This window comes from Cervus elaphus, chromosome 7, assembly GCF_910594005.1.
Source record: "Cervus elaphus chromosome 7, mCerEla1.1, whole genome shotgun sequence".
Taxonomy (NCBI): domain Eukaryota; kingdom Metazoa; phylum Chordata; class Mammalia; order Artiodactyla; family Cervidae; genus Cervus; species Cervus elaphus.
Window position 1 is genome coordinate 34,312,763 of NC_057821.1, and position 72,089 is coordinate 34,384,851.

The window sequence follows — 72,089 nt, forward strand, 5'->3', positions numbered from 1 at the left end:
AACTTATATGCAGAGTACATCATGAGAAATGCTGGGCTGGAAGAAGCACAAGCTGGAATCAAGATTGCTGGGAGAAGTATCAATAACCTCAGATATGCAGATGACACCAACCTTATGGCAGAAATTGAAGAGGACTAAAAAGCCTCTTGATGAAAGTGAAAGAGGAGAGTGAAAAAGTTGGCTTAAAGCTCAACAGTCAGAAAACTAAGATCATGGCATCTGGTTCCATCACTTCATGGGGAATAGATAGGGAAACGGTGGAAACAGTGTCAGACTTTATTTTTTGGGCTCCAAAATCACTGCAGATGGTAATTGCAGCCATGAAATTAAAAGACACTTACTCCTTGGAAGGAAAGTTATGACCAAACTAGATAGCATAGTACAAAGCAGAGACATTACTTTGCTAACGAAGGTCCGTTTGGTCAAGGCTATGGTTTTTCCAGTGGTCAGGTATGGATGTGAGAGTTGTGCTGTGAAGAAAGCTGAGTGCCAAAGAATTGATGCTTTTGAACTGTAATGTTAGAGAAGACTCTTGAGAGTCCCTTGGAATGCAAGGAGATCCAACTGGTCCATCCTAAAGGAGATCAGTCCTGGGTGTTCATTGGAAGGACTGATGCTGAAGCTGAAACTCCAATTTGGCCACCTCATGCAAACAGCTGACTCATTGGAAAAGACCCTGATGCTGGGAGGGATTGGGGGCAGGAGGAGAAGGGGACGACAGAGGATGAGATGGCTGGATGGCATCACCGACTCGATGGACATGAGTTTGAGCAAATTCCAGGAGTTGGTGATGGACAGGGAGTTCTGGCGTGCTGCAATCCATGGGGTCGCAAAGAGTCAGACATGACTGAGAGACTGAACTGAACTGATGGAGGTAGGAAAATAAGATTTGCAGCATCAAGAAATCAACAAAAGAGACAAGGAGGTTATTTCTAAAGCACAAAGCAAAGCCGGCAGCCAAAAAATTACATGCCATTCTAGAGAGAAAACATAACTTCCTGAGAATTGCAATGATGACACATAAAGTAAACTTTGAACATACTCATTATCAAGGACTAAGAGTTTTATGTAAACAAAGTAAGGATTATGACCTGGAAAATTACAGGGCCCAAGGATAAGAACAAACTTAGATAAAATAGTCATGGTTTTGGGACCTCAAAGGATCAAGTATTATAGACTGTTGTTTGAACAAATGATTTCATTCTCAATGTGCTACTCATTAAAATGAAACTGAATTTGTATAATTTTCTAAGTTACATTTGATATGGCAAGATTGTCCATAGATGTGGGCATATTTTCTTGTTGTTCAGTTTCTCAGTCCTGTCTGACTCTTTGTCACCCAAAGAACTGCAGCATGCCAGGCTTCTCTGTCCTTCACTGTTTCCGGGAGTTTGCTGAAACTCATGTCCATTGAGTCAATGTTGCCATCCAACCATCTCATCCTCTGTCACCCCTTTCTCCTCTTGCCTTCAATCTTTCCCAGCATCAGGATCTTTTCCAATGAACTGTCTTTTCACATATGGTGGCCGGAGTATTGGAGCTTCAGCTTCAGCATCAGTCCTTCCAATGAGTATGAAATCCATTGCAAAATCATCCACAATGGATTCATTGAACACCTTTGAGCACACATCTCATGAGTACATTCAGTGGAGTCAATTACTGCATCCTAAAGTAGTACCATCACTGCTAATATCTTACAAGTACCTGCTAGGTCCATTTAGGTCAAAAGCCACTGAGAAGGGTATGGATATCAACATTTCTTTTCATAAGACAAAGTTTTCCAAAATAATTATGTTTTTAATTATCTCTCCCTTATTCTGAAAACTTCCAAGTACCTGCATGATGCTGGAAAGCTATAAGAACTCTCTATATTCAGGATCCAAGCAAGTTGGTGCTGAGAGACTCAGAGACCATTTCATTAATAGCTGGATTTACTCCTGCTCCTGCTTTGAACCCTTCTCTTCTCAAGTATTTGTGGTCATCCTGTGAGAGTATCATAGATGCCTTTGTTTAGAAAACATTGGGTGTCATTTATTTCAACATTTAGATCTGTTTAACTCTACAGAAAATTCTCTAGGCACTTCTAACCCCCTTCATAAATATTTCACATTAATTTTACCTCTAGTATCAAAAATTCCAGGTTAGAATTCAGAAAAACCTAGTGTAAATTTTCCAGCTTGTGCTCTATACAGGTGCTTTAACCTCCATAGTTATGTGATGGTTTGAAAGATAACCCTTGGGCTTCTGTTTCTTCATTTAGAAAGTAAAAATAATTTTACTAACTCTAAGGCTGTTGTATAGTTCAAAGAAGTTAATTCATAGAGAATTCAGAATATTACCAGTCATGTAATAAGTGCTCAATAAGGACTGATAAAGCATATTATTTAGCACCCATATGGAAACAATATCTTTGAGATTCAGGGGACACAATTCATAACATACCATGGCAGAGGGTACAAAAAAGATCCACACAGAGCAAATGGGGTTGTATGGTCATCCTTTTTATTTTCTATAATATCTAAAAATCATGTCCTTCAATGTAGCATTTATGATTCAGCACTCCCAACTGGACTTGTTTGAATCTATCAAGTATCTATTTTCTTTCCCAGTACAAATGTCCATGAATGGTAGTCCTTCTGACTTGCTTGCCAAAAAATAGTCACCTGCTACTTAATGAAACCATATCATTCCTATTATGAGAGACTTCAGACAGGAGATCACAGAGGTTTAAAATAGCAATGGAAAAGACTGGGCATAGTCAGGGCCTCAAAGACTGGACAGAATTTGAACCTACTGAAGGAAAAAGAGGGCATTTCTAGGGAAACAATGCCCAAGAGTATGTACTGATAACAGAGCACATTATATAATTAAAGAGTAGGCTATTGTTAGCAGGGGGTATGTTTTTCCAGGTAAAGTGAAGTTAGATTAAAAAGGGACTAAATGAAACAGAAAATTTGGGATTTACTGAAACAAGGAATCTATATTTTAGGTGTTTCAATATGGAGAACTACATAATGACTATATTCTAGAAAGCTGCAGTACTCTACAGGAAGACAATGGTTGAAACAAAATGTCTGATTCTTATTAAAAAGTCATCTTGTTACTTCAAATCTAGAATTAAGGGCACTGAAAATTACTCTTCCTTTGTGCATTTTCTCATAATCTACTTTCAATTTGTTTCTGGCCAATTATTTGAGGGTTATCCTTGTTGCTTATTTTATGTGTCCTGTTAAGTGATACAGCACACATTTTTTCCTTAGATTCTTAGCCCTAAACATTCATGTCAGGCAAGAGTGCTGGAAAACAAAGACGTTAATTTTATAAGCTCAGTGTAGCTATTTCTCCAATATTCAATTTAGGGAGAGAATTTTACATGAAATTTTGCAAAGTACTGATTGAATATCCATCTGGTAAGTCTTTAGCATTATCTAATTTCTTTCCACTGTGTATGGCGCTGCTGAGACACCTCGGGGATTGTTTGAATAACATCGTTGCTGCAGGCCATGGAAAATTCTGTGCACTGCTTTCCATATATGTTTGGTTACAGCTGGTTCTGATTTGGGTGTTTTGGGGTTTTCCAATGCAATTACTGCCAACTTTATATATACCAAATGTGTCTGCCTTTTTCTGTTTCAACTAAAGTCTTTTAAACTAGAGTTTAAAAAGTGAATACTGTGATGAGAAAATAAAAATGCCCAGATAAACTGAAGGAAACTCAGAAAGACCTAGGGGGAAAAAAAGACATAGGGAATCTCACTGTAATGTTTTCCTGAGCAGAAACTATTACTGCTGCTAATAATAATAATGAAAACAAAACCAAAAAAAGAGTAATTTCTTTTTTATGTTCAAGATTCTATTAGATTCCTTTGTGAGTATGTGTACTTTCATCTCAAGTGTTTCATTGGAGGGGATAATCATTTTCCTTTTCTGCAGAAAGAATTCTCCCACCAAGAACATGATGTATTCTGCCCGGACCTGACAGATCCATCCTTTTCTCTCTAGATCAATATGGGCCTCAGTCTTGCAGTCACCATGGTTCTGTTCGATCTCAGTAATTCTCAGATTGACTCCCCATAAAGGCATTGAGGAGGAGCCAATTACCCCTCATAGCCGCAGACTTGTTCTTGCTGTCCACAATTATTGGAAGAGCTGTGTGCAGCATCACCCCAGGGATGGCACCAAAAGAAATGGCTTTTTTCCCCCATCCTTATAGTCTCAATAAAATCAGATAGGACTCCATCAAAGAGCTTTTGAAATGGTTTATATCACTTCATAGAAAAGTTGTGCAAAATGCGTGGCCGCTGACAGAGCAAGTCTGTGCCTTCCGTGTACGCAGGCACGATATTCCACACACGACTCTATTCTTCCCGAGGCTGAAGAGATTGCTGCCAGCAAGGGCAGTGCTACTAAAATGTACTGGCCCTTTCAGTGCTATTGAAAGATCACCTGTCAATGTAATGACGATGTGCCCTTGGTACACACTCTGTACTGTTTTTCTGGCACACGCGTGTATAGCACAAGCGAACGCTGAATAGTTATACATTACCAACAGGGTTAGGATGCCAGTGATGGCGGTCTTTCTCTTAAGACAACTATGTAACAGGCATTTAACTTGCTCACCTCCAGATTCCCAAATAAATATACCAATTGACTCTAACAATGGAGAGAGAGAGAGAAAAAAAAAAAAAAAACTTTCAAAAGAAAAAAGAGAAGCCCAATTACCAAGAACTTTAAAACATTTCTGCAGGATCCACTTTGTGTGAGAGTGTGGAATGGAGAAGTGGGCACTTGGCAGAATGCTGCTGATATTTCTGAACAATGGTATTTGACAGCTTGAGGTGTAGGGGTGTGTGGGTGTGTGTGTGTGTGTGTGGGTGTGAGATGATGTCAGGAGAAGCCTGGGCCTAGGGGACATGAGGAGGTAAACATTCTGAGGAATAATACCTGGGTCCCCTCAGGGACTCTGGAAACTAATTCTGGTTCTAGATATATCAAGCCTGGAGGCTATGGAGGTGCTTATCACATGTTTACACCTGCCGTGGCTTTTTACTCCAGGCAAACAATGATTTTACCAGGGCTGGCTGCAGATGAAGGAAGCTATGCCAGGGGAAGAAAGAAAAGAAAAAAAAAAAAAAAAAAAAGACATGGCACCAGTCCAGAGTAGAAATGTTTCCGCACAAGAAATAAAAATTGGCAGCATGTGCTTTTCATTAGCTCTCTCCCTGCCTTCCCACTTGCTGGATCACTGACCAGGTACAGGAAATACTGTGTTAATTCTAAACCTCACACTTCTGACATCATTTGGGACTGATTTAGGCTTTATGTAAAACCTAGCTTAAAACTGTGTAAGAAAATAATTGTGGTTGAAGTTGACTACCTAATTCGATGCATTTAAAACCTTCTGCAATGAAATATTAAGGTACTTTGAATCAGTCAATAATTAAAAAAAAAATTAAAGTTACATTTCACTTACATCCTTTCTCAAAAAATTTCCATATGGGTTGATACATTAAATACAGAAAAAAAAATAGCAGGGGAAAATGCAGATTAAAGTTTAATTTACGGAAAGAAAAAACCCTTTGTAAATATGAAAGTGAATGGGTAGAACAATTGGAAAATACTGGTAGATATAACTACATGATAATAAAAAACATAAATCATCTCAGTGTCTTCAAACTAGGAAACATTTGCTCATAACTGAAGAAAAAATAATCTATTCCTTCAATATATAAAAAACTTGTTCAAGATGAAAAACAGGAAACGCATGAGAAAAAATACTAATGGCCTTTAAACACACACACCACACATTCATTCTCCTAACATGTAATTAAAGAAACACAAACGAGAGGTAAAAACAATATATTGTCAAATATATTGTGGCAAAAATCATTTCCTAAATGTCATAAGTTTGGACAGAATGGTAAAAGAGAACTTCTGATGGGGACCATTGCTACTATTTTTTGGAAAAAAAATTTGATCCTATAATGGAGGTCATTACAATTGTGTCCATCTAATCAGGTAGGGGCACAAAATTTTCTGTAGCAAGACCCCACCGAGACATTGTTTATATACAGAAAATTTATACCAGAATGCTTATGGTCAGAGATTTTCTAAACATTGGTAAAAAATCCATACAGAATATTTAATTATTAAGATCATTTCTTAACACAAGTTTGGATGGAATTAAATTATTCTCAAATACTGAAATAAATCAGAGTAAAAACATCATGCATTTTACATCAATGTTTTAAAGAAAAATATGAACAGTGCAGCAATGTGTCCATGAATCACAGGTAGTCACTGAACATTGGAATGGTGACTAGTCATAAGGACATATGCTGTGACTTAAAAATACACACCAATTCTAACAACAAAGCATAAAAAAATGCAAAGTTTCTGAACTTTAATAAAAGTTGATATTGACAATATTAACATAACCTGTTTTTTTAATACAACAGTTTACGTAAAATATATGATTACAATGAATCATATATGAAAATATGATTACAATGAATATGATTTTTGTTTCTTCTTTCCATTTGGCTATCTAAAAATGTACAATTAACCAATATGGCATGCATTATAATTCTAGTGGACAGCACTGTTAGAGAATTTGATGGTGTTTTCTGCTGACCTTCCACCTCTATTCTGTCTCCTCTATCTCCAGCATGTTGGCATTCTCTGTTAAAGTAGCTTTTGCCTCCCAGCAGGGTCTGCAGCTAAGGAGATAGACACAGTGAGCTGGAGAGGCAAGGATTTTAAAATTAAAATCATTTTTGAGACATTGTTACCCCTGACCTCAGCACTAGGAAACATTGTTTCACAAAGTTGCTCAAGAGGTCAAGTAGAAAATCCTAGAACAGAAGCATCACTCTGAATTTACCTCCACAGTGACCGTGATGGGGGGAGGGGGGTGTTATTTTATTAATTACTTTTTAATATCTAACTTGTCTGAGGCTGGGCAAGTCATATGCCTCTTGAACTCTTTTCTCCCCATCGCTAAGAGGAATTAAAAAAAAAAAAAAGATCTCTTCATTTGTAAAAACAACAATGAAATTCACTTGTTGCTTGTTCAGTTACGTCTGACTCTTTGTGATCCCACAGACTGTAGCCTGCCAGACTCCTCTTTCCACAGGATTTCCCAGGCAAGAATACTGGAGTGGGTTGCCATTTCCTTCTCTAGAGGATCTGCCCAACTCAGGGATCAAACCTCCATCTCCTGCATTGGCAGGCAGATTCTTTGCCACTGAGCCAACTTGGAATCCAAAACTCACAAGGTTGCTGTGAAAACTAAATGAGCAAATAAATATGGATGCTTAAAAGAATGACTAGTATATATTAAAAAATTTATTATGTGCTACTTCTTAAACTTTATTAAATATGCTGATGTACATTGGGAGCAAGATGAACATATTAAATAAACTGATTAGAAGTTGAGAATACATTTGCCATGTCAGTAAACAAGTAAATAAGTCGCTCTCTCAGTCATGTCTGACTCTTTGTGACCCTGGCTTGCCACTTTCTATGCTAGGGGATCTTCCCAACCCAGAGATGGAACCCATATCTCTTGTGTCTCCTGCATTAGGCAGGGAGACTCTTTACCACTAGTGCCAGCTGGGAAGATAGCCTGAGAGACATCAACAGTTACAGGCCAGGGACTCAGACTCCTTGGCTCCAACACCAATTCTGAATCTTAACAGCATACATCTTGAGCAAGTTATGTTGAATCTCCATGTTTTCTCTTCTGGATCATGGAATAATGAAACTCAAGGGGAGGTGGAAAAATAAAACGAATTTTGCCAGCACTTAAAATGCTGGTAAGTGTGAAAGTGTTAGTTGCTCAGTCATATCGGACTCTTTGCAACCCTGTGGATTGTAACCTGCCAGGCTCCTCTGTCCATGAGTTCTCCAGACAAGAATACTAGCATGGGTAGCCATTCCCTCTCCAGGGGATCCTCCCCACCCAGGGATTGAACCTGGGTTTCCTGCATTGCAGGAAGATTCTTTACCATCTGAGCAACCAGGGGAGCCCTTGGACGATTAAATAGTTTAATAATTGTTATCTGTTATTATCCCCATGATGGGGAAAGTTGCCAATAAAGTCCCATACCTTCAGATAAAACAAACGAAAAATCAGACAGTATTGCAAATATCATATACTCTATGCCAAAAGGAAAATTCTTCTTGGGGGTTAGTGATCTTCATAGTGTTTCTGAAGGCAGGAAGATCAGTAGCCTAGAGCAGTATTTTTCATGTTTCACACTGTGCAGATAAACGCCCTGGGACCTTGTTAGAATGCAGACTCTGATTCAGTAGGTCTGGGGTGGAGTCTGATTGAGGTTCTGCATATTTAATCAGCTCCCACGTGATGCTGAGGCTACCTCTTCTCCCACTGCATTCAGAATAACAGGGGCTAAAGCAATATTATCTGCTTTGACAGCGGGAGTAATTGAGGTGCAAGATCACAGAACCAATATCAACATAAGTGCATGAAAAAACAATCCTTTTTGTTTTTTACATTGACTATGAGCACAGGGCTAGATTAGCTTCTTTCCTTTTAATTGAATTCCTCTCATTAAGTTAGACAAGGGTCAGGCAGCAACCCCTTTATAGAGATTATGATTCTATAGTACAGACAATTTATGACATTTGCTCTGGGTTTCATGACAAATACATCATAAAGAATAAACAGGCCTTTCAAAGTGTAGATTTCTAGACAATTGTCCTAACACTACATTTTGAATGGTTCCTTCTTAATGGAGGTTTTAATAGGTACCAGTTATTTTGTTAAGAAAATTCCCTTTTAATGGTAGTGTGCAAATAATTCAAATTACAAATGAGTATGAGATAATATCAGACACATGCTTTCTCTTTTAATCTTTTAATATGGATAGTTAGATTTATGGGTTTTTCTAATGCCTACCCTCCCTAGAATTCTTTGGAAAAACTCAATTTGGTCACAACATATATACCGTGGATTTACCTTGCCAGTATTTTGTTTGATCTGCAAGGTACTTTTTTGGTTTCGATGTCAAGATAATTAAATTACTTGGAGGTATTCCCTCATTTTTCACTCTCTGGGTGAATCTGTACAGGATTACTCTACTGATGGTCACCTTTCTTGTCCTTTTCCCATCATAGGAATTTCTTCAGTGTCCTAGAATACCCGGAAGTTCATAGAATTTTGTTGAATTCTTTACTTATAGAAAGTCTACATTTCTAATACATTTTAGTTACCAGTGTGTATCAGGTACAATAAAATTTAATACCAAGAGTTAGCATAATCTCATGGACAATGAACACATATGAATGAACATTTAGATAAATATACATTTTGTAATTAGTAAATTATAACCATATAGAGTTTTATTTCTCCGGAGAAGGCAATGGCACCCCACTCCAGTACTCTTGCCTGGAAAATCTCATGGCAGAGGAGCCTGGTAGGCTGCAGTCCATGGGGTCGCTAAGAGGCACGACTGAGTGACTTCACTTTCACTTTTCACTTTCATGCATTGAGAAGGAAATGGCAACCCACTCCAGTGTTCTTGCCTGGATAATCCCAGGGACGGGGGAGCCTGGTGGGCTGCCGTCTATGGGGTTGCACAGAGTCGGACACGACTGAAGTGACTTAGCATAGCATAGAGTTTTATTTCTCATTATTAAGTTAATTTTAATACATGCGTGATTGATCTGTGCCCTTGTAGACCTTACGTCTGATCTCTTAAATATACCAGAGAAATCATCACAGATGCAGAATCCTCCTATCTCAAAAGGACAAGGGAAGTCAGTTTCTGAAGGAAGAAGAACTCCAGGATTATGAGTTCCTGGGTCTTTTATAACACACTTGGCATTGTTTATTAAATTGACCATGTCCTACAGGCTTGATTCTTGTCATGGTCTTATTTATTCTTCACAATAATCCTGAAAAAAATGACTGTCTTTCTCATCCCACATAACTTGAGCTTCTGAGTGGTAATTTCCTAACGTATAAATGAAGGAATTTCCAGCTCAAATATTGTTGACAACAAAATTCAGATACGTTGCACAGTGGAATTTTCTCCCTTTTAGTTTTAGTTTTCAAGTCAGTGCAGATAGTTTCGAGATTCTCCCAGAAGCACAGGAATCTCTATTTTGTCCCAGATTCGGGGGAAAAGGTCATTAACTAGAATTTTTCATCAAGTTTCCTCATTCCTCGTATCCATCTGCTCAGCCTCACTGTTCCTCTTACAATTATTGTTTCTTGATCACTTAAAACCCACAAATAAATGAACAGATTGCTTAAAATCAGGACAATTTGCTCATTCACTAGTTCAAGTTCTTGTTTGTTCATTTCACACACATTTCTAGCTGACAAATTCTCCATGTTTAAATCCTACAGTCTTCTGTCCTTTATCATACTTAAAATGTTGAAAGCTGAAAAATATATTTCTCTGAAACGAATAACAACTGCATATAAAATGACAAAAGAAGTAGCATTAGAGAACTAAAGCAATTTCAATATGTAAATCTCATTTAGAATATATGCTTGATCAAAACGAACAAAGATATTGGTCCTACCAAGAAAAATGGCTTTAAATACCACAAATATTTAACCTGCCTTCTCAGTAATGTGTTTTTTAATTTCAAACGCCATTGCATTTGTATTCCAGCCAATTTCCATACTATAAATGTCAGTCAACATAGGCTGATTATGCCTAAGAATGATTTAAAAAGAACCTTAACAACAGTAAAAGTCATGTCCGTATTTTCATTATGCATCTGAGCCTCTGGATTGTAAATATTCCCTCTGAGCTAATATTTTAGAATTCAAGGTCATATACAGGAGATTTTTTTCCTTGCTAATTAGAAAATAGATTACTTCACTTGAAATTATGTAGGTGGAAATTCTTCCCTGAGGAATTCATCTCTTTCAGATGTGTTTGATCATGTTCAATATTTTTTTAACTATATTATATTTGCTTTTCCTCTCTCACCTACCAAATATGATGCATAGAATGCTTAAGGATTTGACTTATTATTCTGACATTAGTAATAAAGTTATATTAAAAATAATGTACTAGGAGTCTTTCACCTGCATACAATTTTGCTTATTAGATTTGCTTGTTATTTTACTTGTCAAATTTCACAATGTCTAATGTTTCTTCTGTATATTTATAAAAATACTTTATTGCAGATGAGTCTAATCACTATGTAAATTAGGTAATTATTTGGTGAATATTAACAATCTTTCCCATACAAAATAATACATATATTTTGAATCATCTTTCCTTGCTTTTGGTAGAATATAGCAATTAAAATAGTTATTGAACCCTTATTTGCATGTAAATGAGGCAAGTGCAGTAGCATATCAAGATATGCAAAAGTATATTTAATTTTCAATTGCAAACATATTTCTTATTAGTTAGACTACATCGTTTTCAATTCAGCTTTCTTCTGGCATGTTAGAATCATGTATCACAAAAAGCTTTCCTGGTAACTATTTGCTACCGTACATGGGCTTTTCATCTTTCTGTATTCTTCTATGGCAAGACAAGATGAATCTTTAAAAGAGAGGAAAAAATCACCATGTTGCTGAATTACATGACTAATAGATGGGATACAATAGGTATTTAACATAATATTGAATGGATGATTTGAAAGGTAACTTTAAAGTAATAATAATGTGTATAAAGTAATTATAAAAAAATATGCTGATGTTTCTTCTACAAGATAATCATAAAAATATTATTGGACATAGAACTGAATCTGAAAGAAAATAATAAATATGTTCCTAGGTAAGTTGTGAGATTATCAAATAGGCTAAGACTTTTCTGGTAAAAATGAAAACTGATGTTAATGATATGTCTGAAAGTGAAAGTGCTAGTCACTCAATCATGTCCGACTCTTTGTGACCCCACAGACTGTAGCCCACCAGGCTCCTCTGTCCATGGAATTCTCCAGGCAAGAATACTGGAGTGGGTTGCCATTTCCTTCTCCAGGGGAATTTCCTCACCCAGGGGTTGAACCTGGGTCTCCTGCATTGCAGGCAAACTGTTTACCGAGTGAGCTACTAGGGAAGCCAGAATACTGGAGTGGGTTGCCATGCCCTCCTCCAGGGGCTCTTCCAAACCCAGGGATCAAATCCAGGTCTCCCACATTGCAGGTGAATTCTTTACCATCTGAGCCACCAGGGAAGCCCAAAGATGTGTCTAATAAACACAAATGATATAGAAACAATAAATACTTAGATTTCAAATATTATAACTGCACAGGAATTAAAGTAACTCTTGATATTTAAAGAAAACAGTTATGACAGGAAATAAACAAAAAGCAGTACATTATTAAATGAGCGATAAATTGAAAAATGTTACACCCCAAGTGTAGTGAATATATTCAACATGGATATAATTTTTAGATCTAACTTTCAATAATTAGCTACTAAGGGCAAGTTTAGGGTGTGTCCTTCACTCTTTAAGGCTGGTGGCTTGGAGTACACACACCCTCACACATTCTATAGCCTTAAATCAGACATCAAAATCTGGCTATTGAAGTTCATTGTCTGGATTTAGTGCAATATTCCTTAGACTCTTAGAATGAGACAAAAGAGTTAATAAAAAATGAAAGTATGTTTCAAATCATAATATTTTTGCTGGAAATTGGGTGTGTGTTATGATTAACTCTCTTAGTAATGGCACTTCCTAAAAAGGATAAGACATTATTTCCAGCAATCATAGGTGTATCCTTGTTTTGTCTCAAACTAAGTATCTTATTCATTCATTCACTCATTCATTCATTTATTTTGCCCCTTACATCATTCTCTGCTCCTCCTCTGTGACTGGAATGCTTTTCTCTGACTTAGCTACTTTGGCCCTCCATATGACCTTATTTCTGCACCCTTTCCTTTTAAAAAAAATTAATTTATTTTTGGCTGCATCAAGTCTTAGTTGCAGGCACATGGATTCTCTTATTGAGGCACATGGGCTTAGTAGTTACAGAGTGTGGGCTTACTTGCCCCATGACACGTGGGATCTTAGTTCCCTGAACAGGGATTGAACCTGCATCCCCTGCTTTGGAAAGTGGACTGTTAACCACTTGACCACCAGGAAAGTCCCCTCTGCACCCTTTCTTAATTTCTGTGACTAATCAAAGCCTGATGGATACCCCTTCTGGTCAGGTTAAAAAATGTGTCTGTTTTTCCACCAGCATCTGGTAGGCAGGGTTAAATCCAAGCTCTGACTCTTTTTGCTCACCATTATATTACCAGAGCCTGGCATGCAGTCAATGTCGATTGAATTAACTACTGAATCTCAGTTTAAATCAATTATGTTTGTTTGGTTCAAGCAGGTAATATTAATAGTGTGATGCTAGTTCAGTCATTTAACTACTTAATGTCTGTTTATTGCTTTGCAAATGACTATGAGAGCAATAAAAAATGTGTGACTGAAAACAATATGGAGATGTTAGCCACTTTAATTAACATAGCAATAACACACAATGTAAAGGTTGCTATGAAAGTGATCAAATGCAACTTATTTATTTTTGGTTGGTCTGTTTGTTACACATTTTCCTTCCTTTTGCTGCAGCGAATTTGAAACAGAATCAGCATTCCTGGAACACATGTGTTTTTAGCTCTGCATTAGTAACAGAATGTTAGAAATGGTCAGGTTAACATCAGTGCAACCATACTTATTTCTTTCATGTATATGTGACTGTTTTAAAGAAGAGATTCAACAAATTGATACTACCAGTGCGCTGGTAGTATCTCCTAGTTTTATCTCCTAGTTTCATCTCCGTGTTCGGATACTGCCCAACAGCTCACTCTGTGCTGTCCGATGTGCCCAGTTGCTCAGTCATGTCCGACTCTTTTTGACCCCATGGACTGTAGCTGCCAGGCTCCTCTGTCCATGGGGATTATTCAAGCAAGAAAGAATACTGGAGTGGGTTGCCATGTCTTCCTCCAGGGGATCTTCCCAGGGATCGAACCCAGGTCTCCTGCATTGAAGGTGGATTCCTTACCATCTGAGCCACCAGGGAAGCCCAAGAATGCTGGAGTGGGTAGCCTATCCCTTCTCTTGGGGATCTTCCCCAACCCAGGAATCAAACCGGGGTCTCCTGCATTGATGGCGGATTCTTTTCCAGCTGAGCTATTAGGGAAGCCCCATAGCTCACTCTGCAAGACTACAATTGATGAGCCAATTACTAACAAGGGCTTGAAGCAGGCTTCCCAAACTGACAACCTGGAGAGGGACTGTTCTGTGCAGGAAAATAAAGTCTATGAAAGTTGAAGGTAATGAAAATCTTTGACTGTTGTTGAGTCTATCCCCCAGACTTCAGTTTTTCAGTTATAAAATACATTTGGAAAGTTTAGGGACAAGAAAGAAAGAGCTAACCTGGGGGCAACCTGAAAGAAGAGGGATGAAAAAGGAATGTTCTATGAAACAACAAACGACAGCAGAAAATAATAACCAGGAATGGAAATGATTTGGTCTGAATTTTGTCCCCCTTAAAATTTGTATGTTGAAGCCCAGACCCCCAGTGTGACTGTACTTGGAGATAAACGTTTAAGGTTTAGGTTAAGTGAGATCATAGATAGGGCTCTAATCCAAGAGGATTGATATCCTTATAAGGAAAGGAAGAGACAGCAGCATGTGACATACAGATGAAAGACTGTGAGGACACAGCAAGAAGGCAGTTGTTCAGAAGCCAGGAAGAGAGGCTTCACCAGAAACCAACCCTGCCAGTCATTATCTTGGACTTCTAGCTTCCAGAACGTTGAGAAAATACATTTCTCTTGTTTAAGCCACCCAGTCCTTGGTATTTTGTTATGGCAGCTGAAATAGACTAGTACAGAAAAAGACAATTTAATTTTTCTAGGCTTAAAAATGAAGAATTCATGTTTCTGGATAATTCACTAAGAATAGCACTTTATTGTCAGGTTCAGTTCAGCTCAGTCATGTCCGACTCTTTGCGATCCTGTGGATTGCAGCACACCAGGCTTCCCTGTCCATCACCAGCTCCCAGAGCTTACTCAAACTCATGTCCATTGAGTTGGTGATGCCATCCAATCATCTCATCCTCTGTCATCCCCTTCTCCTCCTGCCTTCAATCTTTCCCAACATCAGGGTCTTTTCAAATGAGTTAGTTCTTCACATCAGGTAGTGAAAGTATTGGAATTTCAGCTTCAGCATCAGTCCTTCCAATGAATATTCTGGACTGATTTCCTTTAGGATGGACTGGTTGGATCTCCTTGCAACCCAAGCAACTCTCAAGAGTCTTTTTCAACACCACAGTTCAAAAACATCAGTTCTTTGGCACTCAGCTTTCTTTATAGTCCAACTCTCACATCCATACACGACTACTGGAAAAACTATAACTTTAACTAGACAGATCTTTGTTGGCAAAGTAACATCTCTGCTTTTTAATATACTGTCTAGGTTGGTCATAACTTTTCTTCCAAGGAGCAAGTGTCTTTTAATTTCATGTCTGCAGTCACCACATTGTCAGGTGATGGTAAGTAAATGAGGTAATGGGTTTCAAACCTCTTTATGTAGAAGTAGAAATAAAATATTGGAGCAAGTGAGCTTTCTCACAATATTGAGCAAAGAAATTTTTCTGTTTTTTTTTTTTTTCTATAGTTTTTCCTGATCTTATACACAGCTCAATCTTTTCACAAAGTTTTTAACAGAGCCCTATAAATAACATGCAGTATATTGGTAATCCACAGATCTCAGGTCTAGTTAAGCCCATGACAGAATTGGAGAACTCATGGATGAAGGCATAGATTATCTTCTTTGGCCTTGGTTTCCTCATTTTTAAGGGGGTTGGATTAGATTAACATTACTAACATGTGAATGAATTTTATTTCAGCTTGACCACAACAGAAAACTGTAATGTGGTATATTTGAGGAAGGATGGGCCATGTAAAATTGAATAGAATTATCAGTTACAGTACTTCTTGGAGCATTTAAATGCTAATGTACATCCAAGAAGATATAGGATGCCGTATTCCTCAGCATCCTTTCTCAAACAACATTGGCAAATGCTCATTAGGATCCACCCTGGGTCTCAAAATCATAATATCCTTTGACCATGATGTTGTTGTTTAGTTGCTCAGTTGTGTCTGACTCTTTTGTGACCCCATGGACTGTAACCCATCAGGCTCCTCCGCCCATAGAATTTCCCGGGTAAGAGTACTGGAGTGGGTTGCTGTTTCCTTCTCCAGGGGATCTTCCCAGCTAAGGCGTCAAATCCATGTCTCTGGCATTCTTAGGCAGATTCTTTACCACTGAGCCACCAGGGAAGCCCTTGACCATGATTGAAAGTGAAAGAAAGTTAAGTCGCTCAGTCGTGTCCAATTCTTTGTGACCCCATGGACAGTAGCCTACCAGGCTCCTCCATCCATGGTATTCTCCAGGCAAGAATACTAGAGTGGGTTACCGTTTTCTTCTCCAGGGGATCTTCCCGACCCAGGGATAGAACCCAGGTCTCCCACATTGGAGGCAGATGCTTTAACCTCTGAGCCACCAGGGAAGCCTTGATTAGAGTCACATTAAAAAGCCTCCTTGTGGTTCTCTGGCTGTTCACCCTCTAAGAAAGAGGAATCATGAAGGATCCTCTAAGAGGTTGACACCCCAAAATATATGTTTTAAGAAAATGTAATTAAGCTGTACACCCCAGAAAATATGTGATTTAAGGAAGAGTTGGTGAAGGCTTTACACTGTAGCTCTTAACTCCAGAGACCATTCTTTCCATTATCAAGAGACTTTTCTGTTAGCTGAGAAAACCATCCCTATTTCAGTTTATTAATCTTAACATTTCCTCTTTATAAATATATAATGTGCTATTTGTTTTGATGTTGCTCTTTGCATAGAATACTGTGTTTATATAAACAATGAAATGGACTCCAAAATTATTTGGAAGGAAATGCAGGAAACAATGGGCAAGTGACTATAAATAGGAGTTCATCAGGATTATCTAAGAGACAACTGAAGCACAGTCAGAACCCCCAAGCCTAGTGAACAATGTTCTATTGAAGGACGTATTATTGGCTGGCATTTTGGTTCTCATCATGGAGGTATAATACAAAACAGACAAGTCCTTCCTTAGGATTGATGCTGAACTGTATACTATAACTGACTTAATTTAATCTACATTAAATGGTGCACAATTTACTAGGTTTCCTTATCCTCTCTTTTCCTAGCCTTAGTAGAAACCACTTCAGATGGACTTATTGACCGTTGATCATAAATCAGCCTTTTATTGGTGAAGAGGTGAGGTGGGTTAACAATGGATTTACTTGTAAATTGAGAAGAGATAAATCTTTGCTCCCTCAAGGGTAACAGTGTATTTATGGGTTGGAAGGCAGCACCACTTTTCAAAAAGCACTTTATCGGAAGGTAAAGTCTTCAAGGCCATGGGTGTTTACGATCTCTGAAGCTTGTGTATCTGCAGAATTGTTGTAAAATACACTAATAAAACAAAATAGGATGTTGCTTTATATTTGCCTGAATTACCACTTGAAGTACTTGTACAGGTAGAATAGAGGCTCCATAAAATAAACTCATAAGCTGAAATTTAATTCTTTGGGGAAATCTGCCACTTTTATTTACAGGTCTGTAAGCTGAGCAGATAAAAATAACTAAGAGAAAATATTACAAATATACTTCATATCACTCCGCTGCCAAGGTTCCTGGATGGTCTGTAAGCATTTCCATCCCATAACCCTGTCTGGCAATCATTGTCGACTTGAATATGTGAAATTAACCTCCTCATCAGCAATAACCTAAATCTACTTAGAAGAAAAGAGAAATATGGATAGGTTGAGTCTTTAGTTCGTTTATGATTGTATTATGACATACTGAAATGTTCTTCTTGACCACAAAATGACCGAATAATTATTTTAGAAATTTGCAATATAGAAAGCAAATAATCTTGGGATATGAAATAATGATAGAGATTTCAGAGCAATGTTACAGTCCAAATTACATTAAAAAAAAAAAAGAAACATGGAGAGTTTTTCTAACAAAAATCAAACACTTTAAACATTTTGAAAGAACTGGCTAAGTGGGCTTTTGGATATTCTGGTCTATTTATATTCCATCCAACTTAACTTTTTGGATATCCTAAGGTATTTCTATTCCATCATAGGACATACAAACAAAAACACATTTGGTAGAATCTCAAGAATTTGAATATGAACTGATCATTAAATATGTAATATGTTCTGCTCAGATACACTACACTGAGTCATTCATTCACATACTAATGGGATAAGTTGTATTGTTAGGTGGAAGATTGACAACGCGCTCCATGCTGGCAACTCTCTAGAGTGTCTACCTGACATCTCAGACTTAAATCATTTAGAGCTGACTTCCTGATCTGCATACACTCTTGGACACCTACACCACCCACAGCCTTCCCATCTTAGCTGATGGCAGTTTCATCTTTCTAGTTGCTCAGGCCAAATATCTTGAAGTTATTCTTGACTTTGCTTTTCCCCCCTCACACACACATTGATGGGTCATCAAATCCTGTTTCATATTTAAAGCAGCATCCTAATGTGCTATACCCCCTCGGTTCAGCCTTCATCATCTCTAACCTTACCTCGCATGGCTTTCTTTTTGGACTCCTTGCCCTCCTCCTTCACCCACAGATAGAGTAACCCTTTCAACACAATAGACAAAGTGATCTTTATAAAGCTCAAGTCAGCTCGTTTGTCTTCTCTGTTTAAATTTCCCCAGTGACTCCCCATTACACTCGGAAGAAGCAGTCAATGAACTGTCACCTCTCTATCCCTCCATCCTTGTCATCTCCTCTTGCCTGGTCCCTCTGATCCAGACACCTTGGTATTCTTGTTCTATGCCACATACTCTCTGGCATTTTGCACTAGCTGTTCTCTTTTTCCTCAGCTGTCTAAATGGTTCAACCCCTCAATCTTTGCTCAGCTGTTACCTCCTTAATGTGGTCCATGCTGATTATCACATTTTAATTACAGTATAACTGCTCATTGTCATGTCAGATCTCCCATTAATTGCTCTTTTTTTCTTTGAAAAATAATTACCACTTTTGAACATACTATCCTCATTAATTTATCATTTACTTATTATGTTTATTGCTCATTAGGTTTTTCTTCTTATTAGAACATAAGCCTCTTAAAGGCTCAGTTTTTCTGTTTGTTTTTTTCCCCACAGTTTGGAAGAGCTTCGTTTCCTTGCGTGCTTAGTCACTCAGTCGTGTCTGACTCTGCGACCCTTTGGACTGTAGCCCGCCAGGTTCCTCTGTCTATGGGATTTTTCATGCAAGAATACTGGAATGGGTTGCCATTTCCTGCTCCACGGGATCTTCCCCACCCAGGGATTGAACCAGTATCTCCTGTGTCTTCTGCATTGCAGGCAGATTCTTTACTGGGTGAGCCATTGAGGAAACCCTCATTTACTTGTCCTAGGTGTTTAAAACAGTATTTTGCATATAGTAGGTACTCAACAAATTCCTTTAATTTGGCTTAAAACTCAACAGTCAGAAAACTAAGATTATGGCATCCGGTCCCATCACTGCATGGCACATAGATGGGGAAACAGTGGAAACAGTGGCTGACTTTATATTTTTGGGTTCCAAAATCACTGCAGATGGTGATTGCAGCCATGAAATTAAAAGAAGCTTACTCCTTGGAAGGAAAGTTATGAACAACCTAGATAGCATATTAAAAAGCAGAGACATTACTTTGCCAACAAAGGTCCGTCTAGTCAAGGCTATGGTTTTTCCAGTGGTCATGTATGGATGTGAGTGTTGGACTATAAAGAAAACTGAGTGCAGAAGAATTAATGCTTTTGAACTGTGGTGTTGGAGAAGACTCTTGAGAGTCGCTTGGACTGTAGGAGATCCAACCAGTTCATCCTAAAGGAGATCAGTCCTGGGTGTTCATTGGAAGGACTGATGTTGAAGCTGAAACTCCAATATTTTGGCCACCTGATGCGAAAAGCTGACTCCTTTGAAAAGACCCTGATATTGGGAAAGATTGGAGACAGGAAGAGAAGGGGACGACAGAGGATGAGATAGTTAGATGGCATCACCGACTCAATGGACATGAGTTTGGGTAAACTCCGGGAGTTGGTGGTGGACAGGGAGGCCTGGCGTGCTGCGGTTCATGGGGTCGCAAAGAGGCAGACATGACTGAGTGACCGAACTCACTCTTTCACCTTCATCAAGAGGCTCTTTAGTCCCTCTTCACTTTCTGCCTTTAGAGTGATATCATCTACGTATATGAATTTGTTACTTCTGACAATCTTGATTCCAGCTTGTGCTTTACCCAGTTTAGCATTTCTCATGATACACTCTGTTAAATAAGCAGGGGAGTTAAATAAGAAGTTAAAAATGACAGCCTTGTCATATTCCTTTCCCAATTTGGAACCAGTCCGTTGTTCCATATCTGGTTCTAGCTGTTTCTTCTTAATCTGCATACAGGCGTCTCAGGAGACAGACAAGGTGGTCTGGTATTCCTATGTCTTTAAGAATTTTCCACAGTTTGTTGTGATCCACACAGAGTCTTTAGCATAATCAATGAAGCAGAAGTAGGTGTTTTTCTGAAATTCCCTTGCTTTCTCTATGACCCGGCAGGTGTTGGCAATTGGATCTCTGGTTTCTCTGCCTTTTCTAAACCCAGCTTGTACATCTGGAAGTGTTCTTGTTTTAAGCTAATTGTTTCAAAAATATATTTATCCTACTTTTTTTGAATTTGAATTTAATAATACTTAGTGTTGCAGAAACCTCAAAATATATGCTTTTATTGACTGTTATTATGTGACCAGTATTTCAAAATAAGTCTATCCAGTTAACTTGCTTGAGCTGAGCTGAATGAACCTGTCTTCAAACTCGATGACAAATAAGAAGCCTCTCAATAAATAAATGAGGTGCTGCCCTCAGGAAGACAATTATAATCCCTTCTGTTTTAAAATATAGTTTTCTCCGATGAGACTAACATTCTAGCTTAATTTCATTTCAAAACTATTAAAATTCTCTTCCTTCTGTATGTTGCCAAACATCTGTGATGAAACCTGGAGGGAGGAGGGGAACTCATTCATATTTTCCCCCTCGCTTCCAGAAAGAAGATTAACACTTTAAACATAAAATTGCCAAATAAAATTGACAATATTCAAGCATGTATTTGGCAAGGTTTGCAGACATTGCTGCCATGGAAATAAATAGCAAGACAATGCAGGAAAAATACATGTAATTCCCTGTTATAATCAGCTTTTCCCAGGTTATTCTATAGTTAAAAAAAAAAAAAAGTTATTTCCATGGTAACAAAACCCTGTAAAATTCAATACCTTACAACAACCATAATTTACTTCTTGACCACAATATGTATTCATCATGGGTAGGCTGAGGTTCTATTCCAAAATTCTTCATTCTAAATCCATAGAGCTCAGCCCCTATTGGGTTATTTTGGCCTTGTGGAAAAAGAAAAGAAAAAAAAAGAAACTACACAATTTCTTTTAAGACTTTTGGTGGAAAGTGATATATTTCAGGTTCATTCACACTTCACTGGGCAAAGCCTGTCTGACTTGCATGTCTCAGGGAGGTATAATTCTCTCACAAGAAGGGGAAGCATGTGATGGTGAATAGTAATAAAATTTGCCACACATCATGCAATGTACAAGATTATGGTTATTACTTCATGTTCACAAAAAATTTTAAAGTCAATTTTTTCCTTAGAGGCGGAATCAAAAAAGTGGGTTCAACTAGTGGTATTGCTGGTAATATTTAGCTCATTATTAGTAAGTAATGTTTGTTGACTCCATCCTGGGAATAGGGCTAGTGCATTCCATTCAGAACTAGTATTATGACACCTCTATTTTTTGGTGAGGACACTGAGCCTTCAAGTCTTAATGTCTAGGTCAGTTGTCTAAGGAAATACAGAAAATAAATGATAACATCTGAGATTATACCCAGACAGTCTATTTTTCTTAGTCCATCTGAACCTTAGCAGGTCATAAAACCAAAAAAATAAAATAATTGAACAAGATGATTTTTAAGCTATCTTTGGTTTAAAAAATCTATATCACTATCACACTCATAATATATGGTGGTGATGTTGGTTTCGTTACTAAGTCATATCTGATTCGTGTGATCCCAAGCACTGTAGCCATTTCCTTCTCCATTCATAATATATATTGGTTTTCAAATGGATGAGTTTAGAATTTATAGGGTAAATATGTCTTTGACTAATTATTAAAACACAAGCCATCTCTTCTGAATCTGCTTTGTTGCCCAGAAATAAACTCTGTAGGCCCATTGAGAAAACAGCATTGATTCATTAAGTGTCTTTCATACATTTCACTTCCTACCACACTTCTAGGCAAAGAGGAGGTACTCAGTCGATCTTTATGGAATAGAATGAGAATATGAATTAATGAAAGAATGCCTGATGAAATACATATATAATTACTCTTTCCTTATGTCCAAATACATATATACAAATGTGCTATATTCAGAACCACAAAACATCAAAATATATTGAAGGATTAATAGCCATTAACAGTGATATAGCTATCATTTTCCAGCAAATAACTGTGCACTAACAGGCTCAGAAATAGGTCTGAAAAAGAGAATCTTTCAGAAAAGTTATGCCCTAATAGTTGCAATTATTAGAAAACCAAGAATCAAGTGACAGAAATGTGTAAAAGTAAATTAAAGCTTTATCTATGAAGAAATTGGATATAAAACATACATAAAATTTAAAAAATGTGGTTTCTTTAACACTTTACATCAATTATACTTTATACAAAAGATAAATATTTAGATCTAATTTTTATCTTATGTATCAAATATGTATTACATATGCCATATGTATTTCGTATGAATAATATATATAACTGAAACAAATGGAAAATATGGTTAAAGAAATTCTGTTTTAGTTTTTTTGTTTTTAAAGAAATTATATCTATGTATAACAGCATTCAAGGATAACAAATATCTAAGAATCTAACAAGTGTTTTGAAATAAAATACAAATGTGCTTCTACAAATAAAGTAATAAAATATATTAAGATATATTCAAAATAATTGGAGAGATAAGTCATGTTTAAGAAGAAGATAATATGTTTAATAATTTAGTCCTTCTGAAAGTGAGTGACATGCAAATCAAGACCAAAATGCAATGCCATTTTATACCAATCCCTTGGGTAAAAATTAAAAACGGTGACAATACAACTCATACAAAACAGTTGAAAGTTTTTCTGAAGAACTGAATAGATATTTTTCCAAAGAAGACATATAGGTGGCCAACAGTCACATGAAAAGATACTCAGTATTGCTCTTCCTCAGAGAAATGCAAATCATAACCACAATGAGATATCACTTCATACCTGTCAGAATGGCTATCATCAAAAAGTCTGCAAATAACAAATGTTGGTGAGGATGTGGGGTAGAGGGAACCCTTGCACATGTTGGTGCTAAAATAAATTGATGCAACCACTATGGAAAAAAGTATGGAGGGGCCTCAAAAAAGTAATAGAACTACCGTATAATCCAACAATCTACTTCTGGGTATATATCCAGAGAAATAAAGTCACTATAAATAAAGAGATATCTACTTCCCCATGTTCACAGCAGCATTATTTACAATAGCTAATACATGGAAACAACTTAAGTGCCCATCAAAGGATAAATGGATCAAGAACATAGGGTCTAGATATATAATGAAATATTACTTAGCCATTATGTGTCAGTAGTTCAGTCACATCCAACTCTTTGTGACCCCATGGACTGTAGCCCACCAGGCTCCTCTGTCCATGAGATTCTCCAGGCAAGAATACTGGAGTGGGTTGCCATTTTCTTCTCTAGGAAATCTTCCCAACCTAGGTATCAGACCTGGTGTTCTGCATTGCAGGCAGATTCTTTACCATCTGAGCCACCTATATAATCAAATATTCTTCAGCAAGAAGGAATTCTTGTCATTTGTGACAACATGAATTGAGGACATTATGCTAAGTGAAATAAAATAGACAATTAAAGGTAAATATTGTATGATGTCACATGTGGCATCTATTAATAAAAAAATCAGACTCATAGAAAAAGAGAACAGATTGGTGGCTGCTAAAAGTTGGAGTGGGGGGTAATGGGTGAAGGTGGTAAAAAGATAAAAATTCTAGTTATAATATAAATATGTTCTCAGGCTGTAATGCACAGTCTGGTGACTATAGATAACAAAACTGTATTGTGCATTTGAAAGTTGCTAAGATAGTAGTCAGTCTTAAAGTTATCAGAAGAAAAAAACTGTAATTATCTGAGGTGATGGATATTAACCAAACTTAGTATGATAATCATTTTATAACTTACAGGTATATTAGATCATTATTTTGTACACATTAAAGTAATACAATGTTACATGTCAATTGCCTCTAAATAAAACTCAGGGGAAAAAACATGCAGCTTATTTTATGTCAATTGCATCTCAATAAAGCTGTGAAAAAAAATGAAAGAAAAGATAAATATATATTTGGGAGGATGCTGACTCCAGTAGAGAGAGCTGGATATATACATTGTGAGAAGACCTTATGATTAATTGCACTTTATCATTAAGATTCTAGCTTTTGTGTTAAGTGGCATGTTCACAGGTGTTTTTATATTATTAAAAATAATATAATGATTAGAAAATAGCAGGACAGAATGATTCAGTGATGAGATTATATTTTAAAGCAATGGTTGTAATGTTAATCTGATTCTCTACATTTCCTCTTAAAAGATAATAATAATTTCCAGAACCTAGTCAGAAGTTGTTAAACCTTCACAGTAAATTACAGCAACAAATTAAGTTTTACATTATCTTGGAGTAGATGATTATTTTGAGTTCTACTTCAAATTTTGATCTGGAGGGAAATAGTAAAAACTGCACTCAGTTTCCTCAAAGATATATTTTTAAGTATTTTGGCAGTTATACTCCTGAATATTTCTGTGTTTAATAATGGTCAAGTCTAGTACAAGGAGAATGCCACATGAAAAATCGCTTTTTAAAATGGGTTGCAGGATGATGTTGCTCACCTATGACCTATTGTTAAGTTTCATTTCTTTGTGCATTCAGACATGAAACTTAACAATCTCATCTGTGAAGAATGGCTTTTAATGCCCCAACTTTGGAAAAGGTGGAAAGATATTAGCCTTGTATTTCCTTATTTTTTTCTGGTGGTAAAGGGTGGAGTGAAATGCGGATGTGAGATATTTTTCTGAGGTTTCTGGCCAGTATCACACCTCTTTCCATGATCTCCCCCATGATCTCAACCAGGGGACTTGAGCCAAATATTCCCCCGTTGGTTTTTCTCCTCTAATATATGGCTTGTAGCAGACCTTAAATCATGGTTTGGTAATGTATTTAAAGCTATGACTTTAATAGTCCTGAAATGCTCAGGTTTTGCTAGAAAGATAATGAAATAAACTAATAGCTATGAACTCTTCAAAACAGATGTTGGTGGAGGTCTTCTATTATTGCACAAATCCAGGCAGAAATTCACATAGAATACAATTTGGAAGATGACCCTGGAGTTTTAAACCATTCAGCCTTTGATTGTTAGAGAAAAGCTTAAGCTATATTGGAAGTCAGTTTATGTTGATTACTAAATTTTATTCTCTAGGTGTAAAATTTATTGGTCGTTAGTCAGGAGATCATTACATAAACTTTCTGATTTTATGAATCCTTGTAATTGGTATTTTTAGTAAAATGAATTGGCAAAATGATTTCCTAACAAGTATTGAACACATAACTTACTGTTCTTAATTTTGAAAATACTCAAAATCTTGCACAAGAAATCATGGAAATAAATCGTCATATTATATCCATCAGTATTGTCATTTCTTCCCTCCATTTTTCAAATAATAAGTGATTTAACCTATGTTTTCCAAAACAAGCAAAATAAAAATAAAAAACCTCAGCAGCTGAGAACAGAGTTCTGAGATGGGGCACAAGAGGTTTTTCAGTCCAACCTTGCCTACTCCTTCCTTGTACCATGTATATCTTGTCTATCAGATGGCCTGCTTCATGGAATGATCATGCCGTGATCATTACAGAAGACACAGAAAATAATTAGTGGAGCAGATACAGTCTCCTCTAATACAACTGGCCTTGTGCCATACTTGATATCATCTATAAGTCTAATGCTCACCTTATTTTTAATTATTTCATTGGGTTAAGCAAGGAAATGCTTATTTCTAGAGGCAGAATTACTATATATAATGAAATTTACAGTTTTCATGTCATTAGTTTTTCGTAATTGCCCATTGGAAAAATTATACTTCATTGATGGTAAATGAAAAATCAGTCTTCAATTCTAACTAGCACTGAGCCTTGTCATTTTTGCCACTTCTATTTAATTTACAGATAATAAAACCCAGAGACTTAAGTTATTAGGTAGCTTGGTCATGTGTCTTCTACTACAACAGTTAACATGAAAAACTCTCTAATTGACTAGCACTTAAATATGAAGTTTGGTATTTATATATCAAAGTGTAATGGAAATATTTACCCAGAGTTTTCTAGCACTTGGCAGAAATTCTTAGTTTAGGAGATTAAGAATTCAGATCCTTTCTCTATTTGTCAACTTGATATCTCTTATTCTTTAACATGATAATTTCTACTTTCCTTAAGAAATAGTTTTTAGTGTTGACCGATACAGTGTAAGTGAATATGCATTATTTATAAGTCTAATAACCAACATGTGCTCCACCTATTATCTGATAGCAACATACAGTGCCCCACAGTGATGAAAACTCATCAGGATATTGCAGAGAAACTGGTGTCAAAATTCAGTAAGTCTAATAAAAATTCATATTGGATTAAATAATAAAAACGAAAATAGTATTCAGTAAGAAACCAAACCTTAGTCTTTAATATTCTCAAGATTGATAAATTGCAATGATATGAGTATGGAAGAAGTCACAGAAAATAATGACATTAGTTAGATTCCCTTTCTGCTAGAATTTTTACTTAAATAATAATCAGTGAAATATTCATGCACATGTACAAAAGGATATTTGCATGTGTGGAAGTGGGAAATAGATTCAAGGGATTAGATCTGATAGAGTGCCTGAAAAACTATGGACAAAGGTTCGTGACATAGTACAGGAGGCAGTGATCAAGACCATCCCCAAGAAAAAGAAATGCAAAAAGGCAAAACAGTTGTCTGAGAAAGCCTAACAAACAGCTCTGAAAAGAAGAGAAGTGAAAGGCAAGGAGAAAAAGAAAGATATACCCATTTGAATGCAGAGTTCCAAAGAATAGCGGGAGAGATAAGAAAGCCTTCCTCAGTGATCAATGCAAAAAAATAGAGGAAAATAATAGAATGGGAAAGACTAGAGAGCTCATCAAGAAAATTAGAGATACCAAGGGAAATTTTCATGCAAAGATGCGCACAATAAAGGAAAGAAATGGTATGGACCTAACAGAAGCAGAAGATATGAAGAAGAGGGGGCAAGAATACACAGAAGAACTGTATAAAAAAGATCCTCATGACCCAGATAATCACAGTGGTGTGATCACTCACCTAGAGTCAGACATCTGGAATGTGAAATCAAGTGAACCTTAGGAAGCATGACTATGAAGAAAGCTAATGGAGGTGATGGAATTCCAGTTGAGCTAAATCAAATCATAATAGATGATGCTGTGAAAGTGCTGCACTCAATATGCCAGCACATTTGGAAAAATCAGCACTAGCCACAGAGCTGGAAAAGGTCAGTTTTCATTCCAATCCCAAAGAAAGGCAATGCCAAAGAGTGTTCAAACTATTACACAATTCCACCCATCTCACACGCTACCAAGCAATGCTCAAAATTCTCCAAGCCAGGCTTCAGCAGTACATGAACTATGAACTTCCAGATGTTCAAGCTGGGTTTAGAAAAGGCAGAGGAACCAGAGATCAAATTGCCAATACTCGCTGGATCATCAAAAAAATAAGGAAGTTCCAGAAAAACATCTACTTCTGCTTTATTGACTATGCCAAAGCCTTTGACTCTGTGGATCAGAACAAACTGTGAAAAATTCTTCAATAGATGGGAATACCAAACCACCTGACCTGCCTTCTGAGATATCTGTATGCAGGTCAAGAGGTGTCAGTTAGAACTGGACATGGAACAACAGACTAGTTGCAAATTGGGAAAGGAGTATGTCAAGGCTGTATATTGTCACCCTGCTTAGTTAACTTACATGCAGAGTACATCATGAGAAATGCTGGACTGGATGAAGCACAAGCTGGAATCAAGATTGCCGGGCGAAATATCAATAACCTCAGATATGCAGATGACACCATCTTTATGGCAGAAAGTGAAGAACTAAAGAGCCTTTTGATGAAAGTGAAAGAGGAGAGTGGAAAAGTTGGCTTAAAGCTCAACATTCAGAAAACTAAGATCATGGCATCTGGTCCCATCACTTCATGGCAAATAGATGGGGAAATAGAGCAAACAGTGACAGACTTTATTTTTTGGGGCTCCAAAATCACTGCAGATGGTGACTGCAGCTATGAAATTAAAAGAAGCTTTCTCCTTGGAAGGAAAGTTATGACCACCCTAGACAGCATGTTAAAAAGCAGAGACATTACTTTGTCAACAAAGGTCCATCTAGTCAAAGCTATGGTTTTTCCAGTAGTCATGTATGGATGTGAGAGTTGGACTCCAAAGAAAGCTAAGCACTGAAGAATTGATGCTTTTGAACTGTGGTGTTGGAGAAGACTCTTGAGAGTGCCTTGGACTGCAAGGAGATCCAACCAGTCCATCCTAAAGAAGATCAGTCCTGGGTGTTCATTGGAAGGACTGATGTTGAAGCTGAAACTCCAATACTTTGGCCACCTGATGTGAAGAACTGACTCATTGGAAAAGACCCTGATGCTGGGAAAGATTGAGGGCAGGAGGAGAAGGGAATGACAGTGAATGAGATGGTTGGATTGCATCACTGACTCAATGGACATGAGTTTGAGTAAACTCCGGGAGTTGAGGATGGACAGGGAGGCCTGGAGTGCTGCAGTCCATGGGGTTGAAGGAGCTGGACTTGACTGAGCAACGGAACTGAAATGAACTGAACACACATGCATCGACACATATACTATCTCAAAACTCCAAATATCATCTGCCTAAGTTTTTTATCTTTTGTTGGACAAAACACATATCAACCTTTTTTCAGTTGTGTATTAAGTCTTGGGTATTTTATGTACTTGATAAGCATTCTAGAAAGGGATGGCTTAAATATTTTTCTCCCATGTATCTAACTATATGTGATTTTTGAAATCATTCCTTTTGCTCCAGCTACCCTTTTCTTTCTGTGATGTCGAGTTTTCTCCAGTGAGTAGTTTTGCTCATCCATTCTGACATTTCTATTATCAGTGAAATTGCTAAATAAGGTGCTATGGATGATTTGCTCAAAAGTATCAGAAATATTGCTACAATCAGAATGCTTAGCTCTAATTATATTCTGGACAGACCGATCTTTAGGTAAGAAAGGCTGTATCATATCTTCTATGATACAGGACTTTGAAATATTTATCAAAAATATTTATTTAGGTGGGATGGATGAGAAGGAGTTTAACTGAGAAATACCCATAAATAGGTAAATTCTCCCATTTCATTTCTCATCTTTCTAAAGGGTTCATTATTATTAGAATTAAAACAAGGATACGCATTTGCAACTTCTTTGATTCCTTGAATATTTATACATGGCTGTAGCATTCCTATTGCCCCAGAGCAATTTTGTTTCTTAGTTTCCATTTATTGATAGAAATCTGGGAAAAAGATAATTAGGCAACTTATAATTATTAAGAGAATTAGGTAATTGGTCCCCAAAGTTCAAATATTCTTGGATTGCTGGGGTTTTCTGTGTTTTAAGAAATAACAACCAGTGACTCACTTCTGGTATAACCAAGAAATCTTCTACAGGATCTAATCCTGCTGCAGATAAGAACTATGAACTCTGGACAATTTTTTAAAGTAAATTATGATGCTAAAAGTGAACAGCAGACAGTCTTTCAGGAGTAAAATTTTTGAGAAAAAGGGAAACTCCTATGATTTTCTATTTCTAAAGCTTTTTGTCAAAGTTAGCTGCATATAAAGCAACTAAAATTTTGATAGAAAACATAGGAACTTTTTGCTTTGAAGAATGAGAGAACAGAATTTGAGCAACTAACAGCTGTTTAAAAGTGAGAGGGATTCAATAAAGGTGAGAACTAGTGATAGAAATAAACTTTGTATAAACTGTGTATAAAGTTTGCCTAAATCATTTCACTCCTGAACCACACATGCTTCTGATAGTCTCCAGAAAAAAATAAAGAGCAAACTAAGCTGAGATCTGAGATACAGAATTTGGAGTTGAATTCCTACAAGTAAATATCCTGCTAAAATAACAAAATTTATATATTTTTTCAAATGAATAAAACAGTCCTCCAACTTCACAGCATATCAATATTCAAAATACAATCCAAAATTACTCTGCATATGAAGAACCAAAAAGATTTGACCCAGTTTGAGTAGAAAAGGCAATCCTGAAATAATCCGTATTTTACAATTAGCAGGAAATAACAATTATAAAAATATTCAAGAATATAAAGGGAATTATGCTCACAATGAACGGGTAAGAAATAGAAACTACAGAAACAAATGGACATTACGTGAAAAATATAGTATCTGAAATTAAAAAAATAATATGGAAGAGAGAAAGTCAATGAACATGGAGAGAAAAAATTGAGAAAATTTGGAAAACAAACAAACAAACAGAACCTCAAGAAAATGTGGAAGTATATCAAAAGAACTCACATACATGTACTTGGAGTCCCACAGAAGACAAGACAGATAATTGAGCAGACAATGTATTTGAAGAAATAATATCCATCATTGTCTTCATTTGGTGACATATATAAATTTAAATAGGCATGAAGTTTTGCAAGCATCAAGTGGGATAAATATAAAGAAAACCATGCCCAAGGCACATCATAGTCAAAATACTAAATGCTAAAGATAGAAAAAGTCTTGAAAGGAGACAAATAAAATAGCACATTACCTACAGAGAAGCAATGGCATGAATTTCTCCTCAGAAAATATAAAAGTGAGGAAGCAATGAACCAATATCTTGAAAGTTATTAAAGAAAACAATGAATTGTATATTCTAAAAAAATTATCTTTTAAGAATAAATGTGAAATGAAACCATTTTCAAATAAAGGAGAAAAATTAAGATAATTTATATCCAGCAGACGAGCTCTACAAGAAATGCTAAAGAAATCTTCAGAACTGTTTAGAGAAAACATTACTACATTGTCCTGCAAGGCTTATATTTTCATGCATGTGTAATATATATGACAACTAGAGCTTTAAAAAATGGTTGCACAATTTCTCCATTTTACATAAAATGGTATAATATTAGCATTCAGTAAGTGGAATGAAAAATAATGTTTACTGCAATCATTACAGCAACCACTAAAAATAATGTAAAAGGTCAAGCCAAAAAGCCAATAGATACATTAAATTGAAATTCTAATGATACTTAATCCAAAAGAATGAAGAAAAAGAATAACCAAAAAAAAAAAAAAAAAAAAGAAGTAACAAATAGCAAAGAAAGTGAAAGTGAAGTCGCTCAGTCATGTCAGACTCTTTGCGACCCCATGGACTGTAGCCTACCAGGCTCCTCCATCCATGGGATTTTCCAGGCAAGAATACTGGAGTGGGTTGCCATTTGGATATATATAAATCACAACTGTGTCAATAATTACATTATATATTATGGACTAAGCACTCCAATTGAATTTATCAGAATAGGTAAAGAAATGAATACAATTCAACTATCTGTTATCTATAAGTGTTTCCCTTTAAATATAAAGACACGGAGAAGTTGCAAGCAAATGGATGGGAAAGGGGTATGCCATGCTTACAGTATGCCTAAGAAGGTTGGAGTGACTATGCTAACATCAGATGACCTAATCTTTAAGAGAAAAGTACTTCTAGAGGTTGACAGAGAAATTTTCATAGGTAACAGATAGCTGTTTATGTGGTTTATACAGAACTTCAAAACTATTTGAAGAAATTGACAGAGTTATAGAGACAACTTCACACTTGCCATTGGAGATTTTAACACCTCTCTCTCAGGAACTAATAGAACACCTAAACAAACAAGCAAAATCAATAGGTTGTTTTAGTAACTGTGTCACCTGCCTTGCCCTAACTTATTTATAGAACACTGTACCCAACAACTGGGAAAGACATTCTTTTCATGAGCACTTAGTATGTTCACCAAGACAGAAATTATGCAAGAATATAAAGCAAATCAGATTAATTTAATAAAATTAAATCATTCAGAGTATGTTCTCTGGCTACAAGGGGTATATTTATAAATCAAAAACCATAAAATATCTAGGAGAACCACACATATTTTCAAATTAATCATGACACTTCTAAATAACCCATGGGTCAGAGAGGAAATGATAAATGAAATTGAACAATGTTTCAAAAATGAATGATACTGATGAAGCAGATCGGAATTTTGTGGTATACAGCTTAATCAGTGCTAAAGGAAATTACAATTTAAAGTGCTTATATTAGAGATGAAATAATAATCACTCTATATCAGAGATAAAGGAGAAAGGCAACAGAATGAGATGAATTTTAAATTCCCCCAAGGCTAAGACAGGTTACTTGATATTTTGGAGAAAAGGTTAGCCTTTTAAATTGGACTTCTTATCCTTTCAATATCTCTTTTCTCTCAGCCCAAGAAAGTCCCAATACTTAGTTAAGCAGCTAAATTTGGATTGAGTGTACCTACTTCTTCCATTTCTTTCTACTTCCTTTTCTTATGGAACAGCCACTTTTAAAAATTGTATTTACTGATTGATCTATTTGGCCTCACCATGTGGCTTGCAGGATCTTAGTTCCTCCACCAAGGATCAAACCCTCCACCTATGCATTGATAGCACAAAGGCTTAACCACTGTACTGCCAGGGAGGTCTTTTTTCTTACTTCTTTACTCCTCATCTCCTATCTCAGGTGCTTGATTGATGCTTCATAAATAAATCAAGCTGAATTAGTCCTCAGATTCAGTGGTCTTCTGGTTCTGGTATCAATACCAGATATCAACCAGTGGTTGATGGACATTATCAGTCCTGCAGATTTTCTTAAAGATTAACCACTCTGAATGACTAAGGTAGGCTATTCCTACAGGGATTCCTTTCCAAAGCCAACGGTGAAAACAAATCTGACTCAAAGATGTCCTTCAACTGAAGTTAATCATTAAGTTCAGAACTTAACCTTGTAAATTACTCATTTGAATACCTGGATTCAGGATGAGGAAGAGAAACTGTATGGTCCTCACATCCAGTGTTGATGTCTGAGTCAGGAGAACTAGCCCAGCCGTGATCAAGGAAGCATCATTTCCAAATTACAGACACTAGGCAAACTCACAGAGATGAAAATTGGACTAGCATTTTTCACCTTTTAAATTTTGACAAGCTAATAATCAGTTTATCTTATTTCATTATGCAAATTTTATACAAACTTTTTTTTTTCTTTTGGTCACACCAGGCAGCAGACCAGGGATGGAACTAGCACCCCCTGCACTGGAAGCTTGGAGTCTTAACCACTGGACTGTCAGGGAAGTCCCTAAATTTTGAATAGTGATGAGAGACATGAAGCCTAGAATACACAAAATACTGATTTTAACCTCTATCTTTTTCTGCCATATAAACATAAATCACATAACATCTAAGATGGTCCTCTATCTTTACGAGATGTAATATACATAATGCAGTCGAAAGAAGTTGAAAGTATTAGTCACTTACTCGTGTCTGACTCTTTGTGACCCCATGGACTGTAGCCGGCCAGGATCCTCTGTCCATGGAATTCTCCAGGCAAGAATACTAGAGTGGGTAGCCATTCCCTTCTCCAGGGAATCTTCCTGACCCAGGGATTGAACCCGTGTCTTTTACGTTGCAGACAGATTCTCTACTGCCTGAGCCACGAGGGAAGCACAATGCAGAGCTGGTAGTCAATATATTCTTTTTCCCCATTTTATTTGGTATAGAAATATCATGTATGGCACATACACAATGTAGCTTGATGGCTGTTGTGTATTTAATGGACACATTTACTTCCCCAAAATGTCATTTTTACTTTAAAATTTGTGAGAATATACACCTAGGCTTATTAGGTGCATGCTAAATTTTATTGCATGAAAATTATGATATTAAGGGAGTAGGATATTATTATCCTATGACCTATTAGGGAAGATCTTTTATGAGAGTATTTCACTGTGTGTTTCAGGGAAAAGAACAAAAAGATTTAGAGTGAAATTATTTCTTGGATTTAAGTATATTATTTACTGCTGTCTTACAAAATAGTCTTCTCCTTAGGTGTCTCTCATAATGCCAAGTTATACTTAGTTTAGGAGTCTTGGGAATGTTAGGGAGAAAAAAAAGGATTATTTAAAACTAGCATTTGATTGAAGTAAGAAATCTAGAAAGACTAGATTCCAGGTGGAAAACAAGATAGCATCTGAACCCTGTGGCCAAGATTCAAGGGATATACAATTGATCCAGGCCTCTTTTATCTGCAGCCTATTTGCCATGGTCATAGAGATATAGCTTTATGAGCTTGACTGATTTTAATATCATTTCTCTTTGTTTTTCCATTTTTTTTCTCATTTGGATGTGACAGTGTTAGTGACCCTAGGAACCACTGCAATGAAACAAACTCTTAAGAAGAGTAAATCAGAAACTGCTTTTAGATTCTATTTTTCTGACTTGGAAATCTTATTCCTGTAATAATTATTTGCTCAAGTAATACATGTAGATACTTTTGTAAATTTTATTACTGATGCTATTGTCACATATAAGTATTTTTTATATTACTCATTTGCTTATATTCTAAGAAATTTTAACATATGAAAAAACAAAATAGGGCTAACTGGCAGAGGGGAAGGTGGATCAAAGTGAACATTTCCTTTAATGGTAGGCTTATTTTATATTTGTTCTAAATGCTTTACCTATATTAGTTAATCACTACACACACACAGAAAACCTATATTACTATAAGAGTAGGTAAAATAGATGGGGGAAAAGTGGAAACACTGACAGATTTTATTTTCTTGGGATCCAAAATCACTGAAGATGGTGACTGCTGCTATGAAATTGAAAGATGCTTGCTCCTTGGAAGAAAAGCTTTGACAAACCTGAACAGCATATTACAAAACAGAGACATCACTTTGCTGGCAAATGTCCATAGAGTCAAAGCTATGGTTTTTCCAGTTGTTGTGTCTGGGTGTGAGAGTTAGACCATAAGAAGGCTTAGTGCCAAAGAATTGATGCTTTTGAATTGTGGTGCTGGAGAAGGCTCTTGAGAATCCTTTGGGTACCAAGGAGATCAAACCAATCGATCCTAAAGAAATCAACCCTGAATATTCATTGGAAGGACTGATGCTGAAGCTGAAGCTCCAACACTTTGGCCACCTGCTACAAAGAGCTGACTCATTGGAAAAGACTCTGATGCTGGAAAACATGGAGGGCAGGAGGAGAAGGGGACGACAGAGGATGAGATGGTTGGATGGCATTACCGACTCAATGGACTTGAGTTTGAGCAAATCCCAGGAGACAGTGAAGGACAGGGAAGCCAGGCGTGCTGCAAGTTCCAAAGAGTTGGACATGGCTTAGAGACTAAACCACAGGTAATATAAGCCTTCTAATTTTACACATGAGGAAATTGAGGGAGAGATTTATTTTTTTTTATTTTTTCTTTTCCCCCCCCAAATTATTTTTATTAGTTGGAGGCTAATTACTTTACAATATTGTAGTGGTTTTTGCCATACACTGACATGAATCAGCCATGGATTTACATGTGTTCCCCGTCCTGAACCCCCCTCCCACCTCCCTCCCCATCCCACCCCTCTGGGTCATCCCAGTGCACCAGCCCCAAGCACCCTGTCCTATGCATCCAACCTGGACTGGCGATCTGTTTCACACTTGATAATATACATGTTTTGATGCTGTTCTCTCAGATCATCCCACCCTCGCCTTCTCCCATGGAGTCCAAAAGTCTGTTTTATACATTTGTGTCTCTTTTTCTGTCTTGCATATAGGGTTATCGTTACCGTCTTTCTAAATTCCATACATACGCGTTAGTATACTGTATTGGTGTTTTTCTTTCTGGCTTACTTCACTCTGTATAATGGGCTCCAGTTTCATCCACCTCATTAGAACTGATTCAAATGAATTCTTTTTAATGGCTGAGTAATATTCCATTGTGTAAAGTGACTCCCCCCTGCAAAAATAGTGACTTGCCCAAGAATACATATATATTGGATAGCACCACTGAAATATGCTCTTTGGCAGTTTAGTTTCAGAGGCCATATTCTTAACCACTATAATATTGTATTAATATTAGAAGAGTGTCCTTCATAAGTTTTGACATTCTATGAAGATCATGACAGTAACGTTCAGTTATTGGCCTCAATAAACAGACCTCAAACTCCTCTGTTGAGAAAATCTCTGTTAACAGCTTGTAAGTCCTAGGATGAATCACCCCATTCTCTACATTGATTTCTTTTCCACCAAAAACAATTGGGTTATTTAAGTACATGATTATTAACTATTTGAGTGCATAAAATTCTATAGTTCTAAAAACAATTATCAATGTCTCATTTATCTAGCTTTTGATTTCTTGTTATTTAACTACTTTGCATTTTTGATTTTGCATTCAGACACAGAAGAGTGACCCATGGTCATATAAATGTCAAGAGTCTGCTTGTAATGTACTCAAAAAACATTTGTGGAAAGGGAAGTTGAAAATATTACACAAAAATTATCACAGTAATGCCATTGGTTAATTTATTCAGTTACTACTATAGTTCTAAACACAAGCTTCAATATATAAAGTATAATGATAATAATGTAAATGGAAACACAAGAATCATTTGTAATAGTGACATTGAACAATATGCACTATTTTATTCATGACCAGTGTGAATTTTTCTAGTGATTATTTCACACTGGTTCTTACTATGAACAGAGAAAAGTCTACCAGAAGCAAATGAAGACAAATTACAGCAGCACATATATTTAAATGCCAAAGCCTACTACAAAGTCATTTTCCCATGTGAAAATCTGTAACACATTCACAATGTATGCAATTTTAAATTGTCTTTGTTTTAATATGAAATCATGGATTGTTTTGACCTATGTGTTTTATTAAATCCAATTGCCTTTGATATTTCAGATTTGCAGGATTTCATTTAGGACTATTTGACCTAATACTATTTTATATTCCTAAATGTATTTAAACATACTGAATCATGGTAAACTATATAAGTTTGCAACCTGCAATTTTTATCTTCTGACATAAACCCCTCCAGGATCTTATTAACCATGGCAAACCTTCTTTGTTTTTTGTATGTAATTGTCCATACACCTTTAAAGCAACTTCTGCTGCTACATAGCATTCAAAAGCATGTGCCAAAGTAAGGGATAGGCAAATGTTTTGGAAATTGCTTGTTAAGGTTGGAGGAAGTCCCTGATTAATAAAAGAACTTTCAAAGACATTCCAATAACCAAGTTCAATTTCAATTAAAGTGATTGAAATGCCCCGAATACCAAAGCCTTTTTTTCCAGGGTTGTCCTGATCCTATATGCTATCTGTTCTGTCTTAGAGTAGGATTTACCTTCTACTTTTCTTTTATCAGTATCCAACCATCTTCCCTCCCATTTCCTCTCTGGGCAGTCTGCTGGCCCAGCTCAATTAAAGGACAAATCCATTGCAGTCTGCAGTGTAGGAATTATAATGAAGTCAGCTGTCAAACTCCTATCTTGCAGCTGCCCCTCTGTGGGTAATCTGATGGCCACTTGTCAGCTGTTTCACCCAGTCAAACACAGACAAAGTGTCTCTGATGGCCTGCTTTATTCTAATCAATCTACATGGAGGCAGATGTTGAAATCTCAGCAGGAAAAGGTGTAATTTGACTTAGCATTCAGAACTGCCTTCTCCTATTGATAGATCCTATCTCTCTGAACTCGATACCCTTTTGCAACCATGGGGTAAATAATTTTGTGTTTATTTCCCTCATTCTGTCATTAAAAATAATGCTTTGGAATGATATTTCAGAGTATAGGACATCACCCAATGAAGCATAATAGAATGCAATAAGTTAATTGGTCTCTCCAAGTGGAAGGAATCTAAGTAACTTAGATTTTGAAAGAGAGGTCTCTAATTTCCTAAATGTACTGAAGTGAGCCAGAAGAACTAGTGAGCTATTCATTCACTCTTATATATATATATATATATATATATATTTTTTTTTTTTTAATTCTCTGCCAACCAGAGTGGAAATTAGAAAGAAAAAAAATTTCTCTTTAGAGTAATTAGGCAGAAAACATAAAGCAAGATTGACTCAAGAAAAATAAAAATAATACCAATTATAATCTGATTAATACCAATTATAATCTTTTTCCCATTCTCCAACCACAAAGATTGTAGTGAACTTAACTGCTTTCTTAATGAAAGATTACTCTTTTTTAAATAACTTAAATCAGCATATTAATACATACTATTAATTGTACTCAAAACTTTAAAAAATGTGTAACTTTGATTATGCAATTACAAACTTTGTCACTCTCTGACTATAGCCATTTTATTTCCAAATTTCTGAAATAAGATACACAAATCTAGGAAAATTCAGCCTCAAACAAAATGGTTTGTCTTTTTTACTGAATTTCTACAATTTCTATTTCTAATGACTTTCCCAAAGTGGTAAATGCTTCTTGTTATTACTCAACTATTGAACACATGGAAGGAATTATTTATTAAAGATATGATCACAACAATAGACCTTTTATGTTAACATCTGCTTAAAAATGAAAACAGAAGTATTAGTGATTTTATATTGAATTCTTTTAGATTGAGAATGAACATCTTCTGTAACCCAAGTCCTGCTATTAATTTATTAAATCAACTTTACTAAAACCTTTTATTTAGATTTAATTTTTACTCGTTATCAAAATGCAAGCTTTATTTTTTATTAAGTCTTTAAAAGTCAATGTAATATTGAAATTCTGATGTACAAAAGAAGTGTATATTTTCCCTTCATATCAAGTTGCTGAAGGACATTTTCAGGGATTTGGTACTAACTGTGCAGTGGTTCTATTATTGTTTAAAATATAAATCTCTTTCTAAGAACAGACTATTTTAGAATGGAGCTCTGCCCCCAAGTATTTCAATTGCTGATATTAGAAGAAATATGAAGAGATACTATAAAATTGTAAGAAAATAGGGCCAAATCTTTGGTGACAAAACATTCAACGACACAATAAAAAGAATCACATCTAATACTAGACAAAATGAGCAATTATAGAAACCAGTATGATTTAAAAGTTTGGAATTCAATACCACAATTCTCATACTAAAATAGTTTCAATGAATGCATTATTATGTTTGAAGACCAAGATGGGGTGTGTGTGTGTATTGTTTACATCAGATTATAGGAATGACAATGGTTTGATGTCAAAAGAGAAAACGAGGACATACCCTTTCTGACATTTCTGGTAAAATCACTATCTGTGAGTACAATTCTGAGATTGCTTTGTTCTAAAGGAAGAGTAGTCTGTCAAAAGGTAAGAATGAAAATTTATAATTGCTTCTGGGTTCCTGTGTGAAAATGTTGGTTGGTGGCAGGATGGGGAAAGGAATCTGGCCCCATAATTTTGTGCATTATCCAAATTCAGAGGAAGAAAGGAGATTCTTTGACTCTGAGATAACTGCCCTCCCCACAAAGGATTATATAATGCCTTCTTTCAAGAAAAATAACATATTTAAACATATCTAGACTGTTCAACTTTTTTCTCTGTGAATAGTTCTCAAGGTTTGTTTGGGACTCCTGGGAATCTCAGAGATCCTTTGAGGGTGTCTGTGAGGTCAAAATTATTTGCATAACAACACTAAACTGCTGTTAGTCTTGTCACTCTAATTTCCCATGAGCAAAAAGAGGGGTTTTCTAGAGACCTAATAAATGTTCACTGTATATTCTGTTTTAAAAATTCCTTGATTTTAATTTCTAATATAGTAAATATCAATGAATATTGATATAATGGATATTGATATGTTATATCCATTTATAAATGGATATAACCCAAATAAACAAGAGCTCTTTGGTATCCTCAATATTGTTGAAGGGTATTGCTAGGGACTGAATTGTGTCCCCTTACATGCCCCACCCCCACCCCATAATTCATATGTTGCAGCTTGATCTCCAATGTCACTGTGTTTGGAGATAAGGCTTTCTTAGGAAGCAATCAAGGTTAAGTGAGGTCATAAGTGTGAGGTCCTATTCTGATAGTATTAGTGGTCTTGTTAGAAGAAGAAGAGGGAGCATGCTCTTTTTTCCTACACACACACACACACACAGTTAAAAGGTGAGATTTGCTGCTGTTTAGATGATATCATGCAAATGAATCAGCTAAATACATTCATTTAAATTTATCTAGAAATAATTGAAGTAATTCTGAAAAAATAGAGTGGGCCATTTCTTCCAACAGAGTAGACAACTATAGAAGGTTGGATAAAATAATAACTAACACTTATGACATGCTTTCTAATTCATCAAGAACTTGTCATCATTTTCCTTATTTAATCCTAACAAGAATCGGATGCTATAAAAGGCTAAGCCCAAGGACTGGTTTCAAATCTCAGCTTTTACTTATGTGGGGTAAGTAATCTTAGATGTTTACTTAACTTACTTAAGAAGTTTAATTAACTTACTTAAGAAGTTTACTTAACTTCTCAGTGCCTTGATTATGTTTCTTATAAAATAGAATAATAATAATAACCCTGACTTGTATAAAGCGCTTAAAGCACCACCTGACTCACAGTAACCTTGTTAAGAACATTAACTCTTATTTTCTTATTTTGTTAATGAGACTTTGAGACTTGAGGAGGTTTACAAAAAAGTTACCAAAGTTTGCAACTGGTGAGTAATACAAAGTGTAGTGACAATAAAACTTTATTATAAACATTAAACTTGCCAAGACACTAAATCTTAATTGTGCCTACCAGTAGAAGAAATAATAGTTATTGATGCAATAGAAGTGTTAGCTAATGTTACAGTAGCAATCATTCTGCAATATAAAAATATTAAATCAATATGTTGTGTACCTTAAACCAGTGCAATGTTACATGTCAACTATACCTCAATAAAAAAAAATAATAAAATAAACTCTTATGTGCTTTAATTGGAATTCAAGTCCAAACAGTCCAATTTCACAATTCCTATTTATAACCTCTATTCTAAAGAATCTTCCTCAGAAGTGAAACAGAAAGAGGAGGGAATGTTAGAAAAGTGCTCTTACATAAGAAACCATCAGAAAGAGCTGAGAAATGAAACATTTTCTGCTGTATCAGTAAATAAGTCATCCTTGGAGGGAGCAGCTGCAGTCAGGAAGGAGAAGAATACCTGTGATCTAACAGGCATTAGGATCTAGCCAGTCTCTATGGTGAGCCTCAAGGGAGCTGAGGATGTGAAAAACACAGGATGTTGGACCCAGGTAGCTGAGATGCATATGAAAGGAATAATTTCAGTGAGCCTATATTCTTGCATCTTCCCATACATAGAAAAGCACTAAATTTCTTAACTTGGAATATCTGATTTTCTTTAATTAATAATAATCTTTTTTGATGTTCAGCCTACCTGTCCTCTGTTGCAAAACTTCTGTTTAACCTGGCTCCTCCCCTTGCCTCCTCAGAGCTAACATCTCACCTAAAATCTGGCAGGAAATTCAGGACTGTAAATATATAGAGATCAAGACAGAGAAGGAATCTTGACCTGGCTCTGGAGGTGGGGCTTGGGGATGGGGATGGAGGGGTGCGGGGGTGAAGAACTTGCAATTCTGAGCTCTACAGAACTCTAACCGTCAGAGCCCCGGGTGGCGCTAGTGGCAAAGATCCCACCTGCCAGTGCAGGAGACGTAAGAGATGTGGATTCCATCCCTGGGTGGGAAGGACCCCCTTGGAGGAGGGCACAGCAACCCACTCCAGTTATTCTTGCCTGGGAAATCCCATGTAGAGAGGAGACTGGTGGGCTACAGTCCATGGGGCTGCAGAGTTGCTGCAGAGAGAAGAGGAAAGCTAAGAAAAAATGCTTTCATGGAAAACGATGACAAAAGCGTGTCATAAAAAAACACATCAGCCTGTATGGCAAAGGCTGCTAAGAGTCTGTGCCCAACAAGCTTGTGTGTGGGTGCTCAGACGCTCAGTTGTGTCAGACTCTGTAACCCCATGGACTGCAGCCCGCCAGGCTCCTCTGTCTGTGGAATTTTCCAGGCAAGAATACTGTGGTATGGGTTGCCATTTCCTACTCCATGGAATCTTCCCAACCCAGGGATTGAGCCTGTGTCTCTTGCATTTCATTCACTGGCAGGTGGATTCTTTACCACTGAGCCACCTGGTAACATAATGAAATATAAACTTCAATGACTAACTTTAATGGTCTTTGATAACCTTGAGAAGAACATTGGTATAGTGGACATTGGAAAGTATGGGAGAGAGAATGGAAGATAAGGAAGTGAATTCAGAAATTCTCTGTAAACAGGGAATTGGCATTTGAAAGGAGGATGCTGTGGTCAATGTTGGTTTGGTTACTTTACAATGGGAAACACAAGCACTTGCGTAGGATGATAAGAATGATCCAGTAGAGAAAAGAAAAATTAATGATGTCACTGAGTGAATTCCAGGGCAGAGACTATGTATAAATAATGGTATGGCATAAATATAAAATAAGCTGCATTTAGAATACAGCACACATTTCTTTTTTTTTAAGCTATTTTTGAAAAAAAAATTAAAATATTGTATTTTGAAGTTTATATTTAAAATCTTGGGATAAGTGAAAGAAAGAAGAATCAGAATGAAAAAAAAGTTCGATCTGCACAAAGAATTTAAATAAATACTATTAAGTTTCAAACCATGGGCTAATGGAGCACTAACCAAGAGAATAACAACTGTACAAGCTTGAATGAGAAAGTAAAAATAATTTTTTATTAACGTAACACATACTGCCGCTTTATATTACCTGCCAAGTAATTCTTTAAAGTACTGTAAAATCAATTTGTTTTTCTAAGTAAGCTAGACATCATCTTCCTCTCCAAACACAAACTGTGTTTATGTGTTTGTTTATTTTTTAGATCGAGGCATAGAGAAACACAGGTCACATCTATATTTGAATTAGGACAAATTTGAGGAAAATATCTAGAGCCACTTAAATGCATTATAAGGAGGACATTATGCCAATATAAATTACAATTATGGTGATGATCAATATTTATGTTGCCTCTGCCAGTCGCCTGAGCACATTCTGTGGCATTCGGAATGAGGGGGCTTATTTATAAGAAATGCTGTCTGCAGCAGGCTATTGAGTAAATCACAATCATAATATCATGACATTAATGCAGGCTGAATGATGATCGGTTTCCACTTCAGTGATGATAGAGTTGTGGATGGCCCAGTTTCAACAAGAGGAGGAAACTCATTATCTTTATTTATCAGATATCGTGGGTTGTTGTCACCTTTCTATGCAAAAGCTCTGCTTTCCAGATGAACTGCATAAGAAGACAATTGAGAAATGACAGGTAATGGCTTTTTTTTGTTGTTGCTACTGCTGTTGCTTCATTTCTAAATAACAAGATAAGATACTGCTTGAATTTTTGTTCTTTGCTTTTGGATTGTTCAAAAATCTATTTCAACTTGTGGGGTATAAAATAAGGCCAGATATATTTTTAATATTGCTGACATTTGCCCTAAGAATTTAAAGGTGATAAAGATCCAAAACCCAAAATGGCACTGCCCTGTAGCTCTGGAGATAAGACAGAAGTAGGGTCTAGAGAAGAAAGCAGGTAGCTGTCGTTGTTCAGTCACTAAGTCGTGTACACCTCTTTGCAACCCCATGAACTGAAGCACGCCAGGCTTCCTTGTCCTTCACTGTCTCCTGGTGTTTGCACAAACTCATGTCCGTTGAGTTGATGATGCTATCCAACCATCTCATCTTCTGTCGTCCCCTCCTCCTCTTGCTTTCAATCTTTCCCAGTATCAGGGTCTTTTCCAATGAGTCAGCTCTTCCCGTCAGGTGGCCAAGATATTGGAATTTCAGTTTCAGCCTCAGTCCTTTGAATGGATATTTAGGGTTGATTTCTTTAGGACTGACTAGTTTGATCTCCTTGCTGTCCAAGGGACTTTCAAGAGTTCTCCTTGCACTAAACCTAAAAGGGTAAGATCAGGCTTTCACAGCCTCAGGAGAAACCAACCATAAGCATATTTTCTTGTTAAAGTTATGGAGTTAGGAAGGCTGGTAGGGAAATCACCAGGATCTTTGTTTCCCCCTAACTCTTCCCTCACACTTAGGCTGAAAATCCGTCTATTGTTGTTAACTGAAAGGACATTATATCACAGGCATATAGGCATAATATAGTGGAGGAAAGCATGAAGCTTAGCATCAGAATACGTAGTTTGGAAATCAGCTATTATATGTAGGATGTGATTACTCAGTTTCTTCATGATTAAGAATTTTGATTTCTTCATAATTAAGATGGGTATCATCATAACACTAAGCATAACACATCTAGGAGATAATAGGGTTTGGGTCCAGACCACCACAATAAAATGAGTATTGTAACAGTCTTCCCCAATTTTAAAGTTATGCTAATAATATCTTGTTATTGTTTAGTCGCTAAGCTGTGTCTGACTCTTCTGTGACTCCATGGACTGTAGCTTGCTAGGTTCCTCTGTCCTTGGAATTCTCCAGGTGGGAATATTGGAGTGGATTGCCATTATCTCCAGATCTTCCCAACCCAGGGATAGAACCCACATTGCCTGCATTGGCAGGTGTATGCTTTCCCACTGAGACACCAGGGAAACCCTGCTTACACTATAGTCTATTATGGGTGTAATTGGATTATGTCTAAAAAAACAATGTACACAACTTAATTAAAATGCTAACCATCATCTGGGCCTTCACTAGGTCATAATTTTTTTGAAAAAGTAATATCAAAGAATGCTGATCACCAAGACAAATGTGATAATAATGAAAAACTTTGACATATTATGAATATTAGCAAAATGAGACAGATGGCACAAAGTGAGCAAATGATGCTAGGAAAATGGCATTATTAGACTTGCTTGGCGCAGACTTGCCATAAACTTTCAATTTGCTAAAAACAAAAAAACCCCGCATTGTTTGTGAAGCCAAATAAAGTGAAGTGCAATAAAATGAGATATGTCTGTACTTCATACAACAGTTTGGGTTATAGATACATGCCTTCTGCTTTCAACTTCCAGCCCTGTCATAGACAGGGTGCCTCACCTTGGAAGTGTCTCGATATCTCTGAGTTTCAGGCTGTTCAGTGTAAAAAGAGCATCAATACCACCTTGTTCACAAGGCTGTTGTTGCAAGGAAATAAAGAAAATAATAGATGTAAATTGCTGAGCTTTATATCTTCCAGATACTTAAATACTCAATAAATGTTCAACATCCATTTTCTCTCTAATTCTCCATATTTGTACCACTCTAGAAGCTACCAACATAGCCAATATTTCCTCAAGCTTGTGAAGTGGACTCAATGAGATACTGTAAATTACACTGATTGATTAGAATATTGGACTTCCCAGGTGGCTCAGTGGTAAAGAATCTGCCTGCCAATGCAGGAGACTCAGGAGACATCCAGTATTCTTGCCTGGAAAATCCCGTGGACAGAGGAGCCTGATGGGTCGCAATCCAGGGGTCACAAGGAGTTGACATGACTGAGCATGTATGTGCTGGCAGTACTGGTCTTATGATAGAATGTTAGGGAAGTGAGCATAGCTCCCACATATTCAGAATAATCTGATACAAATAGTATATATGTGTTTTAAAAATAACTAAAATTTCCATATCCATCAACAGATTAATGCGTAAAGATAAATTTGCTTTTTAGATAACTGCCGATATTTCCCCCTCCTAACCTCAAACTGTGTATCTTTCAAGTTCAGACACAGACCTTCAGAGTCAAGTGAAGTGAAGTGGCTCAGTCATGTCCGACTCTTTGTGATCCCGTGAACTGTAGCCCACCAGGTTCCTCCGTCCATGGGATTCTCCAGGCAAGAATACTGGAGTGGGTTGCCATTTCCTTCTCCAGGGGATCTTCCCAACCCAGGGATGAAACCCGGGTCTCCTGCATTGCAGGCAGATGCTTTATCCCCTGAGCCACCAGGGAAACCCCATTGAAGAGGAGAAAAAGTGGCATCGGTGTGGCATAGCTTTCCTTTACTATCACTTCAGGTTAATTTTAGCCATTTTCATACACACAGACATAACTTTTCTTCCGTGTAATCTTGTGCACTTAGGTTATGCTTGTATGTGCAGGAATCATTGTTTCAGAAGAGTTGTTAGACATGATGGTGAAAAGTCGCTCAGTCGTGTCCGACCCTTTGCGACCCCATGGACTGGGGCCTACCAGGCTCCTCCTTCCATGGGATTTTCCAGGCAAGAATACTGGAGTGGGTTGCCATTTCCTTCCCCAGGAGATCTTCCCAACCCAGGGATTGAACCCGGCTCTCCCGCATGGTAGGCTTTACCGCTTTACCGTCTGAGCCACTAGGGAAGTCTCGAGACGTTATGGTAAGGTAAAGCTTACCATTCATTTCTCTGCACCAGCCATAACCATGCCTTCTTCATGTCTTAACCAAGGGAGTTCTGGGAAACCCCTAGAGAGTAGGCCCGTTGCCCCTCCTCAACGCTCTCATGTCTCTCTGGACTACCCTATCATTTATACTGTCTTACAATTGTTTTCAGGGCTGGATTTTCCTATCAGTAGAAGAGTTTTGAAAAGGCAGACACTATGCATTTCTTGTCCATCTTTTATCTCCGGGGTCTGTCTTGAACAGTCTCTAAAATGACTGTGCAATGAAGGACAGAATAAATGAATATCTAGATGAATGAACACTTACTTGTTCAGTTGCTCAGTCGTGTCCAACTCTTTGTGACCCCATGGACTGCAGCACTCTAGGCTTTCCTGTCTTTCTCCATCTCCCAGAGCTTGCTCAAACTCATGTCCATTGAGTTGGTGATGCCATCCAAACATCCTCTGTCGTCCCCTTCTCCTTCTGCCTTCAATCTTTCCCAGCATGAGGGTCTTTTTCAATGAGTTGGCTCTTTGCATCAGGTGGCCAAAGTTATCAGAGCTTCAGCTTCAGCATCAATCCTTTCTATTTGGAGATGTAGAATTGCAGATGTTAGTAACTTGAAAGTCATAGATAGTTCAGTGGTGATAGTCATCTGACAAGAGTCTATAATTACTTTCCATTGGCAAAATAAAATTATTTCATTTATAATATCAATTAAACTTTGAGAGGAAAAAGTCCCTTTCTGTGAAAAAACTAAAATCTAGGTACACCTGATTCATTCTTCAGCTATCTGTTTCATACTTCCTAAAATCTTCTTGGAAAAATATTAAATACTTGAATGCTGTTAGCTTCAACTTAGATTCCTTAAAGAAATGTCAAAATTTAATTTTTAGGTGAGTTTTTACATTTGTTTCTATTGTTAATTATTATAGAAGAACCTGACGTTTCTAAATGATTTTTATTTGTACCTATCAAAGATTTTGTTTTTATTTATTTTGGTAATTTAAAAGCAGGAAACAATGATATTTTTAGAAACTCAGAAATTATTATTTCCCCAGCTACCTATAATTACTTTATACACTTAGAGTTTACTTTCTTTTGAGAATGACTTAAAAAATAAAGACAAATGACAACCATCAAAGAAAGTCCAGATTCAATCTGTACTTTGATTCTTTAAAAGAACAAGAGGGAAATTTTTCTAAGCTCAGGGACTATGATTCTGTTAAATTATTTTGTTGGTTGAACAATTGAAGTAAATAAAATACCTTTTTAAAAAAGGTGTAAAACTGATAAATAGTATTACAAAAAAGCTAATCAAAACAAACTTCTCTGCTTAGCAAAGCACTGAGTGGAACTGGCTTACTGTTTTAGTTATTGTAGAAGATTGGACATTGATATTTCACAGCATGGAAGAGTAATGAGACAATTACTGAACTCAGATTTGATTTTCCCTTGTATTCTAATCTGAGAGTCTTTGTAGTGGTTGGACCAGATAATGCAGATAATTCTAAAAACTTTTGACTCAATACCTCTTATTAGAAATCCAAATATAATTGTGAAATAAATTTCCTTATTTTCAAGGTTGTTAGTTTGCCTATCTTCATCCTTAATGTAACAATAGTCAATAAGAAGTGTGAATAGTATTTAATGATTAAGTTAAATGATTAAAACTGCCAAAAGCTTAGTGCTGAATTTATGACCTTTCTAAATTTATGACCTCTTCTTTGTAGATAATGAAATTATTAGAAGGATAACATGGACAATTTAGTAAAAGTTGAAATATGAGTATTTATAAAAAGAATATGATAAGTGAAAACCTTTTGTGATTATAATGGTGAATTTTAAAGGCCCACATTGCCTGTTTTACTTTTGTGTTTCAGCCATGATGGCAGTAGGGAAAACCAAGACCCAGGTAAACCGAGACTGTTCCAGTAAAAAATAGAATAGAATGGAGTCAAGAATGGAGACAGCCCCAAAGGAAGAGAGATTCTGAAGACAGGAAAAACAGTGTAGAAATGGAATTCAAGGTTTAATTTACGGATGAACAGAAGGCTTGATCTGTACTTTGTGCTGTGTTGTGCTCAGTCATGACTGACTCTTTGAGATCCCGTGGAGTGTAGCCTGCCGGGCTCCTCTGTCCATGGGATTTTCCAGGCAAGAATATTGCAGTGGGTTGCCATTTCCTTCTCCAGGGGATCTTCCTGACCAGGGATCAAAACTGTGTCTCTCGTATCTCCTGCATTGGCAGGCAGATTCTTTACCACTGAGCCACTTGAGAAGCTGATCTGTGCTTTTGAATCTCTAAAATACTGAAACAACTGTTTTAAAGGAGGGGGGAAGGTGGTACATTTGTCATTTAATTTTTAATTACACAAACAATCCATACTTACAAAAAATAGAAAGAACAAGTAAACATAAATCAGAAAATTGGTATTACCTGTTTCACATTTTGCAGTATAGACTTCTTGTCTACAAAACGTATTTGAGTATTTTTGCACAAAAATAAGATAATACTCTGGATATTGTGGGTTTTTTTTCATTTTCTTTTACTTGTAATTAAACTACTTCTTTCTCTACTTCTTTCTAAGTCAGTCCATGTACTTCTATAACAATATTCCTAATAGCTTTATAGAATTCAATTATGTTTTTATGTCATCATTTAAATTTAATTATCTACTGTTGTTTTCAATGTTTTGCTGCTACAAACAAAGCTGTGATGAACATTTGTGTACTTGAGGTTTGTACAATCCTATGTTAGGAAAAATTCTTCCAGTTAGAAGAATTTTGAATTTTTAAAACTATTTTTGATACTGTATTCCAAATTATTTTTCAGAAGAGTGAAAGTAATCTACACTCCTCCAAAAACATGGATTAGCATTATATCTTCACTTTCCTCTCCAAAACCTAAGCACACTGGGCATACAGCTCTTTTTTTTTTTTTTAATTTCCAGTTTGATATGTAACATGTAGACTTTCGGGGATTTAACTTGCAATGTTTGACTTCTGGTGAATTTGAACATGTAAGTGCTTTTTAAATATACCTTCATAACACATATTCATTTGAATGCTACCTCTCCTAAGACTAGTAATGAACCCTGTCAGAGTGTTATAGTAATAACAGAGGTATGAAAGAGCGAGAAAAACACTCAAGGCTTCTGGAGCCTAGGCTGAGCCTTAGCACACCATCACACTGTGTCATTTTATTTGGGAGGGAATGTCACATGCCCAAATTCACAGTCTACTCACAGAGGGATGTCATCAAGACATTTCTTGGTAGGGGACATGGTTACTGGGAAAGAAGTAGAGCTAACAATCTCATCTACCTCAGTAATTATAGTGGTTTGTTATGATTCATGGGATTTTGGTGTACTTACCACTTTTTCTTTGAACAGCTTCCACATCGACACAGAAAGTAGGAAATCTGCATATCATCAGGGGCCAGAAGTGACAGAAACAGACTTCCCTGGTGGCACTGTGGTTAAGAATCCACCTGCCAATCAATGCAGGGGACAGGAGTTCAATCCCTGGTCCACGAAGATCCCACATGCTGCAAAGCAGCTCAGCCTGTGTGCACCACAACTGCTGAATCCACGCTCTAGAGCCCTTGAGCTGCAACTGCTGAAGCCCCTTCACCCTAGAGCTCCAAAACGAGAGAAGCCACCATAATGAGAAGCCCACACACCACAACTAGAGAGTTGCCCCAGCTTGCTGCAACTAGAGAAAGCCCATGAGTAGCAACAAAGACCCAGTGCAGCCAAAAATAAATTTGAAGAAAATTAACTTAAAAAAAAAAAAAGTGGCAGAAACTATAAAGCATTTTGGAAGCAGTAGTGCCCACAGTCAACTGTCAATGACAAGTCTGCCTGAGGACAAATCAATCTGAATTTTAATAAACTCAATGCTGCCCAAATTAAACACCTCTGTGGATGGATTTGATTTGGTCCCTAGTATGAGACCTTGGGCTTCCCTGGTGGCTCAGAGGTTAAAGCGTCTGCCTGCAATGCTGGAGACCCGGGTTCGATCCCTGGGTCGGGAAGATCCCCTGGAGAAGGAAATGGCAACCCACTCCAGTATTCTTGCCTGGAGAATCCCATGGACGGAGGAGCCTGGTGGGCTATAGTCCATGGGGTCACAAAGAGTCGGACACGACTGAGCGACTTCACTCACTCACTTCACTCATGAGACCTTGATCAAGCTAAATACCTTATTTTACTGTACCCTAATTTGCCTACAGTGGTGTTTCTTGGCAGACATAATGGTAGAATTCACTTGTTTGTATCCAAAACTGTGATTTTTCTTAAGTATTGATACTTTATTAAAATGTAGTGAAGTTTACTGTATGCCTTTCACAAGTATAGTGAAAACTGAGACATCCAAGACTCATCACCTCTTGAATTCCAAGATATTTTAACATCTTCTTTGATAAGAATCTAGCACTCAATGGAATTTTTTAAAAAATCACTGAAACTTGTTGTGCCTGCTCTTAGTGACTTGGAAGCAAGTATAAGTAAAATTCCCCAGTCAGGATCAGCATAGATTCAAGGGGCAAGTGGTGCTGACTCTCAAAGTGAAAGGCACCCATAAATGTTTCATTCTTTAATCAATCTCCCTAGGGCTTTTGAGTGGAAAGTGTCCTTTTTTTTCCTTCTTTGTTTGCGTTCATTATTTTTTGGCTCACATTTGTGCATTTCCGGCTGACTGTCATCCCTGGGATGTATTATAGAACAGTTAGGTTTTTATTCATTCCAGCCAACTGGATGAAATCTCAGCTTTCATCTACTTAATTCTCTCCTAGGATCTTTCCAAAACAGGAGGGGATCTAAAGCTTATTTTTAAGGCTTGCTTCTTCATTAAACACCAGGAAAAGAAAAAGTCAAGATAAAACCCATCCTAAGTGGATTTAAAACCACTTTTTTTTCCCTCAAAATTAACTGCTGCTATGATCAGTACATAAAGTGGCAGTATTAAGTATCAGGTGAAGGTTCAGTTTCCTGAATCTGAATAATGGGTTTGCAATCACACCATCCACCCACTGTGCAGCTTTGGAGGAGTTAATGTTTCTATGCCTCAACTTACTTACCTGTAGAAATGGGAGAACAATAGTATATATCTCGTATGAGTCTTCCGAGAATTCAATGACATGGTAAATTAGCTACTTTTCATCCATCAACAAGCTAAGAGTATTGGTTGGTTTGTGGCTCCTGGAAGAACAGAAGCAGGCTTGTGTCAGGAAAGAAATGAATTCTGTTCTTTTTTTTTTTATTATTATTGGATAATAATTGCTGTAATAATATTGGATAGTATAATTGCTGTACAATACTGTTAGTTTCTGCGGGACAGCAGAATGAATAAACTGTATGTATGCATCTATCTCCTCCCTCTTGAGCCTTCCTCTCATCCCCCCTCCATCCCACTTCTCTGGGTCATCACAGAGCACTGAGCTGAGCTCCATGTGCTCTATAGCAGCTTCCTACTAGCTAGCTATTTTACACACAGTAGTGTGTATGTGGATATATGCATGTATGTATATGTGTGTATATGTATGTATATGTATGTATATGTATATGTCAATGCTACTCTCTCAATTTGTCCCACCCTCTCCTTCCCCTTGCCTGGAAAATCTCATGGACGGAGGAGCCTGGTAGGCTACAGTCCATGGGGTCACAGAATCAGACACGACTGAGCAACTTCACTTTCACTTTCTCCTTCCCCTGCTGTGTCCACACGTCTGTTCTCTGTTTCTCTATTCCTGCCCTCAGAGAAGGCAATGGCACTCCACTCCAGTACTCTTGCCTGGAAAATCCCTGGACGAGGAGCCTGGTGGGCTGCAGTCCCTGGGGTCACTAAGAGTCAGACACGACTGAGAGACTTCACTTTTGCTTTTCACTTTCATGCATTGGAGAAGGAAATGGCAACCCACTCCAGTGTTCTTGCCTGGAGAATCCCAGGGATGGAGGAGCCTGGTGGGCTGCCGTCTATGGGGTCGCACAGAGTCGGACACGACTGAAGTGACTTAGCAGCAGCAGCAGCAGCAGCATTCCTGCCCTGCAAATAGGTTCCTCAGTACCATTTGTCTAGATTTCACATATGTTTGATAATATACAATATTTTGATATTTGTTTTTCTCTTTCTGACTTACTTCAGTCTGTATGACAGACCCTAGGTTTATCTACATAACTGCAAATAACCCCATTTCATTTCTTTTTATGGTTGAGCAATACTCCACTGTATACATTCTTGACCCACCAAAAGTTAATGGGCTTTGCTATCTCTCACTCATATGCATCAGTCCTCTGGAGTTAATTTTCCATCTTGAAGAGTGAGGAGTTTAAACTATATGATTTCTAAAATTCCTTCCAGTCTTATACTTTTTATTATGAGAGGTAAGGTGATAGGTGCCATTTATTCCTGCCAGAGAAAGAGCAAAATAAACTAATCATTTGACTAAAGGTTTTCTTGGTTTGATTTGACTGGATTTTTGGACTTGGAAAGGAGAGTTTAAAAATTCTTATGACTATATCATGAAATTTTTTACTTTCACTTGTCAATAATAAACCTAATAGTAAAAAAAAAAAGTATTCTATGAAAAATATCAATTGATTTCGAACTCAGAAAGAAACCACACTGACCATTCTTAGCACACACTTGCTTCTATTCTTTGGAACTGATTATTTCCATTTTGGCCTCAAAGGAATTCATAAGTGTTTTTTGATGAACTACCAGAGCATTAGTGCATATAAGGAATATAAAATAAATGAAACTATGTGTTAGACGAGGAATTATCTCAAGGTTTTAGAGTTAAGAATATAATTACGGCAGACTTTTCTTTCCAAGAGACACACTGCTTATATCGTGTGGCCAGTTAATTTTCTTAAATAAGACGATAAAATATAAATATTATAACAGAAATTCAGGATAGATGACAGTAGCTATACATGCCTATTAGGCTGTCAAACTACTAATTTTATTTTAAAACTAAGAATTGACCTCTAAAATTAACTCCCTGTATTATGAAACATATATTCTGGGGGAGGAGCCAAGATGGCGGAGGAGTAGGACAGGGAGACCACTTTCTCTCCTACAAATTCATCAAAAGAATAACTGAATGCAGAGCAAACCTCACAAAACAACTTCTGATCGCTAGCTGAGGTCATCAGGCGCCCAGAAAAGCAGACCATTGTCTTCGAAAGGAGGTAGGACAAAATATAAAAGATAAAAAGTGAGACAAAAGAGCTAAGGACGGAGACCCGTCCCGGGAAGGGAGTCTTAGGCGGCCTTGCTTGGGCTAGGGTCCGGGCCTGAGTGCCCTGAGGACAATCGGAGGGAGCTTCTGTGAGGTGCCAACTTGAACTGTGGGAGACCAAAAGAGAGAAAATTAACCGGCCGGAACACACTGCCGGCCGTTCGCAGAACAAAGGGACGGAGAAAGTCCCAAGAAGAGGTCGCAGGCTGCGGACCCGCCCAGCCCCGCCGGAGGCAGGAGGCAGGGGGGAGGGGAAGGTCGCGGCGAGACACAGGGCGCAGGCACCCGACCGGCGCGGGCGGGGACTGGGGCTGGGGACGCAGAGGGCGGAAGGCGCGCGCACCCGACTGGCGCCAGCGGAAACTGAGACTGGGTCCGCGGAAGGGAGTGAGTGCGCCACACCTGGGGATAGTGCGCCCATCAAGCCCCTCGCTGCCTGGACCGCTCTGACGGGGAAGGCACAGAGAGCAGGCGCAGCTTTTCCCTCCGCGCTTTTGTGTAACACCCGAGGGCTGGAACCTAGCGCAGCGCGGGGCGCGCTCCATATAGAACAGCCGGGAGCCTGAGCAGCGCAGACAGAGAAAGCAGCGTCAGCCCCTCCCGGCAGGGCCAGCCCGCCCCCGCAGGGCCAGCCCCTCCCCGCAGCGTCAGCCCCGCCCCGCAGCGCCAGCCCATCCCCGCAGCGTCAGCCCCTCCCAGCAGCGCAACGGAACTAGCTAACTGAATAAGAGTCCACCTCCGCCCGCCTGTGTCAGGGCGGAAATGAGGCTCTGAAGAGACCGGCAAACAGAAGCCAAATAAACAAAGGGACCCGCTTCAGAAGGGACTGGTGCAACAGATTAAAATCCCTGTAGAAAACACCGACTTCACCGGAAGGGCCCTGTAGATATCGAGAAGTGTAAACTGGAACGAGGAGCTATCTGAAACTGAGCCGAACCCACACTGACCGCAACAGCTCCAGAGAAACTCCTAGATATATTTTTACTTTTTTTTTTCTAAGTAAGGAAAAAAAAAAAAAAATTTTTTTTTCTTTTTATATTTTTTCTTTTTTATTTTTTCTCTTTTATTTTCCTTTAAAATTCCCTATTACTCCCCCATTACTCCTTAACTTTCATTTTCATAGATTTTTACGATTTTTTTAATTAGGGGAAAAAAAATTTTTTTTTTCTTTCTTTCTTTTTTTTTTTCTGTTTTTTTTTCTTTTTTTTCTTTTTTCTTCTTTTTTTTCCTTTCCGTTTTCTCTTTTATTTTCTATTTTTCTTTTTCTCTTATTTCTTTTAAAGTCCTCTAGAACTCCTCTACTACTCTTCATTTTCATTTTCACTACACTATAACCTTACCAAAAAAAAAAAAAAAGAGAAGCCCTATCTTTAAACCGAAGATTATTCTCTCCCAATCTTGACTCTCTGTTTTCTACCTCAGAACACCTCTATTTCCTCCTTTCCCCTTCTCTTCCCAATCCAATTCTGTGAATCCTTGTAGGTGTCTGAGATACGGAGAACACTCTGGGAACAGACAGCTGCGTAGATCTGTCTCTCTCCTCTTGAGTCCCCCTTTTTCTCCTCCTGCTCATCTCTATCTCCCTCCTCCCTTTTCTCCTGTTCATGTAACTCTGTGAACCTCTCTGGGTGTCCCTAACAGGGGAGAATCTTTTCGCCATTAACCTAGAAGTTTTATTATCAGTGCTGTATAGTTGGAGAAGTCCTGAGACTACAGGAAGAATAAAACTGAAATCCAGAGGCAGGAAACTTAAGCCCAAAACCTGAGAACACCAGAAAACTCCTGACTACATGGAACTTTAAGCAATAAGTGACCGTCCAAAAGCCTCCATACCTACACTGAAACCAACCACCACCCAAGAGCCAGTAAGTTTTAGAGCAAGACATACCACGCAAATTCTCCAGCAACACAGGAACATAGCCCCGAATGTCAACATACAGGCTGCCCAAGGTGACACCTAACACATAGACCCATCTCAAAACTCATTACTGGGCACTCCATTGCTCTCCAAAAAGAAGAAATCAAGTTCCACGCACCAGTACACTGACGCAAGCTTCCCTAACCGGGAAACCTTGACAAGCCAATCGTCTAACCCCACCCACTGGGTAAATCCTCCACAATAAAAAGGAACCACAGACCTCCAGAATACAGAAAGTCCACTCCAGACACAGCAATCTAAACAAGATGAAAAGGCAAAGAAATACCCAACAGGTAAAGGAACATGAAAAATGCCCACCAAGTCAAACAAAAGAGGAGGAGATAGGGAATCTACCTGAAAAAGAATTTAGAATAATGATAATAAAAATGATCCAAAATCTTGAAAACAAAATGGAGTTACAGATAAATAGCCTGGAGACAAAGATTGAAAAGATACAAGAATTGTTTAATAAAGACCTAGAAGAAATAAAAAAGAGTCAATTAAAAATGAACAATGCAATGAATGAGATCAAAAACACTTTGGAGGGAACCAAGAGTAGAATAACGGAGGCAGAAGATAGGATAAGTGAGGTAGAAGATAAAATGGTGGAAATAAATGAAGCAGAGAGGAAAAAAGAAAAAAGGATCAAAAGAAATGAGGACAACCTCAGGGACCTCTGGGACACTGTGAAACGCCCCAACATTCGAATCATAGGAGTTCCAGAAGAAGAAGACAAAAAGAAAGGCCATGAGAAAATACTCGAGGAGATAATAGCTGAAAACTTCCCTAAAATGGGGAAGGAAATAGCCACTCAAGTCCAAGAAACCCAGAGAGTCCCAAACAGGATAAACCCAAGGCGAAACACCCCAAGACACATATTAATCAAACTAACAAAGATCAAACACAAAGAACAAATATTAAAAGCAGCAAGGGAAAAACAACAAATAACACACAAAGGGATTCCCATAAGGATAACAGCTGACCTATCAATAGAAACCCTCCAGGCCAGAAGGGAATGGCAGGACGTCCTGAAAGTAATGAAAGAGAATAACCTACAACCTAGATTACTGTATCCAGCAAGGATCTCATTCAGATATGAAGGAGAACTCAAAAGCTTTACAGATAAGCAAAAGCTGAGAGAATTCAGCACCACCAAACCAGCTCTTCAACAAATGCTAAAGGATCTTCTCTAGACAGGAAATGCAGAAAGGTTGTATAAACGTGAACCCAAAACAACAAAGTAAATGGCAACGGGACCACACCTATCAATAATTACCTTAAATGTAAATGGGTTGAATGCCCCAACCAAAAGACAAAGATTGGCTGAATGGATACAAAAACAAGACCCCCATATATGCTGTCTACAAGAGACCCACCTCAAAACAAGAGACACATACAGACTAAAAGTGAAGGGCTGGAAAAAAATATTTCATGCAAATGGAGACCAAAAGAAAGCAGGAGTCGCAATACTCATATCAGATAAAATAGACTTTCAAATAAAAGCTGTGAAAAGAGACAAAGAAGGACACTACATAATGATCAAAGGATCAATCCAAGAAGAAGATATAACAATTATAAATATATATGCACCCAACATAGGAGCACCGCAATATGTACGGCAAACACTAACGAGTATGAAAGAGGAAATTAATAGTAACACAATAATAGTGGGAGACTTTAATACCCCACTCACAACTATGGATAGATCAACTAAACAGAAAATTAACAAGGAAACACAAACTTTAAATGACACAATGGACCAGCTAGACCTAATTGATATCTATAGGACATTTCACCCCAAAACAAGCAACTTCACCTTTTTCTCAAGTGCACACGGAACCTTCTCCAGAATAGATCACATCCTGGGCCATAAATCTAGTCTTGGAAAATTCAAAAAAATTGAAATCATTCCAGTCATCTTTTCTGACCACAGTGCAATAAGATTAGATCTCAATTACAGGAAAAAAATTGTTAAAAATTCAAACACCTGGAGGCTAAATAACACGCTTCTGAATAACCAACAAATCATAGAAGAAATCAAAAAAGAAATCAAAATATGTATAGAAATGAATGAAAATGAAAACACAACAACCCAAAACCTATGGGACACTGTAAAAGCAGTGCTAAGGGGAAGGTTCATAGCATTACAGGCTTACATCAAGAAACAAGAAAAAAGCCAAATAAATAACCTAACTCTACACCTAAAGCAATTAGAGAAGGAAGAAATGAAGAACCCCAGGGTTAGCAGAAGGAAAGAAATCTTAAAAATTAAGGCAGAAATAAATGCAATAGAAACTAAAGAGACCATAGCAAAAATCAACAAAGCTAAAAGCTGGTTTTTTTGAAAAAATAAACAAAATTGACAAACCATTAGCAAGACTCATTAAGAAACAAAGAGAGAAGAACCAAATTAACAAAATTAGAAATGAAAATGGAGAGATCACAACAGACAACACTGAAATACAAAGGATCATAAGAGACTACTACCAGCAGCTCTATGCCAATAAAATGGACAACTTGGATGAAATGGACAAATTCTTAGAAAAGTATAACTTTCCAAAACTGAACCAGGAAGAAATAGAAGATCTTAACAGACCCATCACAGGCAAGGAAATCGAAACTGTAATCAAAAATCTTCCAGCAAACAAAAGCCCAGGACCAGATGGCTTCACAGCTGAATTCTACCAAAAATTTAGAGAAGAGCTAACACCTACCTTACTCAAACTCTTCCAGAAAATTGCAGAAGAAGGTAAACTTCCAAACTCATTCTATGAGGCCACCATCACCCTAATTCCAAAACCAGACAAAGATGCCACAAAAAAAGAAAACTACAGGCCAATATCACTGATGAACATAGATGCAAAAATCCTTAACAAAATTCTAGCAAACAGAATCCAACAACATATTAAAAAAATCATACACCACGACCAAGTGGGCTTTATCCCAGGAATGCAAGGATTCTTCAATATCCGCAAATCAATCAATGTAATACACCACATTAACAAATTGAAAGATAAAAACCATATGATTATCTCAATAGATGCAGAGAAAGCCTTTGACAAAATTCAACACTCATTTATGATTAAAACTCTCCAAAAAGCAGGAATAGAAGGAACATACCTCAACATAATAAAAGCTATATATGACAAACCCACAGCAAGCATCACCCTCAATGGAGAAAAATTGAAAGCATTTCCCCTGAAATCAGGAACAAGACAAGGGTGCCCACTCTCACCACTACTGTTCAACATAGTGTTGGAAGTTTTGGCCACAGCAATTAGAGCAGAAAAAGAAGTAAAAGGAATCCAGATAGGAAAAGAAGAAGTGAAACTCTCACTGTTTGCAGATGACATGATCCTCTATATAGAAAACCCTAAAGACTCTACCAGAAAATTACTAGAACTAATCAATGAATATAGTAAAGTTGCAGGATATAAAATTAACACACAGAAATCCCTTGCATTCCTATATACTAACAATGAAAAAACAGAAAGAGAAATTAAGGAAACAATACCATTCACCATTGCAACAAAAAGAATAAAATACTTAGGAGTATATCTACCTAAAGAAACAAAAGACCTATACATAGAAAACTATAAAACACTGATGAAAGAAATCAAAGAGGACACAAACAGATGGAGAAACATACCGTGTTCATGGATTGGAAGAATCAATATTGTCAAAATGGCTATTCTACCCAAAGCAATCTATAGATTCAATGCAATCCCTATCAAGCTACCAACGGTATTTTTCACAGAACTAGACCAAAGAATTTCACAATTTGTATGGAAATACAAAAAACCTCGAATAGCCAAAGTAATCTTGAAAAAGAAGAATGGAACTGGAGGAATCAACCTGCCTGACTTCAGACTCTACTACAAAGCCACAGTCATCAAGACAGTGTGGTACTGGCACAAAGACAGAAATATAGATCAGTGGAACAGAATAGAAAGCCCAGAGATAAATCCACGAACCTATGGACACCTTATCTTTGACAAAGGAGGCAAGGATATACAATGGAAAAAAGACAACCTCTTTAACAAGTGGTGCTGGGAAAACTGGTCAACCACTTGTAAAAGAATGAAACTAGAACACTTTCTAACACCATACACAAAAATAAACTCAAAATGGATTAAAGATCTAAATGTAAGACCAGAAACTATAAAACTCCTAGAGGAGAACATAGGCAAAACACTCTCCGACATAAATCACAGCAAGATCCTCTATGACCCACCTCCCAGAATATTGGAAATAAAAGCAAAACTAAACAAATGGGATCTAATGAAACTTAAAAGCTTTTGCACAACAAAGGAAACTATAAGTAAGGTGAAAAGACAGCCCTCAGATTGGGAGAAAATAATAGCAAATGAAGAAACAGACAAAGGATTAATCTCAAAAATATACAAGCAACTCCTGCAGCTCAATTCCAGAAAAATAAATGACCCAATCAAAAAATGGGCCAGAGAACTAAACAGACATTTCTCCAAAGAAGACATACAGATGGCTAACAAACACATGAAAAGATGCTCAACATCACTCATTATCAGAGAAATGCAAATCAAAACCACAATGAGGTACCATTACACACCAGTCAGGATGGCTGCTATCCAAAAGTCTACAAGCAATAAATGCTGGAGAGGCTGTGGAGAAAAGGGAACCCTCTTACACTGTTGGTGGGAATGCAAACTAGTACAGCCACTATGGAAAACAGTGTGGAGATTCCTTAAAAAACTGGAAATAGAACTGCCATATGACCCAGCAATCCCACTTCTGGGCATACACACTGAGGAAACCAGATCTGAAAGAGACACGTGCACCCCAATGTTCATCGCAGCACTGTTTATAATAGCCAGGACGTGGAAGCAACCTAGATGCCCATCAGCAGATGAATGGACAAGGAAGCTGTGGTACATATACACCATGGAATTTTACTCAGCCGTCAAAAAGAATTCATTTGAACCAGTCCTAATGAGATGGATGAAACTGGAGCCCATTATACAGAGTGAAGTAAGCCAGAAAGATAAAGAACATTACAGCATACTAACACATATATATGGAATTTAGAAAGATGGTAACGATAACCCTATATGCAAAACAGAAAAAGAGACACAGAAATACAGAACAGACTTTTGAACTCTGTGGGAGAAGGTGAGGGTGGGATGTTTCAAAAGAACAGCATGTATACTATCTATGGTGAAACAGATCACCAGCCCAGGTGGGATGCATGAGACAAGTGCTCCGGCCTGGTGCACTGGGAAGACCCAGAGGAATCGGGTGGAGAGGGAGATGGGAGGGGGGATCGGGATGGGGAATAAGTGTAAATCTATGGCTGATTCATATCAATGTATGACAAAACCCACTGAAATGTTGTGAAGTAATTAGCCTCCAACTAATAAAAAAATTAAAAAAAAAAAAAAAGAATTAGAGGTTCCGCTGGGTGTACAACCAGAAAGGTATAATGTCAAGAACAAGAATATCTGACCAGTGGGGCTGGAGCAAAGGCACCACCTTCCCCTATCACATTCCCTAAGCGTCTTTGTTCTACTTCTGTGTTCAGGACTCTGAAATAAAAAGATGCAATAGATTAAAAAAAAAAAAGAAACATATATTTTGTGGCAATGGAATAATTTTGGGAAATCCATTAATACTCAAAATGCACACAAGCTTAATGTAGTAAAGTTATAAGCAGCTAGGAGAGAAGACGGTAAAAACAAAATCCCACAGCTATTTCACTAATGAGTAATGGACTAGTGATTTTAATAGTGACTTTATGTTAACAAACAAATGTTTTCTGAATTGTCTTTTACAGGAGAGCAAAATAAAGACATTTTAAGGTGAAACCAAAAGTGATGGGTTACCACTGAAATGCCGTTACAAAAGCAGTTTTTAAGAAAGTATTTTAATAGGAATTTAAAAAATGAATTAAGGCAGAAATAATAAAATACAAGAATCATGATGAGCAAATAAGTAGAAATGCATGTTAAACTGCCTATATAAGAATACTCAATGAATTCCACCCAAATGAGAGAATTAAATAGATGAAAATGATATATAAATTGATAAGTGATAATCATGTGTTGAAGAGTCCTTTTTTTTTTTTCCTTTCATGGTGAGAATAGTGAGGTGGGACATTTTAAGACTGGATAATTATAGGCTCTGATAAGTATGTATAGCTAACTAATTATAGAAAATTTCAGGTATAAATCGCAAATGACTAGAAATAGATTTTTAATCTGATTTATTTGTGTGTAGAGGAGGAGAAGGAATCAAAATAGTCAAGAGGTAAACTTTTAAAAATCTAAACAAAAGGAGAGGCTAGAAAAGAAGACATAGGGAAAAAAAATACAACAGAAGAAAAACTAAAAGAAAATTGGTTAAAATAAGTTTACTTTTTGAATTATCACATGTTTATATATATGATATTTTAAAAATGTATCTTGTTTTACAAAAGACCTATACATAGAAAACTATAAAACACTGATGAAAGAAATCAAAGAGGACACAAACAGATGGAGAAACATACCGTGTTCATGGATTGGAAGAATCAATATTGTCAAAATGGCTATTCTACCCAAAGCAATCTATAGATTCAATGCAATCCCTATCAAGCTACCAATGGTATTTTTCACAGAACTAGACGAAAGAATTTCACAATTTGTATGGAAATACAAAAAAACCTCGAATAGCCAAAGTAATCTTGAGAAAGAAGAATGGAACTGGAGGAATCAACCTGCCTGACTTCAGACTCTACTACAAAGCCACAGTCATCAAGACAGTATGGTACTGGCACAAAGACAGAAATATAGATAAATGGAACAGAATAGAAAGCCCAGAGATAAATCCACGTACCTATGGACACCTTATCTTTGACAAAGGAGGCAAGGATATACAATGGAAAAAGACAACCTCTTTAACAAGTGGTGCTGGGAAAACTGGTCAACCACTTGTAAAAGAATGAAACTAGAACACTTTCTAACACCATACACAAAAATAAACTCAAAATGGATTAAAGATCTAAATGTAAGACCAGAAACTATAAAACTCCTAGAGGAGAACATAGGCAAAACACTCTCCGACATAAATCACAGCAAGATCCTCTATGACCCACCTCCCAGAATATTGGAAATAAAAGCAAAACTAAACAAATGGGATCTAATGAAACTTAAAAGCTTTTGCACAACAAAGGAAACTATAAGTAAGGTGAAAAGACAGCCCTCAGATTGGGAGAAAATAATAGCAAATGAAGAAACAGACAAAGGATTAATCTCAAAAATATACAAGCAACTCCTGCAGCTCAATTCCAGAAAAATAAATGACCCAATCGAAAAATGGGCCAAAGAACTAAACAGACATTTCTCCAAAGGAGACATACAGATGGCTAACAAACACATGAAAAGATGCTCAACATCACTCATTATCAGAGAAATGCAAATCAAAACCACAATGAGGTACCATTACACACCAGTCAGGATGGCTGCTATCCAAAAGTCTACAAGCAATAAATGCTGGAGAGGGTGTGGAGAAAAGGGAACCCTCTTACACTGTGGGTGGGAATGCAAACTAGTACAGCCACTATGGAAAACAGTGTGGAGATTTCTTAAAAAACTGGAAATAGAACTGCCATATGACCCAGCAATCCCACTTCTGGGCATACACACTGAGGAAACCAGATCTGAAAGAGACACGTGCACCCCAATGTTCATCGCAGCACTGTTTATAATAGCCAGGACATGGAAGCAACCTAGATGCCCATCAGCAGATGAATGGATAAGGAAGCTGTGGTACATATACACCATGGAGTATTACTCAGCCATTAAAAAGAATTCATTTGAATCAGTCCTAATGAGATGGATGAAACTGGAGCCCATTATACAGAGTGAAGTAAGCCAGAAAGATAAAGAACATTACAGCATACTAACACATATATATGGAATTTAGAAAGATGGTAACGATAACCCTATATGCAAAACAGAAAAAGAGACACAGAAATACAGAACAGACTTTTGAACTCTGTGGGAGAAGGTGAGGGTGGGATGTTTTGAAAGAACAGCATGTATATTATCTACGGTGAAACAGATCACCAGCCCAGGTGGGATGCATGAGACAAGTGCTCCGGCCTGGTGCACTGGGAAGACCCAGAGGAATCGGGTGGAGAGGGAGGTGGGAGGGGGGATCGGGATGGGGAATACGTGTAAATCTATGGCTGATTCATATCAATGTATGACAAAACCCACTGAAATGTTGTGAAGTAATTAGCCCCCAACTAATAAAAAAAAAAAAAATGTATCTTGTTTTAGTCAACTTAGTGTTTCCCTGCTGTTTATATGATATGTATAAATATTTTAGCATTTAAATGTTAACATTTAAAATATGACCATAGTCTGATTAAAAATATGGAAAAAATATGAAAAACAATAGCCAAAAGAAAATAAGAAAAGACTTTTAAAAGAAAAGATAGCCTTTAAAACAAAATTATTTTCAGGGCAGAGAAAATCAGCAAATGACAACATGTTCCACACATCAGGATAGTATATGCACTTAAAAATAGCTTTAAAAATATAAAATATAATGTACAGATTTATAGAGATAAATTAAAAAAATATTCTGTCAGCTATTCATAGGTCTGTCTAGCATTTCAAAGTTTGATAAAGATATGGAAAATATTGCAACACTATTAATAACCTTGATTTAACTTTTTTTGTTTGTTTATTGTCTTTTTTCTTAACTTTATTAAGATACAGCTTACATACTATTAAATACAACTATTCCATCAAAGAAGAAATTATACAAAAATTTAAATACTTGCACATTGCCATACCATTTGAAATAGCAAAGGTAGGAAATTACCTACCTATCTGTCAATAGAGGCCTGGTGGCATAAGTATGGAATATAAAGCAAAATGTAATATCAGAAACAGTTCTCTATATAACGAATGTATAATTATAAATCCAGTGGCAGGTTTTTAGGTAGATTTAAACGTATTAACTTAATTCCTTGAAAAAAAAAAGTGGAATCCACAACTATTACTTCATCTGCATGACCATGTCTTATAGCGAAAATGACTTTTATCTAGCTGAAGAAAGATTACATTTCTCAGATTTTTCTGGCAAATTTTAAACAGAGATTGCCAAAGTAAGAAATAGAAATAATTTTGACTACTGATTTATTTAATACGGAATTACAATTACAACATTTTTTTTTTATTATTCAAAGATGAGAGCTAAATGATATCTCTATGGAGAACTGCATAACTAACCAGAATACTTATCCTACTGTATTAGCCATCAAGGTAACGATTATATAAAAGACCTTTCGTGCTTATTGAATAAATCATAAGAACTCATTAGAATTGGGTTATTAGAACACTAAAATCCTGACAGCATGATCCACAGATACAAAAGCACTTCAAGTCAGTTGTTTTCTTAGGAGAGGATTTACATTTTATAACAGCCAAGAGCTTCCTGTGCTTACATGTGGAGATTTTCTTGGCATATACAAGCAATCCCAGTACCCCTGGCTTAAAACGGGATTTACGTGCACGCAGACCTTGTGTCCCATATCTCCCAGACTCACTTTGGGATCACGGTATGAATTCACAGTAATTATAAAAAATGGGCATAAATATTGAATGCTGCATTCTGCCTGGGTATTATCGCAGAGAGGGTAGAAATTGCTAAAACACCTTCTTATATTTAACTGGCTTCTAAATTACTTTGTGTTCCATACTCTTTTTGGATTGCAAGTCAAGCCTACTGAACCAGAAACTATTAGGAAAAGTGTCCCGTTATCATTTTGGAGGTGAAATAATATGTTCGGAATGTATCTAACTTGTCAATGGCTGCTTATCTTTTCTATTCATGAATGTGTTGAACATCAGTTACTTACTTATCACTTTTGCCCCTTTAAGAGCAAATTGTGGTATTTAGCAAAATTTAATGTATTCAATTCAGTAGATCGTTTATGTAACTGTAGACCATCTCTGTGAGTATCAGCATTGTTTAAGGTTATTAAAAAGAGTAAGACACAGAATAGACTTCTAATGCAGTAGCAGAAACAGTTCCTACACCACCATATAATAAAATCTTGATGATGCTATATTCAAGCATAGCAGACTTTCTTAATTAACTGGCATTTCAAGGAACCCAGAAGGAACAGGGTAGCTTTTGAAAGCAGACAAAACCAAGCGATCTAAAGACTGGACACCATTTGATTGGTCTGTTTTCATCATGTATTGATGAAGTTTATAGACGATAACTACATAAGAGTGCTGTGGCTTGAAACCACTTATTTGAAAAGATTGAAACACCACAATATATATCATTAGGAGACTTAGAACCATTTAACTTCATGGAAATAATCTATAAATGGGAAATTGTGGCTTACGATGAATACATTAATGTAAAAAGAATGATAGCACATAAAACCAGAAGCAAGAGAGTCAACATTGTAGCCTGGAAATAGTGACCAAGAATTTATCCAAATTTGCCCACGTGGCATAGAGTTCGTGGCACAGAGTTGAATATTACCCCTCAGTATTAATCAGATGTTTTCTATGGTAGGATATGGCCATTTCTAATATTTCATGCATTCCAGCTGGCTATATATAATGTGTTTACTCAGACATGTTTCTTTTCCTGTCCTTTCCTTCCTTTCTTCTTTTTTTGATTTTTTTCTTTTTCTTTTGGCAGGTAAATTGATTGACTTCTTAGATACCACTTTCTCCTTCCCCAAATTTGCATATGCAATGAAAAAGAGAGACCTTCTTAGCTAGAAGGTAACTATCTACGTAAAAGATGACTATCTGTCATAAAGTCCTATGTGTATTATCCATGCTGTGCTAAGATTTTGCATGTTTAAAAAAATGTAAGAATTGACCCTTCTATAGGAGTATACCAGATCCCTACCCCTTCAACACTGTCTAGCCTGAGAATCCATTCAGAAGTCAAATAAGGATTTTTTTTTTAAAAGAATAATATATGCAGTGTCTGATTATATTCTTCAGTATAGATGAATGAAAGAATAAATATACTATTTTATAAGCCCCTTGAGAAACAATACCGTATCTAATATCCTTTTAAGAGCATATTGTGATATTTAGAAAGTTTAAGGTTACCAGTTCAATTAAGCGGATCATCTATGTAACTGGGGAACATTTGTGTAAGTATTAGCACTGTTTAAAGGTCATAAAACAAGAGTTAAAAAACATTCTAGTTTACAGTTGTAATTTACTTACCCAGTATAGTGTCAGACACTAAGCAGGCTCAAAATAAATATTCATAAATTTATTAATCATTTATTTGTTTCTGACAACAGAAAATGACACTGGTGAAGAAAATATTATTGAAAAAAACTTAGAAACCACATTTTGTAAGCACATCTGTGTAGTGTATAAATGTTTGTCTCTTTTACGTGGTTTACAAAGATAAAACTTGCTCTTTCTGCAATAACTTATATAGAACTATTAAATTACAAAGATCTAACCAATCATCTAAAGATAAGCATTCAGTCAGATAGTACATATACCTCCACAAGAAAGCCTGCTTGGCTTTTGGTTACCTGTATTTCCTAAACAGCACATTTTAAAATTGACCCCAAATCTGCCTTTCTATAACTTCATTTCTTGCTTCTATTTCTGCTGTTCTCTAGTGCAAAGTAGAATAAATTTGCCTGCTTTCTTATCCATATTTATTCAGCAAACATTTATCTAGTGCCTATTTTATAACACTGCATATTAGGTGCTGGAGGTCGCTAAAAGACTTACATTTTTTATTGGTGCTTCTGGTTCAGATGCTGCTAGCTCAAAAGGTCATTGTTCTCATCTTTAAAATTAAAGCAAGCCAGATAGGTTACATATGTGTAGCTTTAAAACACATCAGAAAAAAGTAAGAACAACACAAGCATAAAACCACTGTTGTGACTGCTTCTCTGAGTTTGTCTGTTTAAAATTTCACATATATATGCTATCATGTACTATTTCACTTTCTCTGTCTGACTTTCACATAGTGTAGTGATCTTATACATAGAAAATTCTAAAGACTCAACCAAAAAAAATTTTTTTTAAACTGTTAAAACTAATAAACTGTGAAAATTACAGGATATAAAAATCAACATACAGAGATCAGTTGTGTTTCTTTATATAAATAACAAAATATCTTAAAAGGAAATAAAGAAAAGATATCCTTCACATCAGTTTCAAAAACAATAAAATGCTCAAGGATACATTAAAACAAGTGCATCAAAGATCTGTTCACTGAAAAATACAAAATTCTAAGGAAAGAAAGACACAGGCAGCTCACTGTAACTTCAGTGAGTCTTAAACCCTTGGCCAAGTCTCCTCTTAAAACATTGGTGTTGAACTAAAATTGGCATTTTAGTAAAGCCCAGACCTCAACAACCAAGCATATTGACTCAGTTCCTACTCTAGCAAACTGACAGAGAAAGGGTGTATCCTTTCTGGAGATAGATATTATTTACCAGATCTTTATAAAAACACATTCAGCCAACAGTTAAAAATCAAAATATTCATAAGAGAGAAAGAAAAAATAATCAAGCTACACAAGAAAAGAAATGGTCAATAGGAAGAGCATAAGAAAAGACATAGATCTGAGAGCCATCAGAGTTTTAAATTGACTATTAAGGTAGAAAATGAAAATAGCATAAAAGGATGATAATATTAGCAAAGACATGGAAACTATGAATCCAAAGAAATGAAAAATAAAGTATGAGAAATAAAAAATTTAGTTTATGAGTTTAAGAGCAGACTGCACATAGCAAAGGATAGGGAAACAAGGAAAGCTCTAAAGAAAATATCCAATGTGAAACAAAAAGAGAAAATGATTTAAGAAGAAGAAGGGGGAGGAGGAGGAGGGAAACAGAGTATCCAATTTCTGGAAAAATTTCAGTGCATCATAATGCATAATTGGCATCCAAGAAGAAGACCACAAGAGAGGAATGGGACAGAAACAGTTAAAGAGACTATGACTGAGAACATTCCAAATATGAAGCCATATATCAAGAAGTTCAATAAACATAATATGAGATAAAAGTATCAGGTCAAATTGTAGAAAATCAAATATAAAAACAGCTAAAATAGTAAAAGCAGCCAAAGTAAAAGATTAAAGACAGAGAAGCAACAATGTGGATGTTTGTTGATCACTCCAGGGGGGAAATGGAGGTTAGAAAGACAATTGATTTACATTTTTAAAGTACTAAAAGTAAAAAAAAAAAAGCAGCTTTGATATTTTTATCGATCAAAGATATTATTCTTAAATGACAGTGAAATGAATGCTTTCTTTGGCAGTCAAAGATGAAAAATGGTGTCCAATAAACTCAAATGACAATTTATTACAAAAGCAGTTCTTTGGACTGGAGGAAAATAAATACAGGTGGGGCCCTAACCCTTTAAGAATAAATGGTGGATACCAGAAGGATAAATATCTCATAAAATAGCATTGATATGTTTTTACTACACATGTTAAACAGCAGTGTGTATGTGTGAGTAAAAATATAATTTCTTTAAAAGACTTTAAAAAATATAGTTTCTTTAAAAGATGATTTTAAGGCAAAAATCATCACAACGTACCGTTTGTGGTTCACAGCATATCTGCATATACTCCTTTACCTGTGTGTGATGTTTCCAAATGATTTAAGACCTTCTGTGTATAACCATGTAGCAAATTTTCGCATTCTTACAATAAATTTGTATGTTTCTTTCAGTTGGGTGATGAGCAATATGCAACTTCTAGAAATAGTAATACATCAACAATAATACACGTATTCCCCATGTGACACCGTTGTCCTTTAACGAAGTGACCTTCCACCAGAAAACACCAAAAATATTCCCTGTGTTAAATGAGCTGTTTCCCAATAAAAACGGATATGGCTTCTCTCTGTTTAAACTGTTTCTAGCTTCTTACTCTTGCTAAAGATTTCATTTATTTGACATATTATAGAGTTTTTATAGATGCAAGGGCAAATGAAACCTCTTACAATAACTCCACCTGTTAATTTTGGAGATTGTGACGTTAATTTACCTTCACAAAGGCTGAATGCCATACACCTACCTTTATTATGTGCTCCATAATAACTTCGAAATCATCTTTGTGAAATCCTGGTCGAGTACTTAATGTCTAGAAGATACAGTAACCACTAAGCTCCCCCTACATTTCTTAGTTTAATAAAAATAATATTTATTTCTGATGAATGCTAGCAAAGGTAAATTGCTCAATAAAATATAATTCCTCTAACAAGGAAAAGAACAGAAAGATTACTCTAAAACAAAGTCAGTCCTTAAAAAAACATACAAAATTAGATTAACTATTGATTGTAAATGCTATCAAAACGAAAATTAGGTAATAGATGTTCTGAAAATATGTTGTAGATAAGACTAAAATGTTTCCTAAATCATGGGACTGGCCGAGGATGCCTCCTTAAATGGATCATGCCTCCTTAAATGGATCATGCCAACATAAAATGAAGATAATAAAAAAAAATAAAGGGAATTGTACATGATGAAGACATTTTTACAATAGAGGATAATGGTGTCTGTTAAAGAGGATAGAAAAAGAGGATTGTGTACATAGAATTTTTCAGGATCCCTTCAAAACTGTACCAAGATGCTATTCAGAGATTTTAGCCAAATGATGTGTACTGCTTACTTAGATTGAAATACAGTTGAATACACTAATTCATCAAATAATGTTAGCTTCATTCAGATAGCCTCTTAAAAATACTCAAATTTTATGCCCACTATATAGCACATTTTGAGCTCTTTAAATAACCATAACTGGTTATTTTGTTACATTCAGCTTCAAGGCCAAAATTTTAAAATTCCAGTTTACATGATCCAGTCTGGAATTAAATGTGATTCATTCACATGAATCTCTTTCCAAAATCCCTATGATTCATTGGTAAAATATTTCTAAATCTATAAAATTAAAGACTAACTCCTACATTTGCACTGACCCTGCCAAAAAACCTATAAGGTGATCTTGAAGCCAACTCTCTCTGTGTGTGTGGTATTAATGGGTGTGTATCTGCCTCTGGGTCTCTGTCTTTCCTTCTCTCATGCTCGCGACCTGTCAAATACTCTACTGGTAACTGCAGTGGAGATTATGAAGTTATAACAAATCATAATTGACCATGTGACTTTGAATAGAGAGTCTCATTTTGTGTAGCAGCAGTCTCTACTTTTAGAAGAATGTACTTAAAGGGGCATAGTAAACCTAATGTCTTGTTTTAGATGTAATCATCTTATCAATGAGAGAGCCAGTCAAATGTTACAACCAGTTTGAAAGAGAATTGGATGGATCACACTTACAGAGATCTAGCAGGAACGCTGAAATAAACTTGCAAAGAGATATAAAGGTTTTCCCATAAGCAGGGAAATCAATTATTCTTGCTATGGACAGCATTCATTTGCAAATGGAAAATAGTGATTTGCATTGCTAAGAGTTATCTGCAACTTACAGAGTTGGAAAACAGTTCAACCTCAGCACATAGTTCTCTGTTGTGCTATCAGTACAAGATATCAGTAATTATTTTCATCCATTTCAGAGTTCCTCATATTTTTTTCTGATACTCTCAAAGACCATGCATAACTCAAAGACCATGCATAGCCTCCTTAACTTCTCCATATGGGTTATATAAGAAGACAATGGATTTCAGTGGGGACAGAAACAGTGACGACATGCAAAGAGGAAAGGTGAAGCCTGATGAGACGATCAGTGTTGGTGGAATGAGTGAAGGGGGAGGGCAAAAGAAGCCTTCTTAAGTTCCAATCAGAGTATCCCTCTTTCCCAGTCCATGCTTCCATCTTCCTCCCTCCATACCAGAAGCTCAGTATAGCTCTCACAAAACAAAGATCAGTGAACAGGGAAAATTTATAGAGACTGCTTTTCCAAAATGACAGCAGTTCATGAAATGTTATTGAGAAAGGAAAGGAAAAAGACTAATTAGGTAATTAAACAACATGGCAAATAATTTTGAAGCAGGAAAAACAGTAGGATATCTCACCAATCACAGAATGCTAACACATAACTAATGCAGTTTTCCAGACTGCCAATGAAACAAGAGATTCTTTTTGGCACATAATTCTTCATGTTGAGACAGCACAATGACACTAGAGGAAAAAGAACCTTGACATATTTCTCAAGCTCCTTTCTTCCTTCAGTACATTCCTAGACTAAGCAATTCCTAGGCATTTTTCTTTCTTTTCTTTGTAGCCTGCTTAATCAGATTAAGGGAAGAGGAGGGATATAATATGTATGAGTATTAATCAGTATCTTAGATGTCAACACCAGCTACTTATATATCTGGAA